The following is a 72,089-nucleotide window of genomic DNA, read 5'->3' as shown; positions in this document are numbered from 1 at the left end:
TATTTGTTACCCAAACGTTAAACATACGTACGTACGGTATTGCTACAGCGTCATATTCAAATAGAAAGCCTCCGATATATCTATGGAAACGGTGTTATTATTTGAAATGTGAGCTAGAAATTATAGAGAGTGATAAATACAGCGCGACATTTTGATTGGTAGTGTGTATTATTAAATCGGTAAGTATTGATTACCAGCATGTGAGCCCCATGATTGAAGGATTGTGTCCTCTAATTAAAGGAATTGTACCTTAAAGAATGCCATTGCATATTATTATCACTGACCACAATTCAAATTTAACTGTCATCCCATTATTGACAGTGGTCGTTACTTGGATTAAAAGGTGTGTCTCAACAACTGCGAATGATGTACAAAAACTTAAAGATGCCGAACACTTTTGCAAAATACATTTTTACGAAGTTCACTTGAATCATATCTAAATTAAGCTTGTGCTTTATCCAGAAAACTACTCGAATGTTTCATTATTATTAACAGTTCGCATATTCGTTTGCTGTTGTTTTTTTAACAACGATAAGATGAGTTACAGGTTTAATTTAGAAAAACAATAGTAAAGGTATTATATGTTAGAACTTAGTTGTCTTTGAAATGGTTCAACGTGTTGACAGAACAAAGGATTACAATTATATAAAGATATTTTGTTAATAAATCTCAATGACAATTTGTAGGAACTAATTTGGCAAAAAAGTATTGGTGATGTATTGTTTCATCTGTGATAACCAATATGCCATTTTCTGAGCATGCGATGAACACAAAACCCGTCAGTAGTGAGAAATGCATCGATGTATTAAGAAACAGCTGCAATAGATCTGGAAGTGAAACAACATAGGCGCCGGCACACAATATTTTATTAAGAAGGAGTGCTGTATCAGAAGAAGAAGAAGAACATTGTTTAAACTGGAGTGGCCACATACAGCGTTTTTATGTAATTGGTATGATTTAAATGCAATAAATCATCGACTGATCGCGACTATTAATATTTAATGTGTGTGCATGTAAATTCACAGACTCGTAAAACTAGTGGGGCTCCAATAAAAGTTAATACGATTAACAGATCTAGACATTGTTGAGCAGATGCTAAGGTTAAACACTTGAAGTGTGCATGAATGGTTAAGCTCGTAATCGAAATGGCTTTCACAACAAATAAAATGGTAGAAAGAAACAAACGCGTACTGTAATGCATAATTGGTTTATTAGTATTCATAAGCGTCTTGGCAGTTTGTAGAATAATGTATTGTCATATAGCATAAAAGAACAGTATATTGTAGACACAGTGCAACACTTTTGCAAAAAATCATGGTAATCATCCTTGGCTTTTGGTGTTACATTTTTTGATGTTGTCTCCTGCTTTTCTGCTCTCATTCGTGTGCGATATTCAAACGCCTAGCCGCGGCAATGTTTTCTGACACACTCAAAATGATCTCTGCGATAGGACGCTCAAGGCTATGCGACGGCGACCTCACATAGTTTGCACGACGTTTGTGGGGACTGAACAGCGCACGTTACGGTCCCTATGAACTTTCCTGAAAGCAGGCCTAAGCAATCCTGAGTTATCATCCGGAAACCATTTTACTGTTTCAAGTCACTATGACCTTGACCTTTGATCTAGTGAACTGAAAATCAATAGGGGTCATCTGTCGGTCATGATCTGGAAGTCATGATCGATGTACCTATGAACTTTCCTGATCCCATGCCTAGGCCTTCTTGAGTTATCATCCGGAAACCATTTTACTGTTTCGAGTCACTGTGACCTTGACTTTTGACCTAGTGACCTAAAAATCATAAGGGGTCATCTGTAGGTCATGACCAATGTCCCCATGAACTTTCCTGATCCTTACCCTAAGCATTCTTTAATTATCATCCAGAAACCATTTTACTGTTTCGAGTCACTGTGACCTTGACCTTTGACCTAGTGACCTGAAAATCATTAGAGGTCATCTAGAAGTCATGATCGATGTACCTATGAACTTTCCTGATCCCATACCTAAGCGTTCTTGAGTTATCATACGGAAACCACTTTGTGGTCGGACGGACCGACGGACCGACCGACATGTGCAAAACAATATACCCCCTCTTCTTCGAAGGGGGGGGGGGGGGGCATAATTAAAACTATCACAGCTATATTGTTTAAGCATCATCCTTTGAGCCACATTCTGGGAAAACTGGGCTTAATGCATGTGCGTAAAGTGTTGCCCCACATCATCCTTTGCAGTCCACATAGCCTATTCAGGGACAACACTTTCCGCTTGTATGGAATCTTTCTTTTAAATGAAGTCTCTTTTAAAGTCAACTCCAGCGGACAGAACTAGCTAATCTGGGACATGTAATAAGCCCGTTTTTCACAGAGCGAAGCTCAATTAATTCCCCATACAAACCTTTATGTTTCTGAACGTCTCTAGTATCACCAAATATTCAATTTAGCGACCACGTGGTGATAAAATTTGAAAATCTGTTTCATAAAGGGACAAACTTGATCATCAAAGGAAAGCCGCTTCCTGTCAATTAGCCATAAAACAACACTTTCTTGTGGATAAAATTGGCTTCCTTTGTCTTACTCAACATGCTAAACTAACCGTGGAATAGCACGTGCAAAGCTCCGCCTATTTGAATCTTTTACTGAGAACGAAGGTGGAGTTAACGGTTAAGAGCTCTTACTGATGCGTTGATATTAAACTCGTGATTCACACATGTTCAGTCCCAATTATTTGCAATTGTAATTATTCAGATTAAGCTTTTAAACAATTAATACATTTGTCCGGCTTTCCGCAAAAGGCCGTGTAGTTCCGATATACCAACTTCCCGTAGATTTCCAAAAAAATGGCGAACGTTTATGTTTATAAAATTCTTAAAACATATTTATCGTCAACTATGGCAACAGTGCTTTGTTGGATTATTAATCGTTGTAAAAGTGCGAGGTAATGATATGTTTAAATACACTAATATTTGGATTATTTCATATAATTTAAACGTTGAACACGATAGTAGTGTCACAGAATTGGTCTATGAATTTGATACTGACGATGATTTTACTTTTTTTTCCAGAATGGTCTTTTTTATGTAAAGACCATTTTATTAAAAGACCACTTTTGGTAACTCCCTTTAAGTAATATAAATGAACTTGAGGACATTCTCTTTTCATATTCCCAAGACTCAGGCCGAGTGTAGTAAGTTAATGAATCGTTTTTGTAGTTACCCTGACCTTCATTATTTGACAGCTTTGCAAAAGGCCGAAGAATGGTATGAACAAGACACATAAAAAATGTAAACAAAAATTGAACAAAATTTATACAAAATAATATCAACAATTATCATAACAAAACTTTTCTGATGTTTATTATCAATTCACTTTAAGCCAGTATGGATGAAATAAATTCTAATTGACATAAACGAACAAAGATGGCACCTTTGCAGGTTAACGGAGGTAACGTTGTATAAATGCACACGTGTATTAAACTGCGGATACCTATTTTATATTTGCAGACAATTTAAGTAAGACTTTTTAGTTTTTAGAACTGTTTGAAAAGTGGTTTGGTCCATCGTGAATCAATTTATTCAACGCCAAAGTTCGGTGCTATTTTCTGGACTTGGTATGTTGCTATGTTTATTTGGTTATTGTGCACTTGGTTATCTTTGTGACTTTTGATAAATAGACAGTATTCCTCTAACTGAGGAAGTTTTAATAAGGTTTGCGTGGCAAATCTTATATGACAATCAATCTATGGTATTCAACAAAAGTACCCGACACAACAAAATACCTAGGATATCCTGGGTACTTTTAAAAGGGGGCAAGTGAAAAACCAAAAGGGCTTTTAAGAATATTCTACTTGCATCTATTTTCCATTTAAACATTTCCAAAATATATTAAATTTTAAAAGTTTTTTTTAAATTATTGTTGGGGCTCACCAGCCCAAAGAGGCAAAAGGATGAAAGCAAAAGGAGCTTGTTGCTCTAGATCTTCCCTAGACTCATATCAGTCCCTAAAAATGACTAAACTATACAGGAAATGTAAAAAATCAACAAATCGTGTTTCCTTGACAAAGTTTCTGTCTTGAGCAAGTTTCAAATGGCCAATGTGCTATAGTCGGAACAAAACAGGTGGCCATTATGCCTAAATAAGAACAAAACAGATGGCCATTATTCCTAAATAAGAACAAAACAGATGTCCAGCGCTGTATAGTAGGAACAAAACAGATGGCAAGCGCGGTCTATTGGAACAAAACCGATGGCCAGCACTTTATAGTGAGAAAAAAAAACAGATAACCAGCACACTAAAGTAGCAACAAAACAGATGGCAAGCGCGCTCATTGGAACACAACAGATGGCCAGCGCGTTATAGTGAGAACAAAACAGAAGACCAGCACACTAAAGTAGCAACAAAACAGATGGCTAGTGCACTATATTGGAACAAAACAGATGGCCAGCGCGCTATATTGGGGAAAAAAAGATGACCAGTGCACTATATTGGAACAAAACAGATCGCCAGAGCGTTATAGTGAGAACAAAACAAATGACCAGCACACTAAAATAGCAACAAAACAGATGGCCATTGCGCTATATTGGCACAAAACAGATGGCCAGCGCGCTATATTGGAATAAAACAGATGGCAAGCGCGCCATAGTAAGAACAAAACAGATGGCCAGCGCGCTGTTGTATGAACAAACTAGATTACCAGGGTGCTATTGTAGGAACAAAACCGATTGACCAAAGGGTGAAGCTATTTCTTTGACAACACCAAACACGAAATAATGCTTTCGTTTATTTTCAAAGCTTCCGATACGCGTTATCAAGTTACTATATAACAAATATACAAGAAAGCAATATATGCAAAGAACCAACGGGACACCATTTAACAGTTTATATAGGGGCGCAATTTAAACAATATTAGGTATCTGTAAATACATTATTAAATAACAGTATATTATTACTTTTTGTAACTACACTCAGTTTTCATGAATCATTTACAGTTCTATTATACTATAATAATGTTAATTTTTATAATATATAAATATTCATCATGTGATGTTTATTTATATGATGTAAGTAAGAACAAAGTTTGTTCTTAACCATTTACGCATGAATAAAAAAACCAGGGACAAAATCAACAAAATTTAGCCCTTTGGCCGTCCCTAAAATATATTTGATGTCATCCAACTAATACGTCCAATGCCTGTTGAAAAACAAACCTTTCAAAGTATGTGGGTATGTGTGCGTGTAAATGTGTGTGCGCGCGCGCGTGTGCGTGTGTGTATGTATTTCGAAGTTTATGGAGTCCTTGCGCGCCTGACTCTGGACCTCTGGATGGTGTTTCAATTTTGGTGTGGTCTTGTGTTGTGGGTGTAAGGCGGAGTACGCGGAGTAAACCCTACCTGTCCAGTATGGTGATCATCAACCAAACGCATATGCTTCCGGGAGCGGTGATTGAACCCGAGTCACGTAGGGTGAGAAGCGCAAAAGAACTATGAGATTATAATGGAAGATGTATTATCTTCCAGTACAGATTATAATGGAAGATGTATTATCTTCCAGTACAGATTATAATGGAAGATGTATTATCTTCCAGTCGACCCCTAAGACCGCAATTATGTACAGTATGTACAGTCTATTCTTTCATACTTCTCCTAATATTGCCGTGTTTCATCACATTTTTATAGCATGGTTCATACTAAATAACGCCATGTATGGTTCAGACCGTTTCAAATAGTCTGCAACATTATTTCTCCAAAATATAAAACATAAAATGGCGAAAAAAGTTTCGTCATGCACACATATATTTGGTTAGTTTTATACATGCGTTAATTCTTTATAAGAATTAAATATTTAATCAAATGGTGCAAAGTAAAATGAAATTTTGTTTAAAGCAGAACGTTTCTGGTTGCTAAAAATACGTGATTTGAAACAGAAACTTGGGTATTTCCCACAGCGCAGACCACTCTTGGTAGTTGGTTAACTGATATATGCAATACCACAAAAGCCATTGATGCAAACACTTTATTACAGTTAATATTGCGACACGAATGAACCAACTTTAGGCATGATCGTATCTGCACATAAATCATTCAATCACAGTAATTAATCACTTATATAACTATACTAATTTCCATTAATCATTAACAATTTTAGTATTCATGTAGACTGTGGGTAGACAGGTACACATAGTGACAATTGTACATTGTGTACATACAATATGAATGTTTTAACCAACAACTACTCTGGGAATCATCTGGGAATTTCACTATTCTCTTAGTTGAATTTTAACATACAATTCAAATCGAAAGTGGAAGTGACGTTTCAACTTCCATTTCCAGGTGTTTGCAATTTAACAAAATAAACATTCACTAGCGGGCTTACATGTTATATTTACAATTAAATAAACATAATTGGTTAAGAGTAGTAGTAGTAGTAGTAGTAGTAGTAGTAGTAGTAGTAGTAGTAGTAGTAGTAGTAGTAGTAGCAGTAGTAGTAGTAGTAGAAGTAGTAGTAGTAGTAGTAGTAGTAGTAGTAGCAGTAGTAGTAGTAGTAGTAGTAGTAGTGGTAGTAGTAGTAGTAGTAGTAATAGTAGTAGTAGTAGTAGAAGTAGTAGTAGTAGTAGTAGTAGTAGTAGTAGTAGTAGTAGTAGTAGTAGTAGTAGTAGTAGTAGTAGTAGAAGTAGTAGTAGTAGTAGTAGTAGTAGTAGTAGTAGTAGTAGTAGTAGTAGTAGTAGTAGTAGTAGTAGTAGTTGTAGTAGTAGTAGTAGTAGTAGTAGTAGTAGTAGTAGTAGTAGTAGTAGTAGTAGTAGTAGTAGTAGTAGTAGCAGTAGTAGAAGAAGTAGTAGTAGTAGTAGAAGTAGTAGTAGTAGTAGTAATAGTAGTAGTTGTTGTTAGTAGTAGTAGTAGTAATAGTAGTAGAAGTAGTAGTAGAAGTAGTAGTAGTAGTAGTAGTAGTAGTAGTAGTAGTAGTAGTAGTAGTAGTAGTAGTAGTAGTAGTAGTAGTAGTAGTAGTAGTAGAAGTAGTCGAAGTAGTAGTAGTAGAAATAGTTTTAGTGGTAGTAGTAGTGATCATAGTAGTGGTAGTAGTAGTAGTAGTAGAAATAGTTTTAGTAGTAGTAGTAGTGGTAGTAGTAGAAGTGGTAGTGGTAGTGATTATCATAGTAGTAGTGGTAGCGGTAGCAATAGGAATCAATGGTTTCTTTCTTTTGAAATCGAGGGTTTCTGTAAGAGTGTAATGTTTCTGTTGGAATATAGGTGTTCCGTAGACGATGATGGTGTTATTTTGAATTGAAGGCTTCTATTAAATTTAATAGTTTCTGCTGGAATTGAGAGGTTCTGTTATAGTTTGGAGTTTATGTTGGAATCGAGGGGTTTTGTTTGAGTTTAGGTGTTTTTTGGAATTGTGTAAGTTGAAGGTTTCTTTTGTAATCGAGGCGATCTGTTAGAGTTGAGGGATTCTGTCGCAATCGAGTTTTGTTAGGATTGAAGGTTTCTGTAAGAATCGAAAGGTTTTGTTTGAGTTGAAGGTTTCTGTTAGAATTGAGAGGTTCTGTTAGAGTTGAAAGTTTCCGTTAGAATCGAGAGGTTTTGATAGAATTGAAGGTTTCTGTTAGAATCGAGAGGTTCTGATAGAGTAGAAGGTTTCTGTTGGAATCGAAGGGTTCTGTAAGAGTTTATGTTTGTTTTGGAATCGATGAGTTCTATTAAAGTTTAGTGTTTATTTTAGAATCGATGAGATCTGTAAGAGTTGATGGTTTCTGTTGGAATCGAAAGTCTATGTTATAGTTGAGGGTTTCTTCGCAAGCGCTTCGACCGCTGAAGGTGTGCAATGAAGTATTATTGTAGTAGATTTTTCAGGAATTCTTTCATCCTTCACGTGTAGCAGGGATTACCATTATTTTTTTATTATTTTTTTAAGCGAGATTGTGGTGGAACAAATAACTGAACTCCTAAAGTTTAAAACCGAAGGCTATCACTAGAGCATGAGTTTATTGCCATTTAAACAGGCTGTCTTTTGTATGTGCGTTTTGTTAGCTGCTGTTGTATCTAAAACCATGCTGCTAAGGGCAGCGTATTTTATTTGACTCGAAGAATGTCATCGCATCTGAGGCAGTGATGTGAGCTCTGAGTTTGGAGGCCTTTCAGATGATGGAGCTGATCTTTTATTTCTTGTCTTTAGGCCTACAACAATTCGGTGCGTGCTATTTTTATTTGCAGAATTTCTTATAAATTAAAATGTTTCGGATATATCGACAAATATAAATACAAAAGACTTAAATGAACAAAACGTCAGAGACATAAACACGCCTTTCTTTTAAAAGCTCATAAATGTATTTACATGTATGTATGTCGCTGAACTTATATATGTGTGTTTGGTTGTCATTGTTAAATTTAAACACGTATACACTGTGTAACCATGCTGGTAAGAGGTCATTTGATTGTTAACAATTCTAATGTCTGAATAGATAATTACCCATGATTGGACTGATTTTTAATTACAAACATTTTGCAAAAACAGAGTTGCTTTTAGAAAGTGTTAAAAGTGGCATGATCATCTTGTTTTTTTTATTGATTACTCGTTTGACGACACAAAACTACAAAAATGCATGTTTTTTAAAAAGGAAATTAAAATAATATTGAATAAAATATTTATTTTTTTATTTAATGTTACCCGTTATTTTTTAATAATCGGCGGGTAGGTTTATGCTTAATGATACCCTTATAGTCGTATCCAATACAATTCAGCCCAAAACAAGCCCAAGTCACATTGATAAATGCATTTTACTGGTCTTCAAAACATTCACTTTTGAGTTAAGGCTTTAGTTTGCAAGCTAAGTTATGCAACGAATTTAATTTGGCGATTTTAAGTTAGAAAAAAAACAACACACTAACATTTTTTCAATGGACAAATAGTTTTAGAATATATGGGTATGATCCTTAATAAAAGTAATGTTTTTCTAAATGTTATTACGTATTGCAAGTTTTTACTCACAAAACCACCTGACCTCGAAATTAAGTTGTTATCTTTGCTTAAGATTGAATTGTGTCTTTATGTACCTTCAATATTAGTCAACATTTATATTTCAAGCAAGTGCTGCTCCCTATGAGCTCTCTAGTGGCAGATCAACATATTATTATTGTGTATCCTCGTTTAAATGAAGTCTCTTCTTAGCGGACTGCACAGGCTAATATGGGACGACACTTAACGCAAATGCATTAAACCCCTTTTTCACAGAGCGAAGCCCACATACATTAAGAACCGTTTTCACATGAGCGAGGCTCATCAATTTTAAACTTTAATTTGCTGCGTCTCCTTGGTGAGACAGATATAACTTACGTTCAACAACTTATTTTCAATCGCAATAATAAAATATGCAAATTCAAACAATGCAAATATTAATCGGCATAGGAGAAAGGTATCAGCGAATGATTAATATGCAATCTCAAACTATAATTAAGTCAATTTAAATGTGAGTTTATTGTTTTAACATTTCAAATAATAAAACTGCAAGTGTCCATTCAACATTTGATATTATATTATTGTGTTCATTGATATTGTTAACAACGTTGACATTACAAAAAAAACGTTATCACGATGACGCGCAATGAATCATACGGAAAATCATAAATGTGACATAGGTACAAATTGATCTTTCTTGTTCGTAAAATCCATTAAAATAAGAATGAATCAATGTAAATCAGGCATGAATATATTCTTAATTTTAAACCAATAACAACTAAATGGTGGTGAACTGAAAACCTGACATCTCAATTTGATTTTGTCATTAAACATGCTGATTTATGGTGTTGGATCTATAGCAATTAAAATGAAAGTCTTTAACGCATTACATTAAAACTTACTCGATAAGAACTGATGTTTTTTAAGAATTCTTTTATTTTAAATGAAAATCTCTATATGACTCTGATTTTTTAATGATCTACAAAAACTATTTTAAAGTACTTTTGGTAAATACTTGTATTTACACGTATATTTTTTATTTTGTACAAATAAAATAGATCTGATAAACACTATATATATATATAAAAATGTACGGACACAGACCAGTTATGATAATGCGTCCATTAAAAATGTACCTTGCAATATGTTTTGTCATTATAATAAGATATGAAATATAGAACTGTTCGCGTTAATAAAATGGCTCTATTTGTGTGAATACGCATACTGGAGTAAAACATTAAAATCTTGTATTTTAAACAGGTACAATGTGTGAGGTTCTTCCAAATTAAGTTTGAACGACAAAATAATGCAATATTACCTACCCGGATACATAATTACCGTCTTTATTATTTCCACAAATATTTTTGCATGCATGCTAGAAAATACCAACCCAGTAAGAAATTTATATTTATGCGACACGATGATGCAAAGCAGTAACACACTTTGCCAAATAAAATTACAACACAAACAATGAAGTATTGTCTACCCGGAGATGGCTTGAACATAGAGATGCCGATATGACACAGAACAAAAGCACTAGACACAGCACAAACGACACATACATAGCACAAAAGAACTGACGCAGTACAAAATCACAAGAAGCAGCACACAAAAGCACTAAATACAGCGCACAAGCACTAGACATTGACGAAAAGCAATAGACAAAGCCCGAAAGCAATAGACACAAGACAAAACATGTAACACACACAAAAATTCATACCAATGGGGTCATTGCCCTGTAACAAAAACAGTGGAATACGGACTGCTGTCATGTATAAGTCATACGGGTATTGTCTTCAAAATGAGTAAGACGTGACAAATAAATACAAAGTTTATTTCCAGTTGCCCCAGCAGGAGATCATTCTTATCATCACCACGAGGTCCTTCAATATTCTTATCATCACCACGAGCGCCTTCAATATTCTTATCATCACCACGAGGTCAGTCAATATTCTTATCATCACTACGAGGTCCTTCAATTTACACAAGTGACAAATACCAATATTCGTTACCCATACGTTAAAAATACGTACGTACGGAAATGGTACAGCGTCATATTCACATACACAGCCTCCGATATGTCTATAGAAACGATGCTATTATTTGAAATGTGAGCTAGAAATTAGTTAGTGACAAATATATACAGCGACATTTTGATTGGAAGTGTGTAAGTGTTTATTCGGTAAGTATTGATTACCAGCATGTGATACCTATGATTGAAGGATTGTGTCCTCTAATTAAAGGAATTGTATCTTTAAGAATGCCATTGCATATTATTATCACTGACCACATTTCAAATTAAACTGTCATCCAATTATTGACAGTGGTCGATACTAAGATTAAATGGTGTGTTTTAACAACTGCGAATGATCTACAAAAACCAAAAGATGCCGAACACTTTTGCAAAACACATTTTTACGAAGTTAACTTGAATCATATGTAAATTAAGCTTGTGTTTTATCAAGAAAACTACTCGAATGTTTTATTATTATGAACAGTTCGCATATTCGTTTTCTGTTGGTTTTGTTTTTTAACTACGATAGAATGAGTTACAGGTTTAATTTATAAAAAAAAAATAGTAAAGGTATTATATGTTGGAATTTAGTGATCTTTAAAATTGTCCAACGTTTTTACAGGACAAAGGATTACAATTATATACAGATATTTTGTAAATAAATCTCAATGCCAATTTGTAGGAACCAATTTGGCAAAGAAGTATTGCTGATGTATTGTATCATCTTTAATAACCAATATGCAATTTTATGTGCATGCGATGAACATTAAACCGTCAGTAGTGAGAAATGCATCGATGTAGTAAGAAACAAGCGCCGGCACAAAATATTTTATTTAGAAGGAGTGTTGTATCAGAAAAAGAAGAAGAAAAAGCTTGTTTAAACTGGAGTGGCTGCATACAGCGTGCTCATTTAATTGATATGATTTAAACGCAATAAATCCTCGACAGATCGCGACTATTAATATTTAATGTATGTGCACATAAATTCATAGAATCGTAAATCTAGTGGGTCTCCAATAAAATTTAATACGATTAACAGATCTAGACATTGTTGAGCAGATGCTAAGGTTAAACACTTGAAGTGTGCATGAATGGTTAAGCTCTTAATCGAAATGGCTTTATCAACAAATAAAATGGTAAAACAAACGCGTACTGTAATGCATTATTGATTTATTAAACATCATTAGCGTCTTGGCAGTTTGTTGAATTATGCTGAATTTTCATATAACATAAAGGAACAGTATATTGTAGAGACAGTGCAACACTGTTGAAAAAATTCATAGTAATCATCCTTGACTTTTGGTGTTACATTTCTGGAGGTTGTCTCCTGTTTTCTGTTCTCTTTCGTGTGCGATAGTCAAACGCCTAGCCACGGCAATGTTTTCTGACACACTCAGCATGATCTCTGTGATAGGACGCTCAAGGCTATGCGACGGCGCCCTCACATAGTTTGCACGACGTTTGTGGGGACTGAACAGCGCACATGACGTTCTGCATATGTGCTAGGAAGCCGCGGGGGCGCCGCGTGACAGAATCACTTTTATGGAAGACCATAACAACATAATACCACTTCAATGACCGACCGTATTCTTATTTTCATACCATTAACCATTTTTTGGAAAGGTAAATTGTACCATAAGTACTATGTCGAAGGACAGAATATAACCATTTGGTGTAAGAATTATTATTTTGTTACCGCTTTCTATGAACTTCAATAGCTGAGCGGCGGAAGGAATAGCACTGTGGCATCAATAAGTTTTAATAAGAACTTCATTCGATGCCCTCGAGTGTGTATTATTCAGATATTTTTACTGAATGGTTATCAGGGACCGTATTCCAGTAGCTTCTTAAGTTAAAAAATAACTTAAGTTGAAATATTGCGCAATATTTTTTCTTATCTCCGCCATTTTTTCTTTAAACATAAGATTTCACTTAAGTTAAATTCTCTTAGCTTCATAAACTTAATAAATTTCTTTACTCTGTGTATTTTTTCTCATATATTTAAAATTAAGTTAACTTTGTTTAAATCTTAAAGAAATTTCTTAAAGAGAAATACTAAGCGTCTCATGTTTTGTTATTGACATTTCAAATTTAACCTAAGAAATTTATTTAAGAAATTTCTTAACTTAAGTGAAAACTTAAGAAACTACTGGAATACGGCCCCAGGACGTTAATCAAGAACAATTGCTAAAAGTGTGATTCATTGAGTATGATCACCATCTACAGTGATGTCGACTGTACCATGAATTGTCTATATAAATCAACGTTTGTGACAATGTCAATACAGATAAAAGCACAAATAGTCCGACCTATTATTCGATGATTGAATTCATATACTTGAATTATTTTCTTACAGCATGGGTGTTTTGTATGGCTTTGAAACACGCCATATGAAAAATCTTGCGTCGTAGTTCATGCTATTTTGGGAAGAAAACAGAGACATTATCAAAGTTATCTCATATTAATTTAATTTAAAGACAGCTAACGCACTTTTCAACAAAATAACTGGATAGTTAACGAGGTACTACTATGGCTTGTCATTCAATGGAATTCTCAAACTGAATACTAGTTATCTATCATTTTAAATTGGACCATTTACATTTATAACATGTTTACTTATATATTTCAATCACGTGTTTTGTTTAATCAGTTTTTTTCCTGTAAAATTGTAAGATCAGGTGTTTATGAATCAAACTACGTAGGGTGTCAATAAACATATTGACAGTAATAAAGTTTGCTCAAAATACTCATTCAATAAAAGAAACTAGTCATTCAATTAAGGATAAAACGCCAACAAACCAATGCCGTCTTTATTATTTCCATAAATATTTTTTGCATACATGCTTGTAAAAAACAACCTAGTAAAAAATTATTTATGCGACACGATGATGCAAACCAGTAACACACTTTGCCCAATAAAATGCCAACACAAACAATGAAGCATTGTCTACTTGGAGAAAGCTCGAATATAAAGATGCCGATAGCCAAACATTATGACACAGAACAAAAGTCCTAGACATAGCATAAGTGTACTAGACACAGCACAAACGCCCTAGACATAGCACAACAGAACGAGAAGCAGAACAAAATCACAAGATGCAGTACAAAAGCACTAAATACAGCACAAAATCACCAGACATTGCAGAAAAGCAATTGACAAAGCCCGAAAGCAATAGACACAAGACAAAAGATGTAACAAACACAAATATTCATACCAATGGGGTCATTGCCCTGTAACAAGAACAGAAGAATACGGACTGCTTTCATGTATAAGTCATACGGGTATTGTCCTCAAAATGAGTAAGACGTAACAAATAAATACAAAGTAAAAAAACTCCAGTTGCCGCAGCAGGAGATCATTCTTATCGTCACCACGAAGTCCTTCAATTTACTCTAGTGACCAATACTAACATTCGTTACCCAAACGTAAAAATACATACTTTAGTAGGGGAAAGCTTCAGCCTCATATTCACATAGACAGTCCCCGATATATCTAAGGAAACGGTGCAATTATGTGAAATGTGAGCTAGAAATATGAACGTTTTCTAGAAATCAGTGAGTGACAAATGAATACCGCGACATTTTGATTGGTAGTGTGTAAGTGTTAATTCGAAAGTATTGATTACCAGCATGTGATACCTATGATTGAAGGATTGTACCTTAAAGAATGACATTGCATATTATTATCACTGACCGCATTTCAAATTAAACTGTCATCCAATTATTGACAGTGGTCGTTACTTGGATTAAAAGGTGTGTTTTAACAACAGCGAATGATCTACAGAAACCAAAAGAGGCCGAACACTTTTGCAAAATACATTTTTACGAAGTTAACTTGAATCATATGTAAATTAAGCTTGTGTTTTACCCAGAAAAATACTCGAATGTGTTATTGTTATTAACGATTCGCATATTCGTTTGATTTGGTTTTGTTTTAAACTACGATAGAATGATATACAGGTTTAATTTAGAAAAAAATAGTAAAGGTTTTGTATGTTGGAATTTACTGATATTTGAAATTGCCCAACGTTTTGACAGGACAAAGGATTAAAAATATATACAGATATTGTGATAATAAATCTCAATGACAATTTGTATGAACTAATTTGGCAAAAAAAGTATTGCTGGTGTATTGTATCATCTTTGATAACCAATATACCACTTTCTGAGCATGCGATGAACATTTAACCGTCAGTAGTGAGAATTGCAACGATATATTAACCCATTTATGCCTAGCGTCTAGAAAAAAGGCCTTTGCAAACAGCATAGACCCAGATGAGACGCCACGTGATGCGGCGTCTCATCAGGGTCTGCGCTGTTTGCTTAAAGGAATGTCTGTAAGAAATATTCTAAATATAGAAATAAATATACTAGACATCCCTAATTTTGGAAATAAATTGATCCAATTTAGACAGATGGGGGAGTCCACTAGGCATAAATGGGTTAAGAAACAGCTGCAATAGATTCTGAAGTGAAACAACATAAGCGCCGGCACAAAATCTTCCTTTTTAGAAGGTGTGCTGTATCAAAAGAAGAAGAAGAACATTGTTTGAACTTAAGTGGCTACATACAGCGTGCTCATGTAATTGGTATGGTTTCAACGCAATAAATCATTGACAGATCGCGGCTATTAATATTTAATGTGTGTGCATGTAAATTCACAGACTCATAAATCTAGTGGGGCTCCAATAAAAGTTACTACGATTAACAGATCTTGACATTGTTGAGCAGATGCTAAAGGTTAAACACTTGAAGTGTGCATAAATGGTTAAGCTCGCAATCGAAATGGCTTTCACAACAAATAAAATGGTCGAAAGAAACAAACGCGTACTGTAATGCATTATTGGTTTATTAGTATTCATTAGCGTCTTGGCAGTTTGTTGAATTATGCTGAATTTTCATATAGCATAAAGGAACAGTATATTGTAGAGACGGTGCAACACTTAATATTCATGGTAATCATCCTTGGCTTTTGGTGTTACATTTTTGACGATGCTGGAACAGCAGCGTCCAAGGTTTGATAACCAGTAACAAGAAATATCTTTAAAAAAGATATACGGCGTTTATTGTGGTCGATGTTTATGAACGATCAAAAGTTATCTCTATGAGATAAAAAGTAGCGGATGCCTTTTTTCTGCGCAGTTCTTAGCTACATCACAAGCAAATCAATTACGGGGTGTTGCGCCAGATTTCGTGGCTTATTTTGCTTTATGTGATATTATTACTCAGATATCTATATTTACAGAATAGAAAAACACAAGAAACATGAAAATAAACAAGTGCATATAGGTCAGCCGGCAATACTCGAATCTTATTTAATTGCATAATTATAGTATAGTGAATTATTGTGCTCATGCTTAATAAACTGGTCTAAGTGGATAAATATTTCTAATTAATTTTATCAAAATTGGTCCTTATCATGCAAATGTTGAAACCATATTAAAAATCGATGATTGACATACCACAATAATATCGCCGAATATCTTTATTTAGTATCTTTCTGATCAAAACAGACTTCAAGTGCACAAAGTTTACGAGACGGCGTTTATATAAAGATTTCTGCAACTGACCGCAAACTGACCTTGATACCTTGCGGATTGGAATGCAATGCATTACAGTCAATACGTTATTGTCAGTAAGACAGGTGTAACACAATGATCGCAACCCCTTCTGCGAACTCCGGTGATGAACTGTATATACACTCTGACTTTCACAATGGCCGCGAATTGACCCGAAACCTCGCGGGTTGAAATGCAATGCAAGTAAGTACTAAATATGACAACATAGCCTTTAGTATAAACGCTTTTGCGCTGGTAATTCTCTGAAAATAAAAGGTGAACGCACAAACTGTATTTATGTCGAAAATTGATTGTAAAACTGTTCTATCTATTGAGCCTTTTCATTAGAGATGATATTGTTTCATGCAGTAAAACAGTGTTACAAAGACGCGGATATGTTTCCAATGTTCTGGTGTTATACTCAAATCAGCCAATGTAATAAATGAAGTGTATTCATTCGTACCTAGCCGCGGGAACTTTTATTTGAGTATTATTGGACACTTACAAAGGTCAAGTCAGGGTGAAAATCTGGCTTATTACAGCTTACGCCGAAAAAAAATCTTCACAATGGCGACCTATGCAAAAGACTGAGCCAGTCCGATTGAGATAACTCGATTTTTCAGTTACTTCCCTTGGCATTCGCCACTGCGTAGGAGATTGCTCGTTGATTTTCATTGAAAACATTCTCCTAGCAGAGTTGTCGTTCGTGTTGATAAAGGTAAATATTAACAGAACAGCATATCCTGCGGAAACAGATTCAATAAGTGTATCAGAACGTTAATTTCAAATTAGTAATTTTACATCCATTTTATTTTTATGGACCAATGAAACAACTATATATTTTCTCTATTTTGTTTGATATTTGTTCTCGATTTAGTAAATAAATTGCGAATAAAAACATGTAAAATTAACTTTTTACGTGATCACAAAACTTAAGAATGCGAACGATTTCGAACCTGCAAATTGTAAACGCTGCACTGCTATGATATATATAGATAAAACAACATTTCTTTGAGCAATTGTGCGTCCCGCTAGCGCAGTGGTAAGGACGTTCGCTTTTTCACCTTTACGACACCGGTTCGATTACCGCTCCCGGTGCAATGTTATATTTTGTATGTTTTGTGGTCACCATTCCGGACAGGTGTTTTTTTCCGGATAATCTTATCCCCCCCCCCGCAGCATTTGAGCATATAAAAATTAAAAAAAGTATTTCAGTACAAAACAAATAGCTGGAAATTGCAGCTATCATTCAAAATTCGTCCCAACGGTCGTCAATCTAATCTTATTAGGTAGGAGTGCTGGACACACTCCGGGTCCCAACATTATGCAGCCTCAGCGCGGAGGTAACTCATTACCTTGGAAAAACACAAATACACACACTGGGTGCAGCCTAGGCGCGTATAGACTCAAACAAGGCAACAAACTCAAGTGCGGGCACAATCATTTAAAATTTACATATTGAATACGATACTCTAACAGAAATTACACAACCACCTAAGTGTACATACCATGTTTGATATTTCGTTCGATTGTTAGATTTCAGCATATACATGTATAAGGTCATTTCGCTATTAGTTAACTTATCCATATGTTCGTGGGCGAACTCGGATAGTCAAGTGCTCATACGATTGAGCTCACATGGTCCGGCTATGTGCTCATACCTACTTTCGAGAATCATCATGAAGGTATTGCCATACTTAATGAACAAGCATGTGACCCGCCTCCCAGTTTCGCTTAATGGGTCAAGTTACCCACGGGTACTACTTCCCCGTACCCCTAAACTTTTTTTTGTACAAAAAATGTTTCGTACGCAAATTTTTTTCGTACCAAATTTTTTTTTTCGTACCCAAAATTTTCGTTCCCAAATTTTTTATCGTACCCAAATGTTCGTATCAACATACACAATTGTGGTGATATAGATAAACTTAAATTGATGTTTTATATCCATCCTCTTCAAAAGCATCGTCACACCAGTACTGCCAGTACTTTGATTTGAAGTTGTCTCCTGCTCTTTTGCTCTCATTCGTGTGCGATATTCAAACGCCTAGCCGCGGCAATGTTTTCTAACACACTCAAAATAATCTCTGCGATAGGACGCTCAAGGCTATGCGACGGCGCCCTCACATAGTTTGCACGACGTTTGTGGGGACTGAACAGCGCACGTGACGTTCTGCATATGTGCTGGGAAGCCGCGTGACAGGATCACATTTATGGACGACCACAACAACAAACTACCACTGCAATGACCAAAAATTCTTATTTTCACATATTTAACCAATTTTGATAAATGTAAATTGTACCATAAGTAGTATGTCGAAGAAAATAACAATTTGGTGTAAGAAAAGAATTATTATTTTGTTACCCCTTTCTTGTCTTGTTTTGTCTTAATAAGCACTTCATACGATACGATACGAGTGTGTATTATTCAGATATAATTACTAAATGGTTATCAGGACGTTAATCAAGAACAATTGCTAAAAGTGTGATTCATTGAGTATGATCTCCATCTATAGTGATGTCGACTGTACCATGAATTGTCTATATAAATCGACGTTTGCGACAATGTCAATACAGATAAAAGCACAAATAGTCCGACCCATTCTTCGATGATAGAATTCATACACTTGAATTAGTTTCTTACAGAATTGGTGTTTTGCATGGCTTTGAAACACGCCATATGAAAAATCTTTCGCCGTAGTTCATGCTATTTTGGGCAGAAAACATTGACATTTTCAAAATTATCTCATATAAATATAATTTAAAGACATCTTACGCACTTTTCATCAAAATAAATTGACGAGGTACTACTATGGCTTGTCATTCAATGGAATTCTCAAACTGCATACTAGTTATCTATCATTTTAAATTTGACCATTTACATTTATTACATGTTTACCTCTATATTTCAATCACGTGTTTTGTTTTACCAGTTATTTCTTTTAAATTGTAAGATCAAATATTTATGAATCAAACTACGTCGGGTGTCAATAAACATATTGACAGAAATAAAGTTTGCTCAAAATACTCAGTCAATAAAAGAAACAACTCATTCAATTAAAGATTAAACGCCAATCTATACAATATCTTTGTGATATGAGAATATATACAGTAAATCCTTATCCGTTAGATGTGAACGGATTAAATTGTACAACAGCATGTGTGGGGGTAAAATGCAGTGAGACATTGTTAATACAAAAAATGTATGCTAATTAATTCAAATATATTGGAACGTCAAACATACGCATTTAACTAACATGTTTTAACTGTTCAAAAGACAGTAAAAACATAATCAAGGGTCACATAAATTCACGGTCAGTGACACATCCATGCAAACCAGAGACGAGGTCGATGAAATAGAAATCCAATTAAATACCTCAATAATTAACTGGTCGACCCACAAATATTCTAATAGAGATTAAATTGCGTTCATTTCCTAAATTGTCACAGTCAATTGAGGAATATAGGAAAATACGGAAAAGCACTGTAGTGAGTATGATATAATTATCGCTCTTAAACCTTTTTTTTTTTTGTTCTAATAACTAGAACGTGTTAAAACGAACTGCTTTCTTGTCTGCAGCCTTAGTCATGTGTTTAATGTCTTCAAAATCAGTGAGACATACGAAGTATATGCAAACTAAAACTCCAGTTGCATAAGGCAGACGGTCATTCTTATAATTAACTACAGGCACCTAACATATTATGCGTAACTACAACGTTTCAAATGCATTCTAGAGTAGGAGAATGCAACAAAGTCACAATATATCGCACAGCCTTCTATGTATCTATGGAAACAGTGTAATAATTGGGCATGTTAACCCATTTAAGCCTTGCGTCTAGAAAAAAGGCCTTTGCAAACAGCGTAGACCCAGATGTGACTTTGCATGATGCGGCGTCTCATCAGGGTCTGCACTGTTTGCTTAAAGGAATTTCTGTAAGAAATATTGTGACTATAGAAATACATATACTAGACATCCCTAATTTTGGAAATAAATTTATCCAATTTAGAAGGATGGGAGAGTCCACTAAGCATAAATGGGTTAAAAAGAAATCTAAACGCATTGTAATAATGCGGACGTGACTTTCAAATAAAATACAACGCGGCAGATATCATTTAGGACGGTGGTTCGGATAATTTGATCCAGTAGGTATTGATTACCGGTATGTGATTTTCCTGCTTCGATTAAAGGCATCGGCCCGCTAACTAATGGAATTGGACCTTCAAGAATACCTTTGCCTATTATTATAACTGATCGCATTTCAAATTAAACTGCCAACCAACTATTGACACTGGTCGTTACTTGGATTGCATGGTTGACTTACATGTTCACACATGAAATTTTAATTAAATTAGACATACACTTACTCATGGATTGTTAAGGCTTTTGGACGAAATGAATACGATATATGGCAATTGCATGAAGGGACAATATATGTTCCTTATCATAGGTTCGAAATTCCACATAACAAATCTTCAAAAACAGCATGGTGCTGAACGAGTTAACGTGAATTATATACAAGTTAAGCTTTAGTTTATTCCAAACAAGTAATGCTCGAATATTATTATCATTATTTTGATGTTAGTTTTTGTTGTTGGTTTTAAAGTTTACAAAAACAGAAATATTTACAAGATAATATCTTAAAAAATAATGTAATTCTACCCATTTGAAAAATGAGCATCGCGTATAGATTGTAAGATTGCTCCTTTAAATGTACGCGATTATTGCCCGAGAATGCGATGCACACCAACTGCCAGTAGTACGAAATACGTTGGCGTATCAAAAACAGCGTCTTTAGATTCTTAAGTGAAGCAGCATTGTTTAAAAAGGAATTGACAAATTAATTGCGTTGTCGTGCAAATGTCATGGTTTACACGCAATAAATCATACACGTACATCTATGGGGCACGAATAAAAACTAAAACTATTAAAGTATCTACATATTAGTGAACAGGTGCTTAGGTAAAACGTATTGTTAGTTTCAAAACTAAAATGGTTAGACACCTAATAAAATAGTTGAAAGATAAAAAGCGAACCCCTGGAAACAAACGCGTGAGGCATTATTGATTTATTAGTCTTAATTATCATTTAGGGGTTAAGTAGAATAATATGAGATCGACGAACAGCACGATAGATCAGACAATTGCAAAGATCAGTGCTACAGTGTTTTGTAACCATAGTAATCACTCACAAAAACGTATGCTCGATTAGAAAAAAAATGCCTTTAACAATAAATAAATAAACTAATAAAGTTAAAATGGCAAGCAATTTGGAATGTCACAATTCTTAAACATTACATTAAACAAAGCTTTTCATTAATTTTGAAACGTTAAGTCTTTCGGACAGAAGCGATCAAATTGTAGTAACATGCTGCAGAATAGGACATACCCGTTTGACACATTCGCGCCTTTTTAAAAGATAAGAAGCACCTTAGTATATACCTTACAGTGAGTACTTTACCATTAGGGTATGGACCGTGCTCTGTGGAAAGGGGGTTTAATGCATTTGCGTGAAGTGTCGTCCCAGATTAGCCTGTGCATTCCCCTTTTTTTATTTAAAAAAAAAAATTCAATCTTGGACAAATTATTTGTCAGAAAAAAATCAGAAACACAAATACATACACACATTAATACATAAGCGCATGAGTAAAAACACATATTCCAAAAGGACAAGATACATTTTATATGCAATCCCTTCATCAACGATGGTAGAGGCATGCAAATATATGTAAAATATATAAGCTGTTACACCGAAACCCTTATATAGGCTTATTCGCTCTTCCAAAACGCCCTCGTGTTAGTATATTACTTAAGTTAACCTGAAGTAAATCTATAACAATTACTGTCAATATGATTACTTTTATATATGCGCCATATATATGAAAACTGAACCATGAATTATATGAGTCGCGTTCTGAGAAAACTGGGCATAATGCATGAGCGTAAAGTGTCGTCCCAGATTAGCCTGTGCAGTCCCCACAGGCTAATCAAATTGGATTTTTGCTAAGAAGAGACTTTATTTAAACGAAAAATTTCATAAAAGCGGAAAGTGCATTATGTCCAGTTTTCTCAGAACACGACTCATATATTTGAGCCCTGTTCTGGAAAACTCGGTTCAATGCATGCGAGGAAAGTGTCGTACGTGATTAGTCTGTGCGGACTTCACAGGCTAATCTTGTATGAATTTATGGAATTATTTGTTGAAAAGAATCTAATCGGACAGTTTTGTCTCTGATTAGCCTGTGCACAGGCTAAACTGGGACGACACTTTACGCACAAGCGCAGTTCTCTCAGAACGAGGGTCGTTTGAATCAAAGAATAAGATAATGATAAATGAAATAATGGTACAAACGATCCAACCCGTCATTCGATTACAAAATGTCTTGACTATTGACACTTTGTTCTTACGGTGTCGTTGCTATAAGCTTCGAAGAACGCCAAGTGATAAATATGTCGCCAGAGGTCGTGCATTTAGTGCTATGAAGACTTAGACGGAGTTTAAAAAAAAAATACATTAAAAGTAACGCAGATTTAATAAAGCATACTTACAGACATATAACGCCCTTTTAAACAAAATAACTGGATTCTCCTCCAACAGTTTAATTAAATCCGCTCATACGAAGCATGAACCGTATCCCTGCCTGACGTGAGTTAATGAAACATGAACACTTACATGAACATCATTCAAAGTACACCCATTCATTTGTGAATTGTCTAAGCTATCGTGTGCTTTTGAAAAATAAGCATTTTATGAGTCAATATTGTTCTTGATGAATGTGTTCAAACTAAATGATATCATGTTATACTATAACCCTTTAATGTATTTATTTCAGTATATTTGGACGTCCAACATACGCAAATAACATACGCGAACCAACAATAATGTATGTCAAGTAACTTGTTTGAGCCAGAACAGAGTCTTTTTGTGACGCGCTAATGCAAACCAGATCCGATGTTCACACAAACAAAATCCAACTAAACATGTCAATATTTAACCCCATAAACCTGCAAATAATCTTATAGAGAATTCCATGTGCGTCCATAGTCCTAATTGTTTAATTTAATCGCGTGATATTGGGAATAACAGTTACAATATACAACATTATACAATAGAGAAACTAATGACACATTATAGCATTTTGTGAAAAAAGTTGTCGTTAATTACAATGTGATTAACATATTATCTTGGTGTTATAGTTGCACCTGTAGGTGAAAAACTTAAAACATGCTGTTCAGTGATAGTGGCACAGTTTCAGAACAGTAAGACATATAACACTGATTAGTCGACAAGATACAAACGTTTGATGACATCAATACATAAATGTTGATAACAAGTAAAAGTGTTTACGAATTTTTTTTTTATGAAGACCTGTCGTTGCACGTATATATAACCTGTCATATGTTAGATACATTTAGTATTAGCATCTCCTTCCGACTTCATTGACCGATTGTTTTATAAAGCATGATATGTTATTAATTTTCCATTGTAACAAACATCAATGTCACAATCGCACATTGCTTGACCTGACATTTCTGAGTATTCTGGTATTTTACTTGTAATATATTTGATTTGCGAATAACTTAACCGATATCAGTGGAAGTGTACGTTAATAATTAGAATGTAATGATAGATTAAACAAACACAATGATAATAGCAATTTAATACTTTAATACCAAGACAAAATGCGGAAACAATATCAGGATACATGTTCATACTGGAGAAAAATTTTGAAAGTTTAATAATCAGTATGTTAAGGGGATAAATATATGGCGTTTTGAAATATTTAATACATATTTGGTCTTTAATAAGTGGACGTTTAAGTTAACAATCTGGGGAAAGCATTCTATTTTAAGCTCAATCTACCATATTGTCGATTATAGCTAATCCAAAAAAAAGTTTGGAGCATGCAGGCCCACTTAATGAACATGTGTGAATTACTTTTTTTCAGCTCAAGCTCGTATTTTATGCCAATTGCTAAGAAAAAAAAAAGATTTGGCGGAAATCGTGTGTGGTGAAGCAGAACCATTTGCAAATGTTTGGTAAATAACCTTCTAAGGAACATCAGTGTACAATGTTTTGAAGATTGACCAACAACTTAAGAATCTGTCGAAGGTACACAGCTTTAACGCAAATTGTATTTTAAGGCCAAGCGGCCATTTTAAGCAGTGGGGCGTTTTTTTTAAATATATATTTGCAGCATATGACCACCAAATAAACAGTTGTGTGCAATTATTTTCAAAACTAACTATCATTGACTACACCGTAACCCCTCTACCAACCGCCCTCTCGTCTACCCGACTGGTTTTCGCTAATCTATAAGAAGATGTTTTATTTCTGTACCTTTTGTTCGTTCAATGCATTTAAAAGATTACTTTGAGTTGCGTGGTACTATAGTTAAAAGTCATGACGTGGAATCAGTTTAGACACGAAGGCCTCCGGCACCAAATTACATAATTACCCATATAAACAGTTCGAACGTTCATAATACATACTTTCTAATGGGGTATTGAGTACGGTTATTCTGAATTCATAATTTATTATATTTAGGATTTTTATCTTTTCTTTTTGTGTACCGTAATTACTCATGTTTTCGGACACTTAAAAATAATAAAAAATTTTCGTGTCCGAAAACTTAGATACGAAAAATATTCACAAAATACATGTGTCCGAAAACTTAGAGTCGAAAATTGAAGTGTCCGAAAATAGCGCCAATTATATCAACGACTACCGGTAATAGCACGCGCTTGTAAAATACCATGCCGTATAGTACAAATTACAGCTATATATGTTTGCACTGCATTTTAAATAATTTTAAATGCTTAATTTTTTGACAGAAAGTTACTACAAGGTTGTACTTTGACCAACGAGTTCCAAGATGAGCATTTGATGTACCGATACTCGCTAGTATGAACCTGTAATTAACGAAATAAAAAAGCAAACTATAAATTATTTGTTTGTTCATTTCCTATAGTTGTTGTCGAACAGCTTCCATTGCTCGTACAACTTGCAATCCTGAGTGCATCACACTTTGAAGCGTTTAGTATTTTCCACAGTTATTTTACTGAGAAGTGGGAGTACCATTACGGTAGATAATTGAACTGTTTATTGGCACTACCCCCGGTAACTGTCATAACGCTTATGCTTTCGGGCGAAACCATTGTTTAATACCGGTTTACAAGGTTATTTACCCAATAACGCACATGTAATGGTCCGTTGCACTCAGGCATGCACCTGCCATGTTTTATGATGTTAATCTGGTTGTAAAACCCCATGATTGAAGTGTCATTAGATATCAATAACAGGACCGAAATTTGATAAAATAGCGCTGTAAAATATACTGTCCGAAAACTTAGAGACATTAATTATGGACGAAAACTCGTGTGTCCGAAAATTAAGAGTCACGAAAAATAATTATTTTTGCTAAAAAGGGGGTGTCCGAAAACTTAGAGTGTCCGAAAACATAGAGTAATTACGGTACGTTCTGTTGTTGACTTATTCGCTTATTCTCACTTACGTTTACTCGTTTGTTTTGTCGTCCATTCCTTCCAAATATTGCCATTTACACAAAGATAGATTAATAGGGGACCATGATTAAAATTAAAAGCAACATCATCATTTTACTAGAATGAGCACAACTGTGGTGTTCAGCATTAGGTAATAGTAAACATGTTATAAAGGATATAGAATCTAAGTTATTAGAAAAGGAAACTGTTAAATGGAAAAATTTAATTAATAGAGAATCTGGACAAAGAGGCATAGGAAGAAATAAATTAAGAACTTATATACTATTTAAAGTAGATTTTGGTTCTGAAGCATATATTAGCGGTAAAATACCATTTAATTATAGAAGTGCTTTAACGAAGTTTAGGTGTGGTGTGGCGCCGCTTAGGTTAGAGACCGGCCGGTTTGAAAATATTGAGCTATGTAATAGAACATGTTTCCATTGTACAGATATGATCGAGGATGAAATACATGTACTCTTTCACTGTCCGTTGTATGTTGATGCAAGGAAAATGCTAATGGATAATTTAAGTGTAAATCCTGATAGTCATGCCATGTCAGATTGTGAAAAATTGAAATACATATTTACTACAGAGAATATAGTGTACTTATCAGCCAAAACCTGCTATTCTATTCTTCATGAAAGGAGAAAATACATCTACTCAAAATAGGTTTAAAACTGTAATGAGACCTATTTTGGAGTACATGTATTTTATCCTTTTTATTATTTCATTTTTTTTTCATTATTATATCCACAATTGCAACATGTTAGGTAGTGCAAAATAACTTCCTTCCTTAAATGGTGTACACCCAGAATGAGGAAACCCAATCCTGTATTAAGTCACACAGATTGTTATGGGAAACTGGGTAGGGTTACTGATTCCTGGGGAAGAAGTATGAACTGGATTCCTGTTCTGCTAAGTATGTCTCTGTCATTCTGGAGTCATAGTTCAGGGGGGTTGTTATTGTTATAGTTATACTTTTTAACTGATATGGTTTTAAATTGTAAACTATGTAAATATGGTCTTTGTAAATAGTGTCGGTTAGTTTTAATCTAAGCGTGGGTAACCATTGCTAATGAATTAATGTCCGACCTGGTCAGAGGTGATAATTGATATCTTAAACAATTTTATATTAAACGCGTTAGTGCCTCTTTTCGCCGTGTCAGTATTTTACGTCAATTTATCTTATGTCAGTTCTTAATTATGTATTAGCAATGGCAACCTAACTTTTAACCTAACTTGTTTAACGTAAATATGTATATAGAGAACAAGTATGTGGAAAATACGCAATATTTAACTCTTCATACATGTAGTCTCTTATAATTCTTATATAGAATGGCCATTTTCATGTTTTATGTGTGTTTTAATGCTATGAAATTATGATGTACATGAAATGGATGAGACTTTAATAAAACATTGAATTAAATTGAATATATTGAGAACGGATGTAAAATCTGTTTGGTACATTGGTCCTTTAAATTGTAGGAATACGACAAACACTTTTGTCACACATGAACATCTCCGGGCACATTTATGATTGAACGGTATCCCAATTACAAGCATTGCAGTAAAATAAATGATCTATAATTGCTAACCGTTGTTCAAACGAATAGTTCGTATTCATAACTGGAGATCAGTAATTATGTTAGCGTTAACGAGCAAGCAATATCAATGGCCTTTTGGTGCTGATTGGTCCGTTTCAACTGATCATAATGCGTATGGACAGGGCAGTTCAATAACAGATTTCTTTTATGACCTGAATTATTGTACAACTTAAAGCGTAGAGCGGACTGTGAACATAAACAAGTAATAAGAAGCGGGATTTAGAGGCTTAAGTAATAAAACTGACATTTGTATCAGGAATATCAACAGTAGTCATCGTCCCGAAGTGAACAATGCCGAATAAATAGAATTGTAAAATAAAAAGCGACGAAATTATTGTTGAAACGAAATAAAAATCAACGTAAGATCTCGACTTGAAATGATAAAATCGTGATAATAAACAGTATTTCTCGTAAACTTATGAGCATACACCAATAAACGATAAAACGATTAACCTATCTACACATTAGTGTGACAAAAATGTTAAGGTTTAACTGTTGAAGTGTGAATTCATTGTCAGTGTCGAATTTGAAATTGATTTGGATAACAAATAAAACGTCGAATAATAGAAGGATGCCTTCAAAATCAAGTGATATCTGTCAGGCGGGATTATTATTTTATTTCAATTTTTCCTCACATAAGGGGTTAAGTGCAATTCATTTGGTCGTCAAAGTGCGTCATAAAAATGAGATCAAATATATTCACAAGTGTTCGTGGTTATTATCCCGTTTGGTATTTAATTAATGCTAGTTTATTACTGTCCCTGCCTACGCCGCGAAGATGTTTGGCTTCATGCCGATAACGTTAACACGATTAAATGATTGCCTATTCGAAATAGAATGCAAATGTTACACAGCTGAAATCTTGAGTATTTTTTCACATAGCATTCGAAAGGCCTTTCAAAAAAAAAAACTAACAAAAACAGTCTTACAGTAAAATCAAAGTACTGACAGTACTGGTGTGACGATGCTTTTGAGAGGATGGATATAAAAGCATCAAGTTAAGTTTATCTACATCACCACAATCACCACAATTGTGTATATTGGTACGAAAATAATTTGGTACAAAAATTTTGCGAAAACAATTTTGGCATGAAAACAAATTTGGGTACGTAAAAAATATTTGGGAACAAAAAAATTGGGACCGAATTTTTTTTGGGTACGAACAAAAAATTGGGGATGAAAAAAAAATTGGGTACGAAAAAAAAATTGGGTACGAAAAAAAATTGGGTACGAACAATTTTAGGTACGGAAAAAAAAATTGGGGGAACGGGAAAGTAGTACCTGTGGGGAACTTGAACCACACTCGCACATTTTCGGCCCTTTCCGTAAAACATCAGATACGTTCCTCGAAGGCAATAGTATGAATACACATTTCGGAAGCGGTAATGCGGTCCTACCTACGCGCGTCAAAATGTAAGCGAAATATGTACACAAGTCTGTCAGGAATGATTGAATTAACGAAGAAAATCGTGTATTGATGTAAGTTTTTTGAAGAAATGTGCAGAAAATATATTAAACAAGAGATGTGTTTGTGAAACACAATGCCCCCTGCTGCGCAGCTTTGAAGCCATATATTATACCTTTGACCTTGAAGGATGACATTGACCTTTCACCACTCAAAATGTGCAGCTCCATGGCATACACATGCATGCTGAATATGGAGTTGCTATCTTCAATATTGCAAAATTTGACCTTTGACCTTGAAGGATGAACTTGACCTTTCACCTATCAATATGTGCAGCTCTATGAGATACGTATGCACGCCAATATTGAAAAAGTTATGGCCAATGTTAAAGTTTTCGGACAGACAGACATACGCTTTATATTTGACATTTGACCTTGAAGGATGACCTTCACCTTCACCTTTCACAACTGAAAATGTGCAGCTCCACGAGATGCACATGGATGCCAAATATCAAGTTGCTATTTTCAATATTAAAAAAGTTATGGCCATTAAAGTTTTCGGACGGAAGGACAGACTGACACACTGACTGACTGACTGACAGTTCAACTGATATAGGCCACCCTACCGGGGGCATAAAAAGCAATGGCGATATTTTTCTCAGCCACATAATTGTTAATAGTTTGATATCACAAAATGAAAGTGAAAGTAGAACTGTCAAAAATGACAACCTGTCAACGTGTTGTTTTTGCTGGCACGAGAGGGCGATTACACCCAATGTATTCACATTTTGACCATAGGCTTTGTCAATGACCATTATAGTATGGGTAGCTTTGATATTATTTATTGCTATCATGTAACTGCATGATTGTGTATATGTTTACAATAAACAAAGCATAAATAATAATATAAATATACTGATTTAGCTTATAATAATCTGAGAACTATAGCCAGGTCAATTAAGGACTTAAAATACAATTTTGTGTCCTGATTTCATGAAGAAATGACCATGCATGTCCTAGATTTCAAATTCAAGGCCCTGGTGTGACACATTGGTAGCATTACCGTTAAACTGTTACCAGGCTTATGAAATTAGTTTTGATTGAACTATCTAAGGTAATGTAAATCAGGCACTGATTTTTCTTGTTTTAATACAGTCATAGATCAGTTGTGGCCTCTGGGTAATGACCAATTTTGCTTACTTGTCACACCCTTAAAACTTTCCACACGTCTATAATAGCAAATCTGGATTTAGGTGATCTTCAATGGTACATTTAAACTTTAGCTCTGTTACAAGAGTGCTGGTTAAGTCCAGTCACATCTTTAAATCTAGGCCATGTCAAAATCAAAGTGTAAAAGACAAATGAAAGATGCGTTCATTAATTATTGTCCAGTTGTTTACTACTGCTGTAAGTTTTTATATAAAATGACTGATGAACATCATGTGAGAGAAAATTCACATTATCATTGTATATCAGGTTTAGCAGCCTTTTAGATAACAAAGTATGCTAGTTTTCAATGTCGCTTCTGGGGATCAAACCCGTAGGGCTTTTAGGAAGATTCTGAAATTTTCGATCCCTCGAGAGCAGTCAAATATTGCCGACTCGGTTTTTTGAGTCGGTTCATGAGGGATAATGGAGCTTGATTGGTCATTGTCGGCTCTGGTACTACTTACATGTACCCCGGGTACTCTTAAGTATACTTACATGTACCCTGGGTACTCTAAGTATACTTACATGTACCCCAGGTACGGTAAATAAACGTAATTGTACTCGGTCCATATTAGACTGTACCCGAGTTGTATTCGCGCCCAAAATCCGATGTCGTCAAACGCGCAACCGATTATCTTAAACACACTTCTCTTCAAAAAACACTGCATCAACATGCTTTTTGAGTATGTGTTCCGATAATATAAAGGCCATTCTATAGAAAATTGACAAAAATGTGTATATATAATTATTACAAAAAAAATAGGCGACAACGACTGATTTAGGGTTAAATTTCCCGGGTACATTCTAGTATATTTACCGTACCCGGGATACATGTAAGTATACTTAAGAGTACCCGGGGTACATGTACGTAGTACACGAGCCGACAATGAACAATCGAGCGATACTGGAAGGTGCAACATCTCTCACGCCCCCTAGCATCGCCTTTAGCAGTATTCAATTCTCAACAGGAAAGTGCTGGAGTCATTGATCCCGAGGGACAAGAAAAACAGTTTATAAATGTTCCAAATAAATAATTTGATTAATGACAATTCTATTATTTGAGCCAGGTCACAGGAAAAGCGCAGTCAAATCAGTATCCAATTAAATTATTTGTTATTGTCAGGAAAACGCTTTTAAGCAAACAGCTTTCAAGCGACTGCAGGCTGATCTAGATCCAAACTGGCCACAATCGCCTTAATGTCTCTTTTACTGTGACACAGTTCATTTAACTTTAAAATGATAAAAGTACTAACACTAAGAAAGAGTACGAACCAGTAAAGAGTTTGAAATCAATGTTGAATTTCAGGACAGCTTGGTGATCTGCAAATCCCCGATGAAATGTTGATATCGGGTATCATAGTCATTCAATAAGTCGCAAAATGCTCGAATACAATTTATAAAGCACAATGTGACTTATATTGATAACAAAAAATACCAGTATGCCAGTTTTGCCGTGTCAAGCTGTTACGATCCAGAAAGTCCTTCATTCACATCGAGTATATATCCTTCGAATTCCAACTATTGTTGTCATAAGCGGAGATTTAGTGAATAAATAATTCATATATCCTAAATGACAGCTTCTAAATAGCGAAACAAGCCAATGTATGCAGTAAGAAAGTTTTGAATCGAGACTCTCATGGGGGCGGCCATTGTTGAATGTTGAAACACGAACGACAACTCTGTTAGGGGAGTGTTATCAATGACGAGCAATCTCCTACGCAGTGGCGAATGCAAAAGGGAAGTAACTGAAAAATCGAGTTATCTCAATCGGACTGGCTCGGTCTTTTACATAGGTCGCTATTGTGAATTTTTTTTGATGGTTATCATACCTTGGACGATACTGTTCCAGCATCGTCAAAAAACATACTTTCAAACAGACGTTAGTTCTATTAGGCTATTATCAATTATATTAGGGTTTAAATAGAATTAATTGGATCTTCAAAAAAAAGGTTTATAACTAAACATTTTCAAAAAGGTTCAATGTCTTGGCAAATTTTTTTTTGTAAAAGGTGATTACCGTATACGCTGAATGTATCATATCATTGACATATTTGCCGAAAACTGCAACAGCCAGTAAAAGTAACTGATGGAAACTATCAGATAAAGCAATTTATGTAAATGTAAAATTAGCGCTTTAAAATAATTACAAATGCCTATACATGTGTCCGTAGTACTTGGATGCTCTTACTTTTGATTCAAAACTCCACTTACGTTTACAGAAGTGAACCAACATACACAGGTAACTGGCACAAGCACTGCTGTATATGTTTGTATGGTTTCATCACTCGAGCAGTAATACATTTTAAGTTACACGCGATGCAAGTTCAAACATTAATTATTTAGCGCAAAAGAGCTATAAGTCCGGTGATGTAAAACAACAATTGAACCAAAATACCCATATATGTATGCTGGTTAATATGTGTGTTTAGTTGCATCACTTTATAAAGTATTTCCGAGTCAATTTAGACCTAAAAAACAACAACGACGGAAGGTCGGAAGTATGGACAGATGGACAAGAACAATGCCACACGTCCCATCTAAAAGTGGGATCTTAAATGAATTGCACAAACAATACTGCTACATAACATCATTATATCTATGTCTAAAGTTAACAGCAACTGGGTCCAATGCTGTTCAAACCGTCATAAATACACCATAACAAAACGCCGAGCAGATTAACATCAATAAGCTAATCTTCAATATATGTAGTGGACCTTTTTGGTACACAAGTCAAACACCAAGATCTTAATAACACAAGTACGTAAAATAAGCATATATCATGAGTATAAAACGCACAATAATTGCAGAGAGATAAGCGTGATCCGACATGGGTAGGTTGTATTTCTTAGAAACATATATACAAATTACTACTGTGACCGAGTATTGCAAAATTTATGACACACTCTTTTATCAAGCTCTAAAACGATAGGCAATGTCGCATTAATGCTCTTTCTGACCATATTTTGCAATTCACCAAAAAAGGATTAATTTCAATTTATATTTGGATCATAATACAGACACAATAATGAAGCTCGCGACACACTTATTTCGTTAAATTAATATGTTCGCTTTAATGCGTCATAGCATAGCAAAAGTGTATTATTGATAACAGGCTTACGTTACAGATACCGCAAAAATTACGGCCTTTTGTACCAACATTATCAAGCAATGGGTATTCTCCGGATATACATTGTACTTGAACTAGTTTTCTTGTAAAAACGGCGACATAATTGTCATTATCAAACACGCACGAACAATTTCTGGAAGTTTGATGATTCGATAACTCTGATATAATTTTTCCATTGAAAACGTTAACCGCACATGACATTGTTCATGGAACACAGAATACGACCCTTTGTTGTGTGATTAATACAGTATTTAAAGCATTTTGCTCGATCCTTACTATCTTCGAAAATACTATGTTTTGTCTTACGGGACTGTTCTCTTACAGCATTGGTATCTTGTATGGCATTGAAGCACGCAATGTAATTTATATATTGTGTAAGGTCGTGTTATGTATGGCATCTAACGAAGGCAAGCAAAATAAAGGAATGGTTGTACATTTTCAGAAATATTATCAGAGAAGAAAATGCTGAAGACATTGAAGAAAATATAAAATTTGTTAATTGCAACATTAAATTAACAAACATATGAGATGAGATAATCGCACCATATAGATTTTAAGGAATGAAATGTTTTACATTCGATGTTTTATATTTTTAGTATGCTATTTGCATACTTCATTAGGTCCTTCCGCGCCTAATGCTACATTATGTAAGGAGCCGGAACGTGTCCCGGAAACTCCTATCTAATTAAGTTACAAGATTAAGGACATTTACGTTACTTTGAATTACAGCTGCTTTTTCCGGTGGAAAACCCGGAGCAAATGCCACATGTATATTGTTGCCGCCAACCAAACTCACATTCGCCTTAAGCGGATATTAAAATCGGGTCGCTAGACGACACGCGCTTGTACCAATCAAATCGCCAACTGGACAGCAATTGCAGGGCACATTGTGTGGGATTCAATGATAAAAGTCATTCTGCGTCTTGAAAACGTCAATATCATAGCACCCACATGCAAAGTAAACCTCATAAAAAGTAAACTTAGAAACAGGTCTTACTTCAAAAGCGCCATACGGTTCAACCATTAATTAAAGCGATGACGGTATTGAAAGTCTTTTGGCAAAATACGTAGACGTTTCTGCTTAAGAAAATGTTTAAGGACTGAATAAAAATCTAAAAGCCAATCATAAAAAGGAAGATTAAAATAAAAGAATAAGTACACATATATGAAACAAGAAATAATAAAATATATGCTGTATCAATCGGAAAATCAGCAACACCTATCCAGGGAGGTTGGTATTTTGCGAGGAAGTAAATGCCCGGATATAATGTTATTTCTGATTGGCTGGGCGTTTATTTATTCTCTTGTTTTAATTTGGAGAATAAATGGCTGTCTACAGATATGGCCGTTGTTTGTTTATTGAAAAGATGAAGTAAATATTTCTCATAGCTATTACAGGCTACTTCGTGAGATTTACACTAGGTGGTATACACTTTATCATTACAGCATTATTATTTACGAGACAGTACGACTTTTTAATTCGGAAGCTATGGTTAAAGTTTTATCGTAGTTTTCCTGCTGTGTTTGTAACTTCTAATTATACTGTAACGATCGCTTCATTTTTTGTTGGTCGCGTGGCGACAAGCTAATGTTAATACACAAAATTTCAAGTCGGTTCGACTTATCTACGAAAAGCCTACTACCTGCCACATCTGCGCGAGAAAGAGTTGTATAATTTATGCAACAGGTTTGAGTTCTCCAACTATATTCATTCACAAATTGAAACATTATATGAATATTGTGTCAAATGTAATAGTTTCGAACGGAGCTTATATAGAAAAGAATCAATAAACAATGATTGTATTATACATGTCGCGGAAGAGATTGTTTATGAATGATTAAGATTGTTTATGAATGATTTAAATAGTCCACTTTCTGCTGCGTCTTCACGACGTAGTATTTTTGCTCAGCCCATTCATAATCTGATGCTATTAATAGATGCGGCTGATGATAAACAAGGGAGAGTCAACTTGCACGGATCAGGGACCTATACAAACCTATTGTTTGTATAGGTCCCTGCACGGATGATAACAACGCAATAGTATAAGGTTACGCTTGTTAATCTGAGGCTAATAATAGATTCGGGAAAACAACGCAATTGTATAAGGTTACGCTTGTTTATATTCTCAATTTATAAAACGTTATACATGCTAAAACCGAATATAACAAACAATTAAATATGACACGAATGATTTGTTTCGTAACCTCGTTCATGCTTCTACAGCGGTGATTTCTGGGAAACGTTCTTTTGTTCTCAACAGATAGCGGCGATCTTTTGTATTTACGGGTGCTAACAACGCAATAGTAGAAGGTTAAGCTTGTTGGACATGAGTTCGCCAATTACTACAGGTATACTATAGACAACCTCAAAAATGCCTCATAATCGCTAAAACCGAAAACGACTAAATAGAACAAGAAAAATCTGTTTAAAATGTAGTCGGCTAAACGCTGACTTTGAAATAAAGCTTGCAATTTACTTTTCTGAATAAATAAATAAAATGAAAACAAAAGTTCAACTACATGTGTATTGTGAGTTTTTTTCACTTATAAGTTGCATATTCACCACATGAAATGTGTGTTGTCAGTGTCAAATCACACATTAGTGTAAGAAGATAAAAAATATACTACGGGAGTGCACATCATATGTGTCTTCACATGCCTTATTATGATTCTATTTCTTCACTATCAAAATATATCGTATGTTAATGTTTGATTTAAAGGCAGTTTTCTTTCGACACATTTAAATCACACTTTCATAGCCGCGTCATGCGAAAATGGGTCTTATGCGTTTCGACCAGCGTTTCTTAAACTCGACATGTGCATTTGCGCAGTCTGGTCAGAGGCTATGTTGTTCGCTATAAAATCACTCAATATGTTATGGTCTCATTATGTATTTCCTGACCAGACTGAGAGATGAGCAGGCTGAGTGGGTTATATATATATGATGGGTGCATATGGAATAAGGCCCACTTTCGCATGACGAGGGTCATTAAAAATCTCATTGCGAATTGTAAATGGCACATTTTAGCACAATGCTTTTCGATACAAAATTAAATTCAAAATAGCAAACTTGTAAATAAGGGCAGCCTATCCAGGCGTTCAGGAACGATTTCCAGACGTGCTGAAGGAGTACGGCAAACATTGTGGTTGGATAATTAAACGATTTTCTTCTTATCGTGACACTATACTATTTTGGTAATGATTGTTTTCTCATCTTGAAAGCAAAACTGAAATTCTGTGAAATAGATTTTAACGCGTAATTGAAACTGGGCCACAATTTGTGTCGTATGAACATTCAGAGAGTAGTACGGAATTCCTTACACTGAACAGTGCTACATCCTTTGCGCTGAGCACAGACACAGTGATGTAACCAAAGTTCAGAGGTTTTATCTCGAATCAGTCTATGAAATATTCGAAAATATTTATGCGTGTCTGCTGGCGTTATTTAAAAGTCATTAAGATGAAAAGCTGAGTAAAACAGCTATGCCGAAAAAGCGCATGAGTGCTCTATACCTATGTTTAGGTAAGAGTTGTTGACAACGTGTGAACTTCTAGGGTTACAAGTAATGCATAAACAACAATGTACGGGTCAACAGGGCTGTCTTGATGACTACCTAATTCGTGAGTAAAAAGTATTGCTCGCAGATTTATTAATTATTTATTTTCATCAATGATCTTCTTGTATATTTTGAATTTGTATATGGTTTCAAAAATCAAAAGTTTTGTAAAGTGAATTTTCATCATGAAATTATATGTATATTCTTAGTGAGATAGGTATTCGATATTCCAACAATATTCATTTAATATGATGGTGAATGCAAATTGTCTTTATATTCAGTTCTCATTGCCATTTTTATTATACTTTCTATGCTTTCAGAACGTCCAAAAAAGGCCATGTTGTTTTTATTTTGTCTAAGTTATCTCTATGAAATAAATAGGATGATAAAAAGTGCACACAAAGCTCGACCCGTGCGTTATGACAACCTCTTCATAAATGTGAATGGCTTGTGTTCATTTCAAACTTGCGATTAATTTTGAAAAATGAATTGCGTCTTAAATTATGCAATAGCGAACAACTTCAGTGCCTTCAGCGCTTTGATTGTTTATCATTTAAGCAGAAAGAAAATGTGTTGTTGTTGTTGTGCTGTTGTTGTTGCTGTTATATTTACCAACTACGTTTCTTACGCAAAATAGTACATGCACGCTGTATTTTGGAGCACAGTATCTGAAGTCGTTTATCCTTATTCAAATTATTAAAAGAATTTCAATTAATATGAAACATTATTTTTATATTAATATAAAACAAAAATATTTTAATTTGACCCCCTCTTTTTCCGCACCAAATCGCAAGGTAAATGTTTGCTAACACAAATTTTAACGATATTATAGCCCTGAAAAGCTGCTCAGTCTTCTGCAATAAACAATACAATGCAATTATATATCCGTTACACCTATTTAAAGAAACGTACCCCCATTTATGAAAACATTGAAAAAGTATTTTATATCAGCATCCCGTCGGGATGCGAACGCGTGACCTCTATATGCGTAACCGATTGCGCTACCAATGCGCAAAATGCAATCTTATCAAAGAACGACAAATAAATCTCATTGAGGTTATTATTTTGCGGTTATCTCCCTTTCGTTCAAAACCATACAATAATAAGCTCGGATGCAGACCTGACCACAGGTGGTTAGCGTGTGGCTATGATATTAATTAGTAACGAGAGCGCCGATGGCGTTAAAAGCATAGGTGCAAGATACAGGGAAGAATGGCGTCACGTGGTATAATGTAGTTCGATATCGCCATTCGCGAATTTCTCAAATCAATAATTTCAAACAATTACCGACTATTTAAATAGATAATCTTTTCATTTACATTAGTGTTTGAAACGCTTATGAAAAATAATTACCCAAGCCTTTCAAAATTTAAGCACGGACAGATCTGTATAGAACTATTGTTTTCACAAATGAAAATAGACGCTACCCTATTCGTCTGCGTCAAGAATTTGTCGTAAAACTTGTGGTAAGCATTAGATGCAGACGTGCACAACAGATTGAGTTCTGAATACAGATTTCTGAATGCAGATTTTTATAGAAACTCCTCACAGCAGTTACTTCCCTTGCTTCGCCCGGTCAGTAACTTCTAGTATAAGGGAGGCCACTGCGTAGGAGATTGAGATTTATAGTGCAGATAGAATTGTTTTACGAACGAAATTTGTTTTAGGTTATAAGAAGATTTTATGACATAAAACGGTCTTAGAAAAATTCACTAAAAACGGTGTCAGCAATATTCTTGGAAGAAAACGTTAGAAAAACGTTTCCAAAAAAAAATTGTAAGAATGACCATATACTAAATTAAATAGATATTTCGTCTGATTTTTGATCAGGTAAGGCTTCATAAAGGGTAACCAATCGATGTGGATTTTTGAAATGTGGTATATACCATAAGCATAGGTGCGTAAACGCACCTATGCTAAAAACATCATTTTGAATGAAAAATAATCACATTATAATGAAAAATTAACTTTTCTGAATTTTTTCTTCAGAAAAGTTACTTTTTCGTTATAATATGATTATTTATCATTCAAAATGATGTTTTTACAAATTAATATCATAGCCACACGCTAACCACCTGTGGACCTGACTGGTGAACTAAAATAAATATTAATTCATAAATACCGCCATGCCACTTTACCTAAAAACAAACGGTTTTTTTGTGGGAGTGGGAGTGGGGAGGAAAAGTCGCGTACCTGGGCATCCTTTTTATGATTTTTTGTATACAAAGAACGCACAATATAATACTTCAAAGAATGAATATTAATAATAAATATTTTCTCTACTTTCATAGACAATAAAGATTTTTTTCCAATAATAATGATTTTCGAAAGTAATTCCATTCAACCCAAATATTGGAGCCGCCACCGGGACACCTGCTATTGTTGCAAAGGACGTATATGATCATCTCAGGACTACTTTGGAAATAACGTAACAAATTTAACGGCGTATAGCGACACATTCTCAATGTATCAAAATACGCAATTTTATTTTTTTATGTTTATCATCGTTAATTTTTTGCGTTATAGTTTCTTAACGGCAATTGATTTAAATATTCTTCTAGAAGTTCATTAAAGTGGCGACATCGTGAAACGGATAAAGCTACGTGATTCCCAAAGCGGTGTTATTAAAAGGACCTTATCACAGATTTTGGCATGTATCGAAGTTTGTCAGTGAATGCAGGGACCTTTTGTATAGGTCCCTGGTGAATGCTTTGAATTGATAAATGTAAACATTGGAACAAAATAGCTACAGTAAAAACAAGAATACAATTAAAGAAAGAAAAAAAGTCAGGCTCGAACCACTTATCATTGGAGTTAAGTCTAGCATTTAAACCACTCGGCAATCCGTGCTCGTGCAGTGAGTGATGCATTGTATACTGGATATAAGCAATCTTCGTAATGTCACAAAATATAACGATAATAACAGAACTCTCCAAATTATTCAATCAATTCGCGTTTGTAACGCTTTATAATTTTCAGGGTTTTAAATCGTAAAAAATGCATGTGGATATGTTAGGGAATGGATAATGTTCAGTATCTTTTTCCTCGCAAATATTATACCTACAGCGTAAGTGTGCGCATCTGAAGCTTTTTTCAATTTTGTCAACTTTACAAAACGTGAAAAGGTCTTTAAAAATGCGCTATTATAATAATAATGGTAATGTTGATGTCAAATTAAATCAAAATAACTTTGTTCTTTACCAGCGAAGTTTTCCTCCTCAACAACACTTCCCAGTTCATTTGTATGAAATCAGCGATGTTGCATGACTATAGTGCAATGTAGCCTTTACCTGATCACATACGCGCTTGAAAACAATACGGCATAGCCTCAACAAGCGTTGTGCTGTTTCGGATGAATAACATAACAACAGTAAACAGAAAAATGGTTCATGTCTTTTTTGAATGATTTAACAATCTAGCGTAAGTATTTGTGATAAAATAACTTTCGCATATGTGTGTACCTATGATGTTTTATTGGTAATCATGAACAGTGTAATGCAAACCTTTTAATTCAAGTTAAGCCCTAATCATGGCTTATCGTGTTTAGATTTCAATTTAACAGGTGGTTAAAAAGTTTAAGTTCTATCAATCCTGCAATTGTTAAATAACCATTTCAATTTTGCTTGTTACTTGTTGTTTATTTAAAAATATTATAACACAAAACCATTGTGTGTTCGTTCTGGATAAAGTGACCACTTGGTGTGCTTATATCATACAATTCTTCAATGGCATATGCATTAGACATAATCCATCGATTCTTAGCTTAATTTTCATGTTATGGTGAGCCAACTACACCATTATCATAATTATATGTACAAGAGTTGCGACACCTTAAGGATTTCGCGGGATGGAATATGTGGGGAGATCAAATCAAATTGCAAACCGATTATTTCGAAAAAAAATGCAGGTTTTTTTTTGGATGAAATATTCGGCGTTATTCGGCCCCATTCCCCCATCTTTAGAGCATATATTTTTCCCCCAAATATTTTTAAAATTCCCCTCTCGGAAGTGTTATTCAATTTTAATCAATACCTCATTTAAATACGTCTTTCGTTACGAATTTACTACAATTTTCCTGAACTGCATCCGCGTGTTAACTTTATTTTAGCCTTTACCGCAAACCATACGTAGTTCACTATCACGACTTTCGCTTTACAACATCTACCATAAACCATACGTATTCCAACATGTCGCACAACAACAAAAGCTTCTTTAAAAAAAATGACAAATCTGTTTTAACTTTAAAATAAATTGATATTCTTTTCAAACAAGTACAACTTAAAAGTCAGTCTTCTTCAAATGCCGGCAGTGAAACGCCAGAAACGTCCGGTCAAGAGAGTGTTGAAAGACTGTTTAGTTTGCTCAACCTGCTTTGCACGCCACAGAGAAACAGGCTTGGGGAAGCTACACTGAAGTCCCTGATCAGACTTTGTCTGCACACGGAGAGACTTGGTGAAGAGGAGGTCACCAGAATAATTGATAAATTCGCTGAAAAGCCCAGAAATGTTGAACTTTGAACATGAACATAACATGTTAATGAATAAAAGAGTTTGAATTATGTTTTTCTCCCTCTGTATGGTGAATTATAGTGTTAAAACTTGATTTTGTACTGTTACTAGCTAAGCATAGAAATTTCCCCCTTTTCCCCACTTACGCGCGAATTTTCCCCCTCTCAGGGGACCCGACCCCCTTCCCCCAAAACTGAAAAAAAACACTGAAATGGTACAAAAAAATTAAGTAACAAAAAACAATTGGGTACGAAAAAAAAATTGGGTATGAACAAATTTGGGTACGAAAAAATGGGTACGAATTTTTTTTTGGATACGAACAAAATTTGGGAACGAAAAACACAATTTGGGAATGAAAAAATGGGTACTAAAAAAAATTGGATATGAAAAAAAAATGGGTACGAAACAATTTGGGTACGAAAAAATTTGGGTACGAAAAAAAAATTGGGTACGAACAAATTTGGGTACGAAAAACATTTGGGTACGAAAAAACGTGTACGAAATTTTTTTTGGGTACGAATAAAATTTGGGAACGAAGAACACAATTTGGGAATGAAAAAATGGGTACGAAAAAAATGGGTACGAAACAATTTGGGTACGAACAAATTTGGGTACGAAAAAAAAATGGGTACGAAAAAAAAAATGGGTACGAATTTTTTTTGGGTACGAACAAATTTGGGTACGAAAATCATTTGCATACGAAAAAAATGGGTACAAAAAAAAGAAATTGGGTACGAGAAAAATTGGGTACGAAAAAGAAATTGGGTAGGAAAAAAATGGGTACAAAAAAAAAATTGGGTACGAAATATTTTGAGTACAATTTTTTTTTTTAATCAAATTTAAATTGTCTAGCGCATAAAAAATCTCCTGGGGGTGAATTGTCTTGGGGTTGCTATTAACGCTACATGTTCTTCCGACTAAGCCACGTGTTTATAGCGATTGCGCAATATGTCCAATATACAAAGATATCAGAAAAACTTATTTAAAGTCATATTATCAAAGATGGCCAACATTAAATAAGTTTGATTTATTAATGAAAACATAAAATAACAAAGAAATCATTAATCTTTCAAAATATATATATAATGCAAATTGTTTACGGAACAATTTAGAAACAAATTAATTTATCTATGAATACTATTTTTTCCCAGAATTTGATAAGTAATAATCAATATGAATGTTAAAATGAAACTAATTATGTAGAACAATGTACTCTTTGTCTCATTATTTTATTAACAACTATCATTATCAATGTAAGAAGGACATATCCTATATTATGAATCAGTAAAATATTTGTTAACTTCCTCCATTACATAATTTTTATAATTATTACCTAATTTCATAATAATTATCATCCATGTCGTTACACTTGGGTATTATGTATAATGCATATGGCTAAAAAGCAATTGTATGCAATTGTATGCTTAAGAGCTAATAAATGTTGTTGTTGTTGTTGTTTTCCAACAATATAAAGAACTTGGTATTTAGTCCACTACACAATCGATCTCATTTTCTCTATACATACTTTATAGGTCAGAATGTCAACTGACGTGTCCCTAGGGGGCTCAGATGCGATCCACATCGCCACCGTACTCGAGGACTGTGTGGACCAGCTGTCAGTCCTCGGGAAAATCATGCCTGCATCCTTCGATGGACGACCAGAAGCTTTCAGTGTAAGAAAAATTGTATAGAACATGTATTGGAAAAAATGATTAAAGTCAAAAACATTGCAACTTTAATTTTTTAAGAATAAGTTATAAGCTGAATAAAACAGTTCCGAAACAAGTTCTAGTGTGATGTTATATACATGTAAGGGAATTGGACAAATCAGCAGTTATTAAATATCTTTGTTAAATCTAGTCATTGTAATTTGCTTCATAATTGCGTTGTATTTAAGCTCATAATCATCTTACTTTACGTAAGGTTACCAATTTGCTTACATGTATATTTACTCAAAATAAATCTTTGTAGTTGAAAGCTTGTATTTTATTTGTTCAAGATTCAAGAGCTGATGTTGCTGATGTTTCTTACATTACATAATTGGTTTATGACTTTATTTCTAGAGGATTACTTACACTAATTATTTTCAATTTTGTAATAAACTTCATTATAAAAAATATTTGCATTTCAGATTGTTCACTCCCAAATGAATGAGTTGCTCAGTGGACAGAGGGATCTAGAAACAAGATACCAGTCCATCCTTGCAAAGAAGATTGACCTCAAACACAGTACGCAAAACACTGGCAAGCTCACAGATATGGAAAAGGAAGTATTGGAGATGGGAAAAGACCTGAAAAACAGCACCCATGTGTTTGCGAGGAGTGTCCGACAGAATCCACTGACCGGCGATAATATGGTTAAAATTCAAGATGACCGGTAATTGTATCATATTGAAATCTAAAAAAAAATATGTTTATAAAAATTCCAGACTATAAATTGCAATCATGAGCTGAAGTAGTTACAGGTGCCAGTAATACTTCTTGTAATCATCAGCTAGGTAAATGTTGTTTTTTATATACAGTCTTATTTTAAGAAAAACTTGTAAATTTTTTGGTATTGATTAAATAACTGTGTGTCTGACTATTATGAAATAATCATAAAAATAACTTAATGATTTTTTACTTTACGTGTATTGACAACTTTGGCATGTCTGTTTTAGAACTGTCGTTTTGAATTGATATTTTGCATTTATTTGAAACTCAGATTTGGACTTTAAATGGACCCTGTTACATGAATATGGGTAAAAATCACTTTCTTGAACAGAAAGTTAAAACATTTGGTGTTAAATACAATATGCAAACGCATAAAGTAACTAACCTTCACATGGCTCCTTTAACTTGGCCCTTAATTTGCCTGGTTAGCCTCAGATTGAAGTTCTCACATAATGCAGCATAAGGTTCTATATAACTTCAAAACCAGAAATAACAATTTCATCAGCATCAAATGAAAATAATTAAATGATTAAATAATTATCATAACATAAATAATAATAATTATAATAAAAACAATAAAAAATAACACTTACCGTGACGCATATTGAAGGCTGAGGAACATATTGAGCTAGGTGAAGCCCTGTGGAATAAAAGTGTACACACAAATACTTTGTTTACAACTTAACCCCCTAAGGACTCTTTTTGTCCTTTCATGATATTTTTTGTAACATAATTATTTTCAGTTGTAAAAGATTGCATACTGCTATAAAATATTCAAATTTTATAGCTGCATTAGCTATCAAGACCAAAAGGTAAGTTTTTCAAATTGCTAACATGGTTGTTTGTTTTTCAGGTTATTCTTGGAGGGTGTTATGACGGAGACACTCTCAGAGCTCATTCAGAACTGCACATTCCAGTACCTGGCTCATGCTGTGGACACTCAGAAGGAGAGGAAGGCTCACCTCCAGGAAACCATCCTCAAGTTTGTACCGCAATCCTTTGTGTCATGCATTAATTTTTAGCTCGGCTGTTTTCGGAGAAAACCCAAGGTATTGTCAGCCAGCTTGTCGTGTTGTGTCCGTCGTCGTGTCCGCCGTCTGCGTAGTGCTAAAACCTTAACATTTTGTTAAGGTTTTGAGCATTGGCTCTAAAATCAAAGTGCTTCAACCTACAACTTTGAATCTTCATATGTAGCTGCACCTTGACGAGTTTTACATGCCACACCCTTTTTTGGGTCACTAGGTCAAAGGTCAAGGTTACTGAGACCTTAAAAAAAATAATCTTTCATTTATTAAAAATGCACCCGCAGCCAAGCGTGGCACCCGTTATGCGGTGCTCTTGTTTTAACTATCTGTTTTAGCTAGCTTGCATTGAAAGCCGAAGGCTTATCAATATGATTTTGAGTCTGTTTCCAGGGAAGAACAAGTTCTTGATATCTATCGGGGGGGGGGGGACCTAAAGAAAGCTTCCACAGTAGGGACCCATGACATCCTGGTTGCTAGCCTGACATCAAAGCGTCCTTTTTGATTCATTAGTGTAACACGCTACTAAGTCTCAGTAAAAGTCTGTCGGACCCAGACAAAGCCAGAAAAGCTGCATGAGGTCAAGAAATAATTTGTAGAATAGAGACCATGGTAGGCCATGATACAACATTGATGGTTGACTGGCCAGTAAATTGGAATTTGGGCCAGTAATAGTAACGAGTTTACTAGATGTTTATGCCAATAGTGCTTTTGGGACTTTTGTGGAGACTTAAATGGCATGGATGTTATGCTACCTCCCACCCCCCTTCCCTTTTGAGAAAGCAACATACAGCAGTTGCACAGTCCATGTGCATCTATGAAGCTATCCGACTCTACACATGTCCATCGGAAAAATTCCTGTCTCAGTCATTCATTTGCCATTAATTGATGGATTTATAATAACTTAGCACACATGTAAACCATGAGATGTCAATGGTAAAGATGACACTAACCATTGGTCCTTAACATATGTGCTTGGCAATTCCTTGATTAGTTTTAGAAAACTCCTTTTTACTGTGTTACTCAAAACTGAAACAGCATGTGTGGGATACTTTGATCAAATGTTAGTTTATATTCCTGTAGAAGTTTGTAGAAGAATAAGCATGAGACAGACACTAACACAGTTTACTGCAATTTTAAATTAATAATTAAATTTCATCAGATGATGCAATTATTATAATAAGAGTGTACCAGGAGCTGAAGCACAGCAGTACTGCTTACTGTGGGTATTGCAACTTTCTGTTATCAATTTAACATCATTTCCAATTGAATAATGACTTGTGTTCCAAATGTAGCACTTTTATTACCCCCCGCCAAAGGCGCAGGGATATAGAATTGGTGTTGTCCCTTCCGTCAGACAAAATGTATTTGGCGGGGGATATCAATTCAATGAATTTGCTTGTTTTCATTGAAATTTTTGCATTTCGAATACTTTTATGGTAAAATCCTCACAATTGACTGATGTATCACAGGGAAGAGAATGGGAGGAAAAGAGTTAAGCTGCTTCAGAAGCAACTCACAGACATCAAGAAAGAAAAGGAGAAAGAGATACAAGAAAGAAATGAAATGATTGCTCACCTGAAGGTATTGATACAAAGATACTTTCACATGATTCCAAAATGAGCCATGCTCTGGGGAAACAGGGCATAATGCATATGCGTAAATGGTTGTCCCAGATTAACCCTTTGAGCGCTGGAACCGGATTTTGAAGGCCTTTGCAAACAGTTTGGATCCTGATGAGACACAACAGAACGTGGCGTCTCAACAGGATCCAAAATGTTTGCTATTTTGATAGTATTCTTGGAAAAAAAATCGAAGAAAATGCTAATTTTAGAAATTCAGCAGACGACATTTTAGCAGACGACAAATTTCCCAGCATGCAAAGGGTTAACCTGTAAAGTCTGCAAAAGCTCATCAAGGACACTTTCCACTTAAATGAAAAATGCCATAAAAGTTGGAATTGTAGTACCTGAGAAGCCTGCACAGACTGCACAGGCTATTCTTGGAAGGCACTTAACACACATGCATTATTCCCAGTTTTTCAAGAACGATGCTCAAAATAAAATTAGTGTAAATTGTTTGCTGTAGGTAGTGTATGATTTTTCTTCTGATAATGGTTGTAAGACAGAAAGCAGGAGGCCACCTGCATCCTTACTTTAAAAGCTAAGATCATTTTTAGCTTGGCTGTTTTCGGAGAGAACGCGAGGTATTGTCATAGCCAGCTTGTCGTGTCGTCCGCCGGCGTCGTGCTAAAACCTTGACATTTTGCTCTAAAATCAAAGTAATTCCACCTACAATTTTAAAACTTCATATGTAGATGCACCTTGATGAGCTCTACACGCCACACCCATTTTTGGGTCTCTAGGTCAAAGATCAAGGTCACTGTGACCTCTAAAAAAAAAATAAATCTGACAAGCTTTGGCAGCTGCGCGTGGCACCCGTTCTGCAGTGCTCTTGTTTTAAAAATAACTTGCCCCAAATGATCCCCATGTGATGCACAACCCTTTGTCCTTCAGGTGAAGGTATTGATACGATATATTATTGTTTCATATATTATTTTTGTATTTAAACTTAAGAAAAAATGCTTGTTTTTGTCAATTTATGTTATTTTTCTTAATAATTTCAAGTATTTTCATGTGCTTAGGAAATGCTATATGTGAATACTAAACTATGCTGTGATGCAGGATATTCATTTTCACAAGTATACGGGTGTATCTTTAAGAATAACTTCATCTCACTCTGCATCAGCACGCCACACACAATCAACCACATGAAAGTGAATATAAAATTTTCTAATTCAGGACCAACTTCAAGAGATGAAGGCAAAGACTAACATGGAAGGCAAGTACATCAAGAAGTGTGCAGAGGTCAGCGTGGCGCAGACACAGAAGAAATGCTCCCTGTCAGAGAAAGAACTCAAGGACGAGATCGAGGTATGTGTTTTTGCGTCATGTGATAGGATGAGGTACATGTGTTTGTGTCATGTGACAGGATGAGGTTTGTGTCATGTGACATGATGAAGTATGAGTGTTTGTGTCATGTGACAGGATGAGGTATATGTTTGTGTGTCATGTGACGGGATGAGGTATGTGTGTTTGATTCATGTGACAGGATCGGCACCCACGATTTTTAAGAAACAGTGAAATCTGTTAAATAATAATTATGTTGGGCCTACAGAAATTTAGTGGTTGTACTACAGCTATTACTTTTATTGAAATTTGTTAAATAATTATGATAATATGGTTATATTATTCTTGCTACATCGCATGTTCAGGGTCACCGTCATGAGATTGACGAGGAGATACGATGCAACTCTGAGATTGTATATATATATTTGAAATTTAGTGGTTGTACTACAGCTATTACTTTTATTGAAATTTGTTAAATAATTATGATAATATGGTTATATTATTCTTGCTACATCGCATGTTCAGGGTCACCGTCATGAGATTGACGAGGAGATACGATGCAACTCTGAGATTGTCTCCTTCCTGACAACCCATCACCAAGAACTCACTCGCAAGGTAAGCAACTCTATAAGTAAAGCAACTCCCCAAGTTAGGCAAAGGTAGATTTAATGTCAGGCCCACATGCAGAAAGCTTTCAAAAGTTGTCTCACTGTTGCTTTTTTTAAAGAAATAAGTATCAAAATGGTGACAGTTATGTAATAACACAATACTTATAAAAACAGTTAAATCATCTATTTCTATTGATATTTTTGTAAACTTCACACGTTCTGTTTTCACACTTTCAATTTAAAAAGAATAATACAGAATATAAATTTAGCTTGCTCCAGCAAATTTTGTACACCTTGCTTATTGTTTCAAGTATAATTATTTGCCACAAAATAAGCAAATCCATTTGCTTTGGCTATGAAGTAACCCTGATCTTATTGAGTGATTCAAACAAGTGAGCCCCTTTTGTTGAAATTAGGGTGTTTCTTCACATTTTATTGCTTTACATTTGTGAAACGTCAGGTGACTTATTAAGACTTATTGCATGAATAATGGGATGTTACCATATCAACCTGGATTAAGAAGGGTTGTCATATTGGTCTAGGGGAAGTTATTAATAAAACACTTTCAGAATGGAGATAAGTGTTGCTTTCCCTATGGCAAATTTGTTGGAGGAGTATTTCCATTGTGTCTTTACCAATTATTTCCCATGTTTTTGAAGGTCGATTGCCAATATTTCTTTACCAATTATTTCCAATCTTGCTGCATATGGATATCTGTTATTTCCTATTCAGTTTGCCTTTGCTAACTGCAGGTGGGTTGCCATCGTTTTGTACACTGTCCACTTAACTTTTGCTAACTGCAGATTGCTATTATTTTGTGTAAATTATGAACTATTTTCCGTTTGGCTGCATTTGAATGTCCACATTTTCTTAACCAGCTTATTTCCATGTTGCTGCAGGTTGATATCCATCAACTCTTAACAAACTACTTACCTTGTTTCTGCTGGTGGATCTATATTATTTCTTAACTATTTCCCATTTGCTAGAGGTGGATTTTAGTTATTTCTTAACAAATCATTTCCAGTCCAGTGTTACTGTAGGTGTATTTCAATTTATTACTAACCAATTATTTCCCTTGTTGCTGCATGTAGATTTCCATGATTTCTTATCCGACTTTTACCCATGATTGCTGCAGGTGGATTTTTTTATAAGGATGTTTACCCATGTTTCCTGCAGATGGATTTCCATTATAACCTTAAAAACTTTTACCCATGTTTGCTGCAGGTTGATTTCTGAATGGGTTTTGAATACTTCTTAAACAACTTTTGCCCATGTTTGCTGCCAGTGGATTTCCACTATTTCTTAACCAACTTTTACCCATGCCTGCTGCAGGTTGATTTCCATTAAATCTTAACCAACTAAAACCCATGTTAGCTGCAGGTGGACTTCAGTAATTACCTATATTTACCCATGTTTGCTGCAGCTTGATTTCAATTCTTTACCAATTATTTCCCTTGTTGCTGCAGGTGAATTTCAACCATTTCTAAACCAACTTTTCCCCATGTTTGCTGCAGATGGATTTCGATTATTTCTTAACCAGTCTGTAGACATGTTTGATGAAGATGGATTTCTTCTATTTATTAGCCAATTATTTCTCTTGTTGCTGCAGGTAAATTTTAATCATTTCCTAACCAATGTTTCCCGCTGTTTGCTGCTGGTGTATTTCCATTGTTTCTAAACCAACTTTTACACATGTTTGATGCAGGTGGATTTCTACTATTTATTGTCACATTTTTTCTCTTGTTTCTGCAGGTTTAATTCCATTATTTCTTTACCAATATTTTCCCCCAATGTTTGCTGCAGGTTGATTTCTGGATGAACAAGTACGAGAAGGATGTTGAGGCCAAGCAGCACGAGCTGGACGTGCTCAAGGCATCCAAGGCCAAGGACCTGGAGAAACTTCAAGAGCTCACCAAACTGGTAAAACATGCAGCACTCTCCTTGAACTATATACTATTTGAGGCAGGCCTTTTCCTTGTGTGTGGATAATATGGGGAATATGCATGTTATTTCAATTATTTTTTTCATCAGATCAAAATTGTGGTTTGCTATGAAATACAGAAATAATTGAAAACTGCAAAGATCATCCTGACATAACAAAAAAGTACTTAAGCTAGGCTCAAAAAACTAATTAAGATCCGTTTTTTACTCTGACAACATATACTGGGTAGAAAACCTCTGTTTTGTGTAACAAAGCTGTTGTTATATTTAATATTATACAATAAAAGTTAACAGGCTTTTAGATTTACCTTATTGGAAGTGATGGCTTTGAGTACTGTTCGTAGGATTATATTTACATGCATTTTTGCAATAGTTAATTATTTAGTTCACAGTAATACAACTTGACTGTTTTTTTGATTGTTTTTTTTTTATGTATCTTAATTGACCCTGTATAATGCCCACCCTTATGTAATGTTTATTTGATGACCATAATTGAGCCTGTATAACAATGCCCACCCATGTGTTATGCTTAGTTGTCCACCATAATTTACCCTGTATAATAACCGCCCATATGTCATGCTTATTCATTACCATAATTGACCCTATGAAAAAGGCCTACCCATATGTAATGATTATTTGACTACCATATTGAGCCTTCATAACAATGCTGACCCATGGGTGTAAAATGCTTATTTGATTACCATAATTGACCCTGTATATTGCCCACCCATGTGTAATGCTTATTTGAATATCATTTTCTATAATTTGACTGATGAATTTAACAGGTATGAGGCCACTGTTATCTTTGTGGGGTTGTATTTGCAGTATCGAGAATACGAGCAGGTAGTGGTAGAGGATAGAATTGAGAAAGAGAAAGCCCGCAGAAAGCAGGAACAGGAGGCCATAGAGTTGAAGGCATCTATTAAGGTAGGGGTGCATTATTTGAGTCTTAATCTGGAAAAACGGGGCTTAATGTTTGTTTGAAAGTGTTGTCCAAGATGAGCCAGCAAATTTCGCTAAGGCTTATCAACGATGCCACTTTCTGCTGTTATTGTATTGTTTGTTCAAAGGGAGTCTCTTCATTGATAAAATCAAGTTAAGGCAGAAAGTGTTGTCCTTGATTAGCCTGTGTGGACTGCACAGGCTAATCTGGACGACACTTTACGCACATGCATTAAGCCCGATTTTTACAGAGCAAGGCTTATTTATTTTAGAAACACTTGTTAGCAATCGTCGAATTACCAATTAAGCAATAACTCCGCACTCTTAGTTGCCTTACATTTATATTTATTTCATTACTCTGAAACTCTTTGTTTGTTAGAACATGTGGTGGTGATAAATGGTATATGAGTGGTTGATTTGCTATCTTGATTGACAGATGGCAAGTGGTCAAAATGCTTGACTAAAATGAGTTTTGTGAATTTTTACGAGCCTTATATATCTAAAAAGCATAATTACAATACAATTTGATTATGTTTACAGGTCCAATCGTGGTGGAGAGGAGTTATGGTTCGAAAGGGGTTTGGCCCCTATGCCAAGAAAAAGAAGAAGGGCAAAAAGGGAAAGAAAGGGAAGGGAAAGAAGAAGAAGAAGTAGAAGGCAGAAATTCATTCCTACAAGAACTGTTTGCATTTTATTGGTGGATATGTATTTATATGCATATTTTAATACTTAACAAGCATACATCTAACTTTAAAAGCGAATACAGTGTCCTTTTTAGTGTTGAGTTATTCAATATCTGTTTGTCTTAGCAAATATTATATTTAAAGTATTTATAAACAGTTCAATTTATAAAACAGAGACGGTTTGATTTAATGTTAAATGCTTATTTTCAAAACATGAAATTTTCTTGCTAGTTGGAATGTATGCATTTGGTCACAATATAAATATAGTTTTGTAAAATTTTAAATAAAAAAATAATCTGAGAAATGTTGTTTTTTAGCTCATCTATTTAAAAAAAAAAATGAGCTATTGTCATCACCTTGGCGTCGGCGTCCGGTTAAGTTTTGCGTTTAGGTACACTTTTCTCATAAAGTATCAATGCTATTGCATTCAAACTTGGTACACTTACTTACTATCATGAGGGGACTGGGCAGGCAAAGTTAGATAATTCTGGCTTGCATTTTGACAGAATTATGTGCCCTTTTTATACTTAGAAAATTGAAAATTTTGGTTAAGTTTTGTGTTTAGGTCCATTTTATTCCTTAAGTATCAAAGCTATTGCTTTCATACTTGCAACACTTACTAACTATCATAAGGGGACTGTGCAGGCAAAGTTATGTAACTCTGACTGGCATTTTGACAAAATTATGTGCCCTTTTTATACTTAGAAAATTGAAAATTTGGTTAAGTTTTGTGTTTAGGTCCACTTTTTTCCTAAACTATCAAAGCCATTGCTTTCATACTTGCAACGCTTACTAACTATCGTAAGGGGACTGTGCAGGCAAAGTCATGTAACTCTGACTGGCATTTTGACAGAATTATGTGCCCTTTTTATACTTAGATAATTGAAAATTTGGTTAAGTTTTGTGTTTAGGTCCACTTTTTTCCTAAAGTATCAAAGCCATTGCTTTCATTCTTGCAACACTTACTAACTATTGTAAGTGGACTGTGCAGGCAAAGTTATGTAACTCTGACTGGCATTTTGACAGAATTATGTGCCCTTTTTATACTTAGAAAATTGAAAATTTGGTTAAGTTTTGTGTTTAGGTCCACTTTTTTCCTAAAGTATCAAAGCCATTGCTTTCATACTTGCAACACTTACTAACTATCGTAAGGGGACTGTGCAGGCAAAGTTATGTAACTCTGACTGGCATTTTGACGGAATTATGGGCCCTTTATACTTGAAAATATGATTAAGTTTTGTGTTTTGGTCCACTTAACCCCTAAAGTATCATAGATATTGCTTTCATACTTGGAACACTCGCAAACTATCATAAGGGGACAGTAAAGGACAAGTTGCATAACTCTGGTTGTCATTTTTACGGAATTATGTCCCTTTTTTGACTTAGTAACTTTGAATATATGGTTACATTTTGTGTTTAGATTTTGTATCAAGGCTATTGCTTTTAAACTTTAAATACTTTCATGCTATCATGAGGGTACTGGACCTGGCAAGTTGAATTTTACCTTGACCTTTGAATGACCTTGACTCTCATGGTCAAATTATTAAATTTTGCTAAATTTAATATAACTTCTTTATTTAAGATTAGATTCCATTGATACTTTGACAAAACAACTCTTACCTGAAATACCACAATTGACTCCGTCCAAACCATTCCCCACGCCCCCTAATCCCCCCTCCCCTCCGAATCCCCCCTCAATCCCCCCCATTATTTTTTTTTAATCAAAGATCATCTAATAAATAACCACCACACCCTCACACTATACCCCCCACCCCCACCCCCAAAAAAATGTTTTCCCCCCGGTAGGGTGGCATATAGCAGTTGAACTGTCCGTCAGTGTCAACCAGTCTGTCTGTCCGTCCGAAAAAAACTTTAACATTGGCCATAACTTTTTCACTTTTTAAGATAGCAACTTGATATTTGGCATGCATGGGTATCTCATGGAGCTGCACATTTTGAGTGGTGAAAGGTCAAGGTCATCCTTCAAGGTCAAATGTCAAATTTATGGTGTCTGTCCGACCGAAAACTTTAACATTAGCCATAACTTTTTCAATATTGAAGATAGCAACTTGATATTTGGCATGCATGTGTATCTCATGGAGCTGAACATTTTGAGTGGTGAAAGGTGAAGGTGAAGGTCATCCTTCAAGGTCAAATATCAAATATATGGCGTCTGTCCGTCCGAAAACTTTAACATTTGCCATAACTTTTTTAATATTGAAGCTAGCAATTTGATATTTGGCATGCATGTGTATCTCATGAAGCTGCACATTTTGAGTGGTGGAAGGTCAAGGTCATCTTTCAAGGTCATCCTTCAAGGTAAAAAAATAAAAATAAAATTCAAAGCGGCGTTCTCATGAAGCTGCACATTTTGAGTGGTGGAAGTTCAAGGTCATCCTTCAAGGTCAAGGTCATTCTTCAAGTTCAAAGGTCAAAAAACAAATTAAAAATTTCAAAGCGGCATTATCATGAAGCTGCACATTTTGAGTGGTGGAAGTTCAAGGTCAAGGTGATTCTTCAAGGTAAAAAAGAACAACTTTTTTTTAAAGTAGCGTTCTCATGAAGCAGCACATTTTGAGTGGTGGAAGTTCAAGGTCAAGGTCATCCTTCAAGGTTAAGGTCATCCTTCAAGGTCAAAGGTCAATTTTTTAAATAAAAATTCAAAGCGGCGTTCTCATGAAGCTGCACATTTTGAGTGGTGGAAGTTCAAGGTCAAGGTCATTCTTCAAGGTCAAGGTCATCCTTCAAGGTCAAAGGTAAAGAAATAATAATTTCAAAGCGGCGTTATCATGAAGCTGCACATTTTGAGTGGTGAAAGTTCAAGGTCAAGGTCATCCTTCAAGGTCAAGGTCATCCTTCAAGGTCAAAGGTCCAAAAAATAATATTTCAATGCGGCCTTCTCATAAAGCTGCACATTTTGTTCAAATTGAAGTTCAAGGTCAAGGTCATCCTTCAAAGTCAAAGGTAAAAAACAGACATTACAATTTTTAAAAGCGGCGCAATAGGGGGCATTGTGTTTCTGACAAACACATCTCTTGTTTTTTTTCAAACATGGTTAAAAAACACAAATATTTATTTTTATTATTTTATTTTTGAAATACCGTCCAACCATCCCACCCAAGAATCACCCCCCTCCCCCCCCAAAAAAAATATAATTTTTTTTTTCATTTTTTTGGCATTTTTGGAAGATAATGTAATAAATGACCACACCCCCACACTAAACACCCCTCTCCACTCCACCCGCCCCTCCTATTTGATTGAAATTGAGATAGGTCACCACACCTTTAAAAAAATAGATGAGCGGTCTGCACCCACAAGGCGGTGCTCTTGTTTAAATGGTTTCCATCTTTAATTAACTAGATGCTCTATGAATGTTCGACCAGGAACCTCTGCGACGAGCATTATATTGTCCAATGTCATTTTTTTATTTTATGAACTTTAATCGGAGATGGGGACGGTTTATGTTAGTGGAAGCAATGCAGTAGACATATCAACGTCTAAACTGTCGACTGGATGTGCTATTGGCAGTGACGCAGTAGCCCTGCAGTCAAATCTCAAATAAAGCAAGATGATGCGATATTGCTAAAGAAGCAGTATTCATGCAGTCCCGCATACAATATATTAACGGGATGCCCATTTTGGATCGGACTAATTACGCAGTCCATAGTCTAATATACCGACAGAATGTAATCGATGCCTTATTGCTAAGGACGCATTACTTAGTCCTACGTGTAAAAATATGGACGGGATGCCTTATTGTCAGGGATGCTGTAATCCCGCCACCTCGAGGTTGTACCAAGCATAAGGGGGCGACACAACCTATGACAGGTGGAGCTTGGCTGACGACGTCTACGTTCAGCAGTTTATACTGTATCATCACATCGTGTAATATATCGGCGAGATTCCTTATCGTCGGGGACGCAGTAGTCAGGATACATATAGACAGGAAATCTTATTGTCACGGACGCAGTAACATATTTGCGGGATGCCTTATTGCCAGGGACGAAGTAGTAAGTTCTTCGAGCAATACTTTTACGGAATGCATTATTGCAAGGGACTCTGTATTCAGTCATACTTGTTATATATCGGCGGGATGCCTAATTTCCAGAGACGCAGTAATCAGTTCTACGAATTATATATCGGCCTGATACCTTATTTCCGGGATGCAATATTCAGTTCTACAAGTTACATATCGGCGGAATGCCTTATTTCCAGGGACGCAGTATTCAGTTTTACGTGTTAGATATCGGCGGGATGCCTTATTTCCAGGGACGCAGTATTCAGTTCTACGTTTTATATCTTTGCGGCTTTGGCGGGATGCCTTATTGTCAATGACTCATGACGCAGTACAGACAAAATAACATATATCAATTACTACCAGTATAGTCATTTAAAAAGATAATAACAAATTAAAACGAAAACATCATTAATAAGAACATCAAGCAAAGGACGGTGGCTATTGCAATAAACAATAATTACAACGAAAATGATTAACTACACAATGTTATTTATCTTATTTTTATTTTACAAAACATGTATTATAAAATCTGTCCATATATAGTATCAAATTATACATGTAATTATAAAAGTGTGTTATTTGATCGCTCTATACAAAATACAACACAGGTAGACGGACATAAATGTCTTCCCGGACATTTGCCCAGTCGATAGATATGCAAAGACGGACAATTGCCAACCCTTGCATACGCCACCCAACTGCTTTTCCACATCGGACTCCGACTGTCATTTTTCGGACAGGTTTGATTAGTTTTACTGTTTTATTAGTGATACTTTTTTTATCTTACTATGAACGTGTTATTAATAGAAACGTTAACTATTCAAATAACGTTATTTTCAACGATCTCTTTTCGGGGTTCTTAAATAAGTTTGTGGATTGAAGAGGTGAATCCATAGAAAACCTCATACATTTTAGAAATGATGGAAAGTATGTCATTACAGTTATTCTTTATGATACAGGATCCAGAAACTATGGAGAAAATGAGCTCAAAACTGACAAAAACAACGGTATATTATTTATAAAAGCACACCAAAACTTGAAGCAAGAATTACTTATACTCATTTAGCAGCTTTTGAAATTCGGCTTTAAAATAGAGTCATAAAGTAAAAAAAACACATTATGTTATAAAAATAGTGTTCATTAAAGCTAATACTAGTAGTCAGTTAGAAACGTGGACAGCCACATTCTCTGATAGCATATTTTAGTGTAGCTACTCAACAACGTCTTAGAAACGACCTGTCGGTGTCAACCAAACTGTTATGATATATCATACAATTTAGATTGTTAAAAAAGTCCTAAACATCTGTAGTTCTCTATGACCGATTCAAATCCTGCATGCGATGTTTTTGGCAAGACTACAATCGAGACCGTTTTGCCAAGGTAGAAGCTGGGTAGCCAACCGGCCATACATTCTCTAGCAGAGTTGTCGTTCGCGCCTTAACATACATGTAAATGTAATGAACCGCAGTGTAAGAGAGTGCCGGCCATAGCAGAGCTTTGACGTAATTTGCTAACCGTCGTCTCTTTCCGCCCGTGGACAAAAGCCCTTACCACTAGACAATTGGAGAGTCAGTACATGTCAACCATTGTTTACACAAAAACATCGTCGAAATGCTCGTTGTAGTCTTCCTTAGACGGTTGTTTGCAGTAGGCAGGTAAGATTCTTTGGTCATCAATAGGCCTCAGCAATATCTTTTCATTGACAGCGGTTATGTTGTCCGACGTAGTCGAGTGGATGCTTGTTAGCGATAAGAGTACCTGTAAGCGTTTTGGGTAATCCGATGTATTGATGGTCCGCTGGTACGTATTACAATGTTGACGTCGCTTGACGCAGTCACGTGTAAAACATCTGAACGTGAACGCGTGAATGAGTGCTCGGCGAAAGTCGCCCATCATCATGCAGTAGATCCAAAAGTTTGCATGAAAGCTGACAAGCATCGCGATCTCATATGCGCTGAACATAATGTGGTGTGTCTTTAATTCAAGCTTTGCAAGCTCAAGACTGTGAATATTAATCAGAACAAACAGCGTGTATATCCCGTAGGGGATCTCTGGCACGAGGAAGCAGACAACAATCAACGCTGTCGTAAAGGTAATTATTCTGTCCCTTGAGCTTCGTATCTTCTTGGCCTTGTGCGATATATTGGGGGAGGCCTGTCGCTGTGCCTTATGCAGGCTCATGAGTGTCTGAATCGTCAATCCTATCAGTAAGAATACTGGGAGAAAGTGTTGAAAAATAACGCAAATCCAAAGATACAAGCAGACATCTTTGCAAGGATGATCTGTCCTCCATTCACAATTATGGTCGTGGGTGTACTTGTGAGTAATTGCATTGATCAGCTTGTAAATATGCATCAGAAATGACAGCATGTATGTAATGATTATTGTTACAAATGTCTTCCAGAAGGTGCAAATGTTACCTGATTTCAATGGATGACAAACGCAGAGGTAACGTTGGATTCCCAAGAAGACAGTCTGCCATATGGATGCTGTATGAAACGCCATTGAGATATAGAGTTTCAAGACCATGTACGTATTGCATGCTACCGCCGATAATATATCATTGCCTGGAATGTATACGTTGAACGAGTTCGGAAGTAACGCAATTCCGGTAATCGTCTGAGAGAAGGCGATGCTCACAAACAGCAAATTAGTTGACTTGCCGCGTCCTTTACCCGACATAAAATAGCTCACGATAAATATATTTGCAAGCGCCACCACTAGTACGATGATAGGTCGAACGCGTCCTAGGGTAATGATCTCGAAGTCATACAGATTCAAATAGTATTCGTCATCATATACATGGTTATAATCACTATATGTCTGGTCGTTTTCGTTGCGTTCAGCCACTGTGTCATTATATTCATTGCCATTAGCGTAATCACTTGTTGTGTAGTTGTACTCGTCAACCACAGACACCATGGTAGCCTCGTGATCATCAAAGGACAGCCCAGAATCGTTGATCATCGCATGTAAATTATAAACCGCGGTACAATCCAAACAGTTAAACGATACGATATTCCCAATAGAAGACTCCGAAAGCGATTCGTTCGTTTCGTACAATAATGTTCTTCGTCCACAGCTTGTATGATAATTACATTTGTAACTGTGTATATTCCCGAAAATACCACAAGATTACATTTCTTTCACGAAAACATGTTGCTGAACGTGTTGCATCGAGTCTGAACAATAGCCGCATCTCTTCGAGTAGACAAAAGCAAGCAATTACTATTGCACAAACACTTCCTAAGCGTTATCATATCATCAACCACTTAAATAGTTTAGCGGAAATTATAATATTGAACGGAAGGGTGCACTTAGTGTGGCATATTTGTGTGTGGTATGTATGATTTTAAATGCACTAATTTATATTATGAAATACAATACCAAATGCGATCGAATATGTATATATACACGAGTATAGAAAAATACATAGTCAAAGAACACGATAATAAAGCTTGATAAATTGAGACGCAGCCGCATTTCAAAGAGATAAATAAGACCACTCGTTTAAGATTCAATGTAATATTAAATATAACAAGCAAATTCGTTGAATTGATATCCCCCGCCAATATGCTTCTGGACACAAAAGTGTTATATTTGACTTTAAAAAAGCATTTTTTCAAGATACAAAGGGCCATAACTACGTTATTAACAGATGGTGTACGATGCCATTTGGCCTGCATCATCCTCTTATTGATATACATACCCATACCAAGTTTTAATGAAATCCGCCAAAGAAATTGACCAGTCGCCAAATTATCGATCGCTCCGCCCACATAGTCACGTGGTCTAGTGATTAGAAAACTCCGACAAGCAGATCGCAATTATAGCGGATTACGTGAGGGAACTTTAGAGAGAAATGGCGTAATCGAAATAAATGAGTTAACGGCAGACTGACTATCAGAAACGTTTCTTATACATATTATATAGGGAGTTGATGAAAAATCCGTTGTAAAAATGAGCATTTATTTCATATTGATTTTGAACTTGTATTCAACCGTCTGACAGTGAACCCGGTGGCTATTAATATATAATTTTGAAAATATTTTTATTAAATGCAAATGACATATCCATATCATGATGGGTTTTTTGTTTATTAAAAATGTTTAGATCTTTGTTTTATTGTGTTATTTTTAAAAAAGACATCGATTTTTTTATTAAGATATAAATTAAATTTTGATTGTAACCATAATTTAATACAGGCCTAATTTCGTGGTTTCATTAACAGATAGTCTAATATGCATTTTATTTCATTTATGTTTAATGCGAACCTGTTACATTTCACTATCAAAAAATGAAATGTTGGTATTACGGTGCTGTTCACGAACATTCGAATTGAATACATTTAGCCTATTATGCATTTGCTTATTTATAACAAGATGGCCCTTATATGTTAATTGCAATTTTCACATTTCTCCCCGTATCAATATATGTTGAATTAGAAATGTTGTTGTTGTATTATAAGCCGTACATTTTACACTTGAAGTCGCTTTAAGCTTGCTAAGCCGCGTTAAAATCACCTTTTTTTGTTTTTACTTTAGTTAAAACAATATTTAAGTTAACAATTTATAATGATTTTCCTTGTTTATGATTAACAGAAAATAAATATATAATTGGAAATCATTTAAGTAATTAAATAGTTTTCTTTTCTTGTGTACAGTACCTAACAATGCCTTAATGTTCATTCATTCTGAGATCCACGCAACATACTGTTATTTATTAATCATCGACAATTACGCTGAGATTAATAAGCACGTGTGGCAAATATTATGTTGCCCAAACTGCTTAATAATATTGTGCATCAACCGGTATAACACGTTTTATAGAACACACACCTGGTGTGGTTAAACTATTTATTGTGTTTGTTTTCTCATTACTCGTTCATATGTTCAAGAAATAAAGATAAAATAATAACCTTTTATAAAGTATGTATACATAGCACCTACAATTTTGAATAATGATCGAACAGTAATGATCATGCATTTGATATATAATCTGTGTAAACTCTTAAAAATTACGTCCATTCCATATGTACAACACGCTTTGTTTGTCGGACAAAATGGCGGCCAGATAAGCGTTGCTGAGGGGTGTGTGAAAAATCGATATCTGATTGGCTGATCGAAAAATGTGGGCGGAGCGATCGATACTTTGGCGACTGGTCAATTCCAAGATATGGCTCCGGACACACACAAAAAGCATTTTTTTCAAGATAAAAAATGCCATAACTCCGTTATTTACAGATGGTGTACAATGCCATTTGGCGTGCATCATTCTCTTATCCATTTAAAGTATATACTCATACCAAGTTTCAGTGAAATCCAAGATATGGACGGACGGACGGAAAGACGGACGGAATGAAAGACAGACGGACAACGCCAAAAACAATATCCCACCGCCTATGGCGGGGGATAATAAAACGCAAAAAACTAACTGGAAACTTAGGAAGTTATCATTAATAGATGCTTACACGTGAGAACTCTGACGCGTTAAAGAAAGTCTACGCATTAAACACACACATGCATTTTACCGTGAATGTCAACATGGTACTCTGCCAGTTAGTCTTGATACTGAGAGGGGATGAGCCCGTAACGTATAAAATCTATGGTGGCATGAGGTGACATACACTCCTCCTTTTTGAAATGCACTCCTCTTTTTTCTATCTCGTTCTCACAACATTCTATTGCGAGGGAACGTCATACTTACTCGTGGGAACGAGTTAGCTAAGTCGACTTACTTAGTCGAGGGAACGAGATAGCAAAAAAAGGAGTACAAAACTAAATTAAAGAGGATTGCTTGTAAAAAGAGCGGTGCATTAGATAAAAGAGGGGTGCATTGAACGAAATAGGAGAAAACGACTTGATACATACGGATTTAAAAAAAAGTGTTTAAAAAAGATTTGAACTTTCTTGAATATGCGGCCAATATACGGATATACATTTATCAAGAGGTTAATAACTTATGTAAAACAAGGGACAAAATTGTCACAAAACCAGGTTTTCATTGTGAAAAAAAAATCTGATAAAGGGAGAAAACTCAAACTGAACTTTTAAAATGACCAAAAAAAATTATCCCCCTTTGTAATTTTTTTTTTTAATCTATTTTTAGTCGTGGCGACCTTGACATTGGAGATATTGACGTGATTCTTTCGTGGGACACACCGTCCCATGATGGTGAACAAATGTGCCAAATGATTTTAAAATCTCACAATGAATGACATAGTTATGGCCAGGACAAGCTCATTTATGGCCATTTTTGACCTTTGAACTCAAAGTGTGACCTTGACCTTGGAGATATCGACGTAATTATTTCGCGCGACACACCGTCCAATGATGGTGAACAAATGTGCCAAATGATTTTAAAATCTGACGATGAACGACATAGTTAAGGCTCGGACAAGCTCATTTATGGCCATTTTTGACCTTTGAACTTAAAGTGTGACCTTGACCTTGGAGATATCGACGTAATTATTTCGCGCGACACACCGTCCAATGATGGTGAACAAATGTGCCAAATGATTTTAAAATCTGACAATGAACGACATAGTTATGGCCCGGACAAGCTTATTCCGCCAGCCCGCCAGCCCGCCCGCATTCGCCAATCTAATAACCAGTTTTTTCCTTCGGAAAACCTGGTTAACAAAACGCCTAAAACATGATGAACCAGATGAAGATATACAATTATGCATGGACAGCAAATCTACGTTATAACAAGGGACAAAATTGTCACAAAACCAGGTTTTCATTGTGAAAAAAAAATCTGATAAAGGGAGAAAACTCAAACTGAACTTTTAAAATGACCAAAAAAAATTAACCCCCTTTGTAAGTTTTTTTTTTTTTTTAAATCTATTTTTAGTCGTGGCGACCTTGACATTGGAGATATTGACGTGATTCTTTCGTGGGACACACCGTCCCATGATGGTGAACAAATGTGCCAAATGATTTTAAAATCTCACAATGAATGACATAGTTATGGCCAGGACAAGCTCATTTATGGCCATTTTTGACCTTTGAACTCAAAGTGTGACCTTGACCTTGGAGATATCGACGTAATTATTTCGCGCGACACACCGTCCAATAATGGTGAACAAATGTGCCAAATGATTTTAAAATCTGACGATGAACGACATAGTTATGGCTCGGACAAGCTCATTTATGGCCATTTTTGACCTTTGAACTCAAAGTGTGACCTTGACCTTGGAGATATCGACGTAATTATTTCGCGCGACACACCGTCCAATGATGGTGAACAAATGTGCCAAATGATTTTAAAATCTGACAATGAACGACATAGTTATGGCCCGGACAAGCTTATTCCGCCAGCCCGCCAGCCAGCCAGCCCGCCAGCCAGCCAGCCCGCCCGCATTCGCCAATCTAATAACCAGTTTTTTCCTTCGGAAAACCTGGTTTTCCTTCGGAAAACCTGGTTAAAAAACTACGCAAACGTTTAATGCACCGCGGTTTTAAAGTCTTGTAAAATGTCAATCTTCATGCAGAGTTGTCGTTCCTTGCTCTCACATACACGTGAATGTAATGCGACCATCAGGCAATAGTTTGGTAAAATGTCCATAACGCAGTTTATATTCTTTTCGAAGATGTTGGGCTGAGTATATGTATTACTGCAATAAAAGCTCAAATGTTGTAAATTAATTATTCTAAACACGGAAAAAAAATCATTGAAAACTAGTGATGTATTTATATCAAAATCACTATCAATGCAGGGCGTAGTTTTAAATTGAACCCAAAATATACCATGTGCTTTTCTTTTAAAGACAAAAACACATACGCAGTTAATTTCATATCAAAGACCTTTAAAAGGTAATACTGTGTGATGTAAATTTTTAATTATGCTTTCATATAATATATATATATATATATATATATATATATATATATATATATATATATATATATATATATATATATATATATATATATATATATATAATATATATATATATATTATATATATATTTATATATATATATATATTTATATATACAGATCTTGAAAAAACACGCATTAAATTTAAGTTCACATTATTTTAGTAATTTATAGGCTTTAAATTGTATTATGACACCACTCATGATGTGACTATACAATTATACAACTACGGGACACATTATCTATAAGAGAAATTCAAATACATCACCACATGATCTCAGATTTAAGGCAGATAATCTAGTTTGTTTAACTGCCATTTTTACTATTTCATATTTTTTATTTTATGTTATGATGCATTGATCTTGTTTCTGAATTCACCAAGCAAACGTGTTAAAATATTTAAAAGAGATGCTATCTGATATTAAAATAACAAAATATAATAACTACAAAGTGAAAACACTTCAGTTGAATACTGTGACCAACTTAATTTACCAAAGAGCAAATCAGATCTTGAATTAAATTAAATACAAGTAAAGGGAAAGACTCTGCCTCTGGGATCCCAGTTCAGACTTTTTGTCAAAACTGCAAATTTGCGCTTGGCCATTTAGAATTGGGAACTAATTACCATCAAGTAATGTAAATAGGAGCAGGATGTAGCATGCTGCTATTTATCTCTTGAGCTTTCAAATGAATTTTGTATGGGTAATTTTCATACAACAAAACAGAAGTGGCAGATTTTTTTTTTTAACACAACACATGATTCATACGAATGATATCATTTAGTGTAATGAAAAGGCATTTGAGCACAAATTATATCTCATATTAGTGGTGCAACTGTCATTTAAGTGTCACATTTCAAAAGAAAATTTATACAAAAGGGTATTTTTAATTGTTAACAAGAGCTGTGTTTGTGAAACACAATGTCCCCTTCTGCGCCGCTTTGAAGCCATATATTTTACCTTTGACTTTGAAGGATGACCTAGACCTTTCACCACTCAACAGTTGCAGTTCCATGATATACACATGCAGGCCAAATATCAAGTTGCTATCTACAATATTGCAAAAGTTATGACCCAGGTTAAGGTTTCATACAGACACACACAACAGACAGACAGGCCAACAACAATATGCCACCGATCATTCGATCCAGGGGCACAAAAAAAGGTTATTTAAAGTTAATTTTAATTCACTTAAGCATATACTTACAAGACAAAGTGCATTTAATGCCCATTACATGTAACAGTAATTGCATTGTATTTTTCTGCATTTAGTGTGCATTTTTAATCATCACAAATACACCTTACTAGGAAATTAGTATGTTAACCCTTTCCCACTCAGAGCCAAAGTGGAAATTACTATATGCAAACAACATAAAACCAGAAGAGCTTGCAAGTAACTCACAGTCTGTTCAGGTTTAATGCTGTTTGCTGCTTATCAGTATCTAACGTATGGAGATGAAACCTTAAAAACTTGAATCTAATAAGAGTGGTGTTAAATTAAATATAACTTTCAGTTTCTAATCTAAGGCACTATAAATGCGTGAAAATACATACAAGTATCTAAGTGGTAAAGGGTTAAAGTGCATTTTTATGGTGTTTTAAGTATATTTTCAATTGCATTAAAGCACTCTTTTGCAAAACATGATGAACACTGAAAAAATACACATGAAAAAATACTCAAGTGTATTAATAATTCAAGTTTTTTAAAGTGCATCTAAAACAGTATCAAATTTATACAGTGCATAATTAGTAGCAATAGGCCTTATATGGTATACTTGTGGTAGAAATCATTTAGTTTGTATAATACAACATACATTACTTAATCAATATAGCTTCCCATACAGTTCAATACAATGTTCATTTAACAACACAATGCAAAGTTGAAATATGACATCAATCTGGGAATTAGCTTTCAATAATGTATACAATGCTGTTATAATTTAAAAGTGAAATAGACACTTGCATATAAAAACTGATTTTACATCAAAACTAATTGTTAAATTTGATTTTGTAAATACTCAAAAAATGAAACAATTTATAAATGCAGTCACAATGATAAAATATGCAATTACTATAAATAATAAAGTAAGAGAAACGCGCGATGATACTAAAAAACGAATGAATATTACAATAATACATTTTGAATATGAAATTAACAGTTTTGTCTTAGGAAATCACCAATTCTTTTCATATCAATGTACATGATTCTGGCATAGTTCTGTGCAACTCTAAATGATATTCTATGCAGTGAAGTAAATTTTTCATTTTGAGAGCATTAATTGTTGAATTTGCACAGTAAAATTGATATAAAATGCCCATCTAAGTCAAATTTAGTTCTAGATTTCTATTAGAAGATTCTAAAAAACTAGCCCAGGTAATCACAAAATTTAAAGGTATTAATTATGTTTATGGGATAACCATTAAAATGTGTTCCTTTGTGAAAAACTTACTTTTTATGTTCTGTTGAAACAATGAAATCTAATTATGATCTCAGACACTGGAAATTTTAATCATTATTTTTTTTAACACAAAGTGATATCATTTCAACATTTATGAGTTTCCTGATGATGTAAGTCCTGTATTTAATCTTACACACAATTGCCGGTGTATATTTTTGTTAGTTATGATTTCTGTGATAATTGTAAATAAGTAACATTTATATTTACCGTTTGCATTTATTGCTTCATTGGAATAATATTATAGACATACATTGAACTTTTATGGTTATGTTCATTTCAGCCCAAAAAGTATTGCAATAAAAACTTAAACTTAAATAATACTCTATAAAACTGTTCTACTTTTAGCGATGTTAATTTTTATGTTATATTTAATCATTCTAGAAGCACATAAATCTTAACAATATTATCAGAAAAATGTCAAAATATAGTGCTACATTTATGAGTCAAACAAGCAAATCCAGTGGCATAGAGTTGTTCATTGTTATTGTAACCATTTTTAAGATAAATATAGTGTGATAATAGCATTACTTAAATATGTTATAAATTGCAAAGATATTAAACATAAATGTCATGTTTTTACCAGGCACTTAGTGACTTCTTGCAATGGATAAAGAAGGACCGATATTGATAGTTGCAACATTGAATAACATTTTCCACTTTTGACCTAAATTAGTTGGACTAGTGTAACATATAATAAAATTATGTATGCATTAAGGAAGTCATCATAATCAGAACTGATTAGTGCCCAACATAAACATTAAGAATACACCATAAACACCTTGTTATTGATCTGGTTGCTAAAAAACCATTAAAATGTGATAAGCTGAAATCTGTCATTTTTTATAGTAATTAAATACTCCAGTAAACATAAAATTGTCTTTCGCATTAAAATACATCTTTTTAGACTTTTTTCACAAAACGTGACCAGGAAACATCTGGTATTTCTTATTCAATTTTAAGTGAATTAATTTTGGATTGATCAAATGTGAAAGGTCGAGCAACTGTGTCGTGTTTAAGGATAGGTACATAGCATTTACTTAATTGAAAGATGTTGCCCAATTCTATCAGGGACCAGCCATACAATTACTACAACAACTATTTTGGTTCCCTGAAAACAAGACACTGCTGTAGCCAAAATGATAAACCAAATGTAAGCGCAAGCATGTGGAATTGTTTTGAATGTATGAGCACATTTCAACGTCCATGCCTTTCCTGTTTTTCGCAATGTCACCGTTGTTATAATAACACAAGGCACTTGCAGGTTTACTGTTGCGACCTGCTCTACCGATTTCTTGCATGTACTTTTCAAGTGTTGTAGTTGGTTGCATATGAATTACTCTTGCAATTGAAGCGCGTTTAGACCCATACCTAAGGCAACTGTTGGAAGCACAAAACAAACATTTGGATTGTTCTTTCTAAGCTCAGAAATAATGTGAGCTTTCATTCTGACCATGTAGTCCTGTGAAATTGTGATACAATTCGATCTTCTGGTTGTGTACTGGATTCAGGACAATATGCACGTTTTCCTAGTTCATGGCAAAGTAGTTGAAAGCAATAGCCTAGAGATTCCAATTATCACAGTACATTATGGTGACTAGAAACTCAATATGTTGGTCTTTTAATTCAGGCAACACTTCATGCTTAATCATATCATACTTTTCATATTTGTGAATATTTGGCATTCTTTCTTTTCACCCCCAACAAATATTAGGGCGGTCTGGGTTGGCTAATACTTTTGTCGTGTTCTTGAACTGCAGACTTTCAATAAGGTTTAATTTTTAGGAGGGTACGTGTTGACCAATTCGGGTACGAGTTGACTAGTTGGGGTACGAGTTGACCAAAAATCGGGTACGAGTTGACCAAATCGGGTACGAGTTGACCGAAGGTACGAGTTGACTTAGGTACGAGTTGACTAGCTCCCTTCTATAGCATTTGTTGTTGCTGTAGATGTAAGTGCCAATTGAGGTATTTTGGGATACAAACATGTCAGGTCTCCAAGTTAGTTCTTCTTGAATGCCCTAAGCTTTTATAAATACATACGTACAGCTCAGAGTTCTTCTTGTTAACCCATTTTTAATGTAAAAAAATATGTCTCACTTATGTTTATCAAATCGAATTCAATCAACCTAATACATCGTTACAAACACAATACCTTGTATTGCCGATATCAATTTGCGAGTGAATTGTGGAGAAATACTTAAAACAAAACTGTTTACAAAAATCGTTATAAAACCGAAAGCCGAAGTTCTGAAATGACGATTCGATCTATCTTACGGATGTACTGGAGATAGTCGGTATATTACGATTGGTAGATTAGACACGAGACTCATCTTGCCGGAGATTCCGGAGATAGTCTATAGCGTATTTTCGAATTCGGAATCACTCGGAATACTCGGCTTTTTCTATTGCAAAAACATATACATTTAAAAGAACTCTATCTGCAGCTTGCTCGACGCATATTCTAGATCAGACTTGAAATACATTTTAAAGCTGAAATGGGGTACGACTAAATTGCGTATATGACTCATATCCGCAGATATGACTGAACAGTGCAGATATGAACTGATAACGGCTTTTTAAATGTATTTTCCTTTATTATTTATATGAAAATCGTTGTCTGAACAAAAATACACTCCGTTCATGTGTAATATTACGATCGAATGTGTTTTTCATTGGCATTTAAATTTCAGTATCTCCAAATTCATATCCGCTAATATGAACGACCAGTAGAGCACCGCTTTTATTGTGCTCTATTTTGAGGCGATGTTAACAGATTTATCACATATTGTGAATTTTTCATTCAACAGTGATTTGTTTATTTAAAAAAACTGCACAAAACGCTTAAATATTGCCTACATTCGTTCATATTCGCACTGTTCGTTCATATCCGCGGATATGAGTCATATGCGCATTTTAGACGAACCGGTAATGTAAACAAAACCATTTGCCGTTTGCCACAAAAGTCAAATAATGATTTATTATGTAATTATATATAATTCAATTGCTTGTTTTTGCATAACAAAGTAATAAGAAAATTATTTGCAATGATAATAATATGTTTACCCTCTATGTATTGCATCACTATTTATATGCGTAGTATATCGCCTTATACCGCATAACGCAGGCGGATCACGCGTTGGGTGTATCAAAGTCAAGAGTCCACTCTTTACGGAGACTCCGGAGATGGACGAAGTGTTACGATTGTTTAAATTGTCATAGGTAACAGTTTTTAACAGTTTGTTTACACCAATTGTTTGCAGTAAAAAGGTGTGATGATGATCAAAGATTTATAAATAAACCAAGATAAGCGTTATTGGGTGTTCACGCCCGGCGACGAGATTTCAATCATCTTATCGTGATAATCTTATCAACACATGCACAAACATATGGTGTCACAGACATAACAGTTAACACACTTAATCCACATTGGGGACATGGTCTTTCTTGAAAAGGTGTATATTCAAATGTTTATAGCCTTGCTAATATTGTTTATCTTTAATAAACGATACCAAAATCAATATATTTGTTTCCTGTTTTATAGTTTATTCTAAAATTTACACTTAATTTGGAAAATTTAATAAAGACATATATCAGTTTAGGAAATATAGAGAACATCGCCAGAACAGTTACCTCTAAATGTTCCAACATGAAATGTTAATTTAGAAATAGTTAAGTTTTAGGCAAAGGCGGATATGTACTGTTCAATAAGAAAAATCTGCATCGGTAATGAATATCTCCGAGACTGTTCACGTTTAAGTAATCAAAGCGCTGAAGGCACTGAAGTTGTTCGCTATTGCATAAGTTTAAAATGAACACACGTCATTCACATTTATGAAGAGTGTGTCATAACGCACGGGTCGAGTTTGTGTGCATTTTTTATGATCCTATTTATTTCATAGAGATAACTTAGACAAAATAAAAACCACATGGCCTTTTTTGGACGTTCCGGAAGCATAGAAAGTATGATGAAAATGGTAGTGACAACTGAATATAAAACAAAGTTGCAATCACCATCATATTAAATGAATATTGTTTGAATATCGAATACCTATCTCACTAAGAATATAATTTCATGATGAAAATTCACTTAACAAAACTTTTGGTTTTTGACACCATATACAAATTCAAAATGTACAAGAAGATCATTGATGAAAATAAATCAAAAATAAATTTGAGAGCAATAGTTTTTACTCACGAATTAGGTAGTCTTCACGACAGCCCTGTTGACCAATACATTGTTGTTTATGCATTACTTGTAATCCTAGCACTTCACAAGGTGTCGACAACTATTACCTAAACATAGGTATAGAGCACTAATGCGCTTTTTCGGCGTAGCTGTTTTACTCAGCTTTTCATCTTAATGACTTTTACATAACACCAGCAGACACGCATGACTATTTTCGAATATTTCATAGGCTGATTCGAGATAAAACCTCTGAACTTTGGCTACATCATTGTGTCTGTGCTCAGCGCAAAGGATGAAGCACTGTTCAGTGTAAGGAATTCCGGACTTCTCTTTGAATGTTCAAACGACACACATTGTGGCCCAGTTACAATTACGCGTTAAAATCTATCTCGCAGAATTTCAGTTTTGCTTTCAAGATGAAAACAATCGTTACAAAAAATAGTATAGTGTCACGATAAGAGGAAACTAGTTTAATTTTCCAACCACAATGTTTGCCGTACTCCTTCAGCACGTCTGAAAATCGTTCCTGAACGCCTGGATAGGCTGCCATTATTTACAAGTTTGCTATTTTGAATTCAATTTTATATCGAAAAGCATTGTGCTAAAATGTGTCATTTACAATTCGCAATGAGATTTTTAATGACCCTCGTCATGCGAAAGTGGGTCTTATTCCATATGCGCCCATCATATATATATATTTAGCCCACGCAGCCTGCGCATATGTCAGTCTAGTCAGGAGATACATAATGAGACCATAACATATTGAGTGATTGTATAGCGAACAGCATCGCCTCTGACCTGACTGAGCAAATGCACTTGTTGGGTTTAAGAAACGCTGGCCGAAACGCATAAGACCAATTTTCGCATAACGCGGCTATGAAAGTGTGATTTAAATGTGTCGAAAGAAAACTGCTTTTAAACCAAATATTAACATACGATATATTTCGATAGTGAAGAAATATACTCATAATAAGGCATGTGAAGACGCATATGATGTGCACTCCTGTAGTATATTTTTTTTATCTTTTTACACTAATGTGAGGTTTGACACTGACAACACACATTTCATGCGGTGAATATGCAACTTACAAGTGAAAAAAAAACACAATAGTTAAACTTTTGTTTTTATTTTATTGATTTATTTAGAAAAATAAATTGCAAACTTTATTTCAAAGTCAGCGTTTGCGCCGACTACATTTTTAAAAGATATTTCTTGTTCTTTTTAGTCATTTTCGGTTTTAGCGAATATAAAGCATTTTTGAGGTTGTCTATAGTATACCTGTAGTAATTGGTGAACTCATGTCCAACGTTTTATAAATTGAGAACTGTGAATATAAACAAGCTTAACCTTCTACTATTGCGTTGTTAGTACCCGTAAATACAAAAGAACGCCGCTATCTCTTGAGAACAAAAGAACGTTTCCCAAATATCCCCGCTGTAAAAGCATGAACGAGGTAACGAAACAGATCATTCGTGTTATACTTGTATTTAATTGTTTGTTATATTCGGTGTTAGCGATAATGAAGCATTAGTGTTGTTGTCTATCGTATCCCTGAAGTTATTGTTGAACTCATGTTCAACGT

The 72,089-nt window shown here is 34.9% G+C and overlaps 2 protein-coding genes and 1 long non-coding RNA gene across 3 annotated transcripts; 1 reads left to right on the top strand and 2 right to left on the bottom strand.

Annotated features, from left to right (window-relative positions):
• The first annotated feature begins 40,224 nt into the window (after nt 1-40,224).
• On the top strand, nt 40,225-52,265 carry LOC127834727 (dynein regulatory complex protein 9-like). The gene is made up of 10 exons (XM_052360757.1): nt 40,225-40,336; nt 42,957-43,097; nt 43,556-43,800; nt 44,710-44,838; nt 46,351-46,462; nt 47,680-47,811; nt 48,313-48,402; nt 50,199-50,315; nt 51,162-51,263; nt 51,819-52,265. The coding sequence occupies exons 2-10, from the start codon at nt 42,963-42,965 to the stop codon at nt 51,930-51,932; spliced, it is 1,176 nt and encodes a 391-aa protein (XP_052216717.1). The 5' UTR covers nt 40,225-40,336; nt 42,957-42,962; the 3' UTR covers nt 51,933-52,265.
• Nucleotides 52,266-57,569: 5,304 nt separating this feature from the next.
• LOC127835523 (sex peptide receptor-like) lies at nt 57,570-58,946 on the bottom strand. Its single transcript, XM_052361960.1, has one exon. The coding sequence runs from the start codon at nt 58,944-58,946 to the stop codon at nt 57,570-57,572; it is 1,377 nt and encodes a 458-aa protein (XP_052217920.1).
• Nucleotides 58,947-62,767: 3,821 nt separating this feature from the next.
• On the bottom strand, nt 62,768-63,383 carry LOC127834737 (uncharacterized). The gene is made up of 2 exons (XR_008028099.1): nt 63,175-63,383; nt 62,768-63,012 (listed from the first exon to the last, which is right to left on the bottom strand). It is a non-coding gene; the product is annotated as an uncharacterized LOC127834737 (long non-coding RNA).
• Nucleotides 63,384-72,089: the final 8,706 nt, after the last annotated feature.

Source organism: Dreissena polymorpha, chromosome 6 (genome assembly GCF_020536995.1).
Source record: "Dreissena polymorpha isolate Duluth1 chromosome 6, UMN_Dpol_1.0, whole genome shotgun sequence".
Classification (NCBI taxonomy): Eukaryota; Metazoa; Mollusca; class Bivalvia; order Myida; family Dreissenidae; genus Dreissena; species Dreissena polymorpha.
The sequence above is the reverse complement of the archived record's forward strand: the minus strand, read 5'-3'. Positions and strand labels throughout refer to the sequence as shown.

What these genes read in the sequence shown, in the direction of transcription:
- LOC127835523 (XM_052361960.1), bottom strand. Translation starts at nt 58,946, where the DNA reads ATGATCAACGATTCTGGGCTGTCCTTTGATGATCACGAGGCTACCATG.
- LOC127834727 (XM_052360757.1), top strand. Translation starts at nt 42,963, where the DNA reads ATGTCAACTGACGTGTCCCTAGGGGGCTCAGATGCGATCCACATCGCC. An exon ending in GTTAAAATTCAAGATGACCG is followed by an intron (nt 43,801 to 44,709) that starts GTAATTGTATCA and finishes TTTGTTTTTCAG; the next exon opens with GTTATTCTTGGAGGGTGTTA. An exon ending in AACTCAAGGACGAGATCGAG is followed by an intron (nt 47,812 to 48,312) that starts GTATGTGTTTTT and finishes TCGCATGTTCAG; the next exon opens with GGTCACCGTCATGAGATTGA.